The sequence below is a fragment of the Phragmites australis genome, chromosome 2 (assembly GCF_958298935.1).
Source record: "Phragmites australis chromosome 2, lpPhrAust1.1, whole genome shotgun sequence".
NCBI lineage: Eukaryota > Viridiplantae > Streptophyta > Magnoliopsida > Poales > Poaceae > Phragmites > Phragmites australis.
The window spans coordinates 5,648,175-5,710,516 of record NC_084922.1 but is presented as its reverse complement, the minus strand read 5'-3'; the positions used below and the strand labels follow the sequence as shown (position 1 = coordinate 5,710,516).

General features: G+C 46.0%; 5 protein-coding genes and 2 pseudogenes across 5 annotated transcripts; 3 read left to right on the top strand and 4 right to left on the bottom strand.

Annotated features, from left to right (window-relative positions):
* Window positions 1-4,670: 4,670 nt before the first annotated feature.
* On the bottom strand, window positions 4,671-5,531 carry LOC133895981 (17.9 kDa heat shock protein 2-like). Its single transcript, XM_062336508.1, has one exon. It carries the CDS (start codon window positions 5,427-5,429, stop codon window positions 4,968-4,970), a length of 462 nt encoding a protein of 153 aa, XP_062192492.1. The 5' UTR covers window positions 5,430-5,531; the 3' UTR covers window positions 4,671-4,967.
* Window positions 5,532-9,774: 4,243 nt separating this feature from the next.
* On the bottom strand, window positions 9,775-21,387 carry LOC133910322 (16.6 kDa heat shock protein-like; annotated as a pseudogene).
* A 138-nt stretch (window positions 21,388-21,525) lies between these two features.
* Window positions 21,526-22,330, top strand: LOC133895971 (probable calcium-binding protein CML16). The gene has a single exon (XM_062336498.1). The coding sequence runs from the start codon at window positions 21,644-21,646 to the stop codon at window positions 22,178-22,180; it is 537 nt and encodes a 178-aa protein (XP_062192482.1). The 5' UTR covers window positions 21,526-21,643; the 3' UTR covers window positions 22,181-22,330.
* A 3,924-nt stretch (window positions 22,331-26,254) lies between these two features.
* LOC133909791 (16.6 kDa heat shock protein-like) lies at window positions 26,255-27,282 on the bottom strand (annotated as a pseudogene).
* Window positions 27,283-36,824: 9,542 nt separating this feature from the next.
* On the top strand, window positions 36,825-39,764 carry LOC133895963 (endo-1,4-beta-xylanase 1-like). Its single transcript, XM_062336485.1, has 4 exons — window positions 36,825-37,051; window positions 37,144-37,689; window positions 38,310-39,235; window positions 39,325-39,764. Exons 1-4 carry the CDS (start codon window positions 37,037-37,039, stop codon window positions 39,512-39,514), a joined length of 1,677 nt encoding a protein of 558 aa, XP_062192469.1. The 5' UTR covers window positions 36,825-37,036; the 3' UTR covers window positions 39,515-39,764.
* A 7,371-nt stretch (window positions 39,765-47,135) lies between these two features.
* On the top strand, window positions 47,136-49,904 carry LOC133909790 (endo-1,4-beta-xylanase 3-like). Its single transcript, XM_062352346.1, has 3 exons — window positions 47,136-47,233; window positions 47,875-48,438; window positions 48,561-49,904. The coding sequence occupies exons 1-3, from the start codon at window positions 47,219-47,221 to the stop codon at window positions 49,683-49,685; spliced, it is 1,704 nt and encodes a 567-aa protein (XP_062208330.1). The 5' UTR covers window positions 47,136-47,218; the 3' UTR covers window positions 49,686-49,904.
* A 1,293-nt stretch (window positions 49,905-51,197) lies between these two features.
* LOC133895952 (protein SAR DEFICIENT 1-like) lies at window positions 51,198-53,684 on the bottom strand. The gene is made up of 7 exons (XM_062336477.1): window positions 53,445-53,684; window positions 53,269-53,344; window positions 53,118-53,170; window positions 52,379-53,021; window positions 52,090-52,284; window positions 51,898-52,009; window positions 51,198-51,807 (listed from the first exon to the last, which is right to left on the bottom strand). The coding sequence occupies exons 1-7, from the start codon at window positions 53,531-53,533 to the stop codon at window positions 51,668-51,670; spliced, it is 1,308 nt and encodes a 435-aa protein (XP_062192461.1). The 5' UTR covers window positions 53,534-53,684; the 3' UTR covers window positions 51,198-51,667.
* Window positions 53,685-62,342: the final 8,658 nt, after the last annotated feature.

The following is a 62,342-nucleotide window of genomic DNA, read 5'->3' as shown; positions in this document are numbered from 1 at the left end:
ATAAACAATGTTTTGAAGTGCTTGATAGATCCCATCGAGATATACAAATTCAAATAAACCTGAATGCGAAAGAGTTTCCATTTGGAGAAAAAGTCATTATACTAGGAGGAGACTATGATAGATCCGGATCAAAATCACAAATAATTGATGTTACAATTATAAAATCGTACTTATAGAAATATGTTCACGTATTAAACCTGATAGAAAATATGCGATTAAAAAATAAGTGCTCAACCACTCCTTAATACATTGAAATACAAAAATTCAACAATTGGATTCTCAATATAGGAAACAAACTCATACTATCAACCAAAAGGCAAAATGAAGAAGAATCCACCTAGATAAACATACCATATGATTTACTTGTATTCACAGATGGGCCAAAAATTCCGGCAATTGTTAATGCTATTTACCCAAATTTTGCAAAGAATTATTTAAATTCAAACTACCTAAAAAAAAGAGCAATATGAACCCCTATAAATGAAGCTGTTGATGATATAAACTTATATATGCTAACACTAATACCAGGAGAAGAAAAAGAGTATTTAAATGTAGAGTGTATTTCTAAGTCTTTTGATACATGCAATGATGTTGATATTTTGTATCCAGTCAAATACTTAAATACACTAAATGAAAATAATTTTCTTCAACATAAATTAGTACTGAAAATTGGTATACTAATTATGCTACTAAGAAATTTAAGCTAAAGTATTGATCTATGCAATGGAACAAGACTAATAGTCACCAACCTTGGAGATAATGTTAAAAAAATAAGTGCTCAATCACCCATGAATACATTGAAATACAAAAGTTCAACAATTAGATTCTCAATATAGGAAACAGACTCATACCATCAACTAAAAGGCAAAATAAAGAAGAATCCACCTAGATGAATATACCACATGATTTACTTGTATTCACAAATGGGCCAAAAATTTCGGCAATTGTTGATGCTATTTACCCAAATTTTATAGAGAATTATTTAGATCCAAACTACCTAAAAGAAAGAGCAATATTAACCCCTACAAATGAAGTTGTTGATGATATAAACTTATATATGCTAACACTAATACCAGGAGAAGAAAAAGAGTATTTAAGTACAAATTGTATTTCCAAGTCTTTTGATACATGCAATGTTGTTGATACTTTGTATCCAGTCAAATACTTAAATACACTAAATGCAAATATTTTCCTCAACATAAATTAGTACTTGAAATTGATATACCAATTATACTACTAAGAAATTTAAACCAAAGTATTGATTTATGTAATGGAACAAGACTAATAGTCACTAACCTTGGAGATAATGCTATTGAAGCGGTTATTATAACCGACACAAATATTGGTGACAAAGTTTACATACCAAGAATAAATCTTACAACAAGAGGTCAAAGATGGCATTTCTTATTAAACAGACATCAGTTTCCTATAAAAATGTGCTACGTAATGCCTATACATAAGAGCCAAGTTCAAACTCTAAATAATGTAAGAGTGTATTTAAAGAAACTAGTATTTACATATGGACAACTATACATAGCAGTATCATGTGTTACTTCAAAATAAGGGCTAAAAATATTAATAGAAAATGAAATGGAAGTTGTGTCGATACGACTAAAAATATTGTATATCATGAAATTTTTAACTACGTATAATTGTTGTTTTTTAGATGAATGTCCATTTGTTTGGCCATCTCTTCAAATAATATCCGGCAATATGACAACAGGTAGGTGAAATACTTGTGGAATTGTAGATCACATGAAACTGTCGTTTATGCTATTGTTTTTATGCAGCCATGTGTGTGTATTCTGGAATACTTTTGTTTTATCACAAGTGGTGGAAGACATCACCTCATGGTTGGTTCAATTCTGTTTCACTTTCCTTTTTATCACATGTAGCCTCCTGCATAGAGTATAGTTGTGTATATCTCCGACTACTTTCCCTAAAAAGGTGTTAAATGCGGAACAAACCTCAATACATATTTAACTTTGCCGATTTGAAACAAATACGCTGACTCGGGATGATCTGTGGTTTGATACAGGAAGCCATAAATATAAATAAGAGCTCATCTTCAGTTTAGTTTATTCGTCACTATAACCCATATCAAATATACTCTTGGTATTCTATTAACTAAAATCAAAGATAATTCTATCCATAACAATCTTGAGTCTTGACCACAATGTGAAATTCTGGTTTCTCCTTGGATCTTGGCACAGCAAAATCATGTGTGGTTGATGAACCTTTCCGATTGAGTTGCAACTCATGTATGGCAGTGACACAGCCCTTCAGCTCAAATAGCTTGTAGTCTGTTAGTATTTGCAGCATCTTGCTCTGCAACCACATAGAACAAAATGAGTTGCCATTTCAACATAGTAAGAAGTTTTGTAGGGATGAAACATACCAATAAAAGTATAACCTAAGCTATATCCAATTTTGTAGTCACAAATTATTTCAACTCCGCAAGCAAGAATTAGGAATATGAAATTGAAAGGAGATGCAAAATGAGAAAAAAAAATGTATATAAATCTTCATCCTACAAAATGATTGAAGTTACACAATCGGCAACATAATTAAATTCTGCATAGCCAAAAGAAAATCTTAGCGCGAACAGATTTACTACTATAAGTTGTCGATAAATCCTGATTCATAATGTGATGTTGATCTTTTCTACATTTACAAATATTGTTGAACTGAAGTATTCATTTAGTAGGGTTTAAGCTGGTCACCAAGCAAAAGACCATTCTCATTATATTACAATGAGCACTGCAAAAATTTGTTAAAACTTACTTGATTTCCTATTACATCGACAAATTATTAATGGATCCAGCGATCCTTGTTTTCTATTACAAAGCTATTACTTGATTTCCTATTCTCAGGGGTAAGGCTTGTACAGTGAATTTTTTTCTTTTACTATAGTAGTTCAGTACCAAAATTTTTCCATGATCACTGTTTTCTTCAACAGCGGTTTTCTACTTGCTTATGTCCTATTATTCATCGTGCTTCTATCTTTAACCCGATGATCATACTGAAGCTAATACATAAAAAGCGTTAATGACAGGATTTGAATTTTGCAGGTATCTGGACAAAAAGAGTCAAAGGCATAACAGTAAAGATAGTATGGAACACTGCAGTCACTTGTTCAATAATGATACTTTATTTGTGAAGAAGTGTAGTGTTCGTTCTGTGACCATACATTTTTTATGCTGCAGAATATACTGTGAAGATCTTTATGATATCTATGTAGCGTCATTATAATTTTTTTTTCCTGTTACTTTACAACACATCTGTCAGAACACATAATATTTTTCAGTGCAGGATTGCAGTACTTTCCCCCAAGTTATGTAATTCATTGCCATCCATTTACTGTTTGGCATTATATTCTATTTGACTGGGGCGTATATGCTTCATTCTTACCAATTAACCGTTTGTGGTGAAATTTTTTTCAGTACATTGTCAATATTCTTTCTGCATATGATTACAAATATAAATTGATCAAATTCGATGCTTATGTAATAGGTATTTGAACAAAACTTATAGAGAGCTTTTATCTGTATTGGATAACGGAAGACAGCAACTATACGGTACACGGCGGCGTGACCCGCGCGGCAATACCGCTCTGAACTTCTAGTTACTATCGCTTGCCCCTTCTTCAACAGCGAAGCGCCGCCAGTCGCAAGACAATTATGACCGTACAGGACCAACCGGCGCTCTCACAATCCCGATATTTGCTCCAATCATTTTCGCGTGAAAGGCTTGTGATTTTCAGTTCAAGAAACTGCACTTGCACGACACCAAGAAATTAATAGAGACATATACCAGATTCCAGCTTAGCTTGCTCTTCATTTACAACGCACAAAAGATAGAACAAATACACAGTGCATGGAATTTTTTGGAATTTTTCTTCTTCGTCATCTTACATTCAGGCAGCTCGATCACACCAAAGACAAACCAGGTACGAAAAGTTGAAACTATCGATCGGAAGTGGCGATAGGGTGTCCTTCTGGCACTCAGCATGGTTGCAGGGGCACACCACAGGACGTGGCACCCCTGGTTTTTTATTTATCCAAGACAAAAAAACAGAACAATCAAGATAGCCCTGCATAACAACGCTTGGATTTTGACCTCAATTTCCAAGCGAATCTAACGGCTGGCGTATTCCGGAGCTGGTAAAGCTATGGAGGGTTGTGCAGCAAATTTAACTTCTACCGGGCACCTCGGACAATATTACATGGAAATTCTCGGAACATGATGAGTGTACGGCAAACTCGGCTTACAAAGCTCAACTCCTTGGAGCCATGGACACAAACTACGATCTCTTGATCTGAAAGACACGGGCACTGCCGCGATGCAAATTTTACCAGCAGTTCAAAACTAGTTGTGGACATCGGATAGGCTTGCGGTGAGAGGAAGGACCAACAATACTCACTGTCCGCTTTGCAGATGCTCGTTAGAAATATTACATCACCTCCTTGAAGAATGTAGATACACCAAGATAATTTGTAAACTCATAGCAGCTTGGATCTCGCAACCGTTAGTTAAACCACAAGAGTTGAAGCCCAGTGAAACCTCTCATCAGTGGTGGACCGCCAGAGCTCAAGCAACAGAAAAGTTGACGGCCTGCGAAGCCTTATTATTCTTGTGTTCGGGGAGGTATGTAAGGAGAGAAATGTACGTATTTTTAATATAGGGGTTAACTGCGTATATTCTTGTACAGAAAATTAAGAAAGAGGGGAGAGCATGGATTTTAGCAAGAGCACGGCGCTTAGGCCGTGAAGAGTAACCATGTGTTTTGGTCACGACCTTCTTTTTTATTTTGCTCTTATATATTTTTACCTTCTCTCTGTTTCGTTTTAAAAAAAAGAAAAGTTGAAAGCAGGACGCACGGCTGATCTCAGTCACCCTACGCTCTGTGGACCGGTGGTACTGTTCCTTCATCAAGAGTCCGGCCGAGGAACTGAGCCTCTCCGGCATCAGCAGGGGCTGCCCTCGATGGCCTTCGCCTCGGGCTTCTCGGCGGTGGTGCCCACCTTGGGCACGGTGACCGTGAGCATGCCGGCGTCCATGGCCGCCCTGACGTCGTCCACCGCGGCGTCCTCCGGCAGGTGGAACCTGCCGAGGAAGGTGGCGCAGCTGCGCTCGATGTGGTGCCACCTGTCGCTCCTCTCCTCCCTCCGCACGCTGCGCTCGCCGGTGATGACCAGCACGTTGCCCTCGTCCACCTCCACCTTCACCTCCTCCTTCTTCACGCCGGGGGGCAGCGCGGCGCTGAACACGTACGCGCCCGCCGTGTCCCGGCTCTCGATGCAGGTGTTGGCGAACGCCGACGTGTCGCTGGCCACCCGGGCGTCGGCGGCCACCGTCGTGCCGAAGATGCTGAAGGGGTTCTTCCATGTGTTCATGGCCAGCGTGTCGAAGAGCCTTACCAGAGACATCCTCGCTAACTAGCTTCTCGAGGCGTTATTGCCAGTATCAACGCAACCTAATGCTACAGCTAGCTTCAAGTGTACTTGCTTGGAGCTGCTGCTTGGCTCACGGCCTGGCACGGCTATATATGGACAGCTGGAGGGTGTACTGCTGCACTAGTGGTGTGAACGGGTCAATCTGGTAAATCTGCAGCTGGACTATCGCGCGATCTCGAGAGCTCGACGGAGAAAAACGCTGCAGGTTGCATGGCTCTTCTTCCCACCCGATCGACAGCCGCGATCCGCCGTCGCCTCGCCATCCGCCGCTTAATGACACGTTCGCCTCAGTGTGTGAACTGAAAACCAGAAAAGGAGAGAGAGTTTTGGGAAAACACAACACATACTGTACGGCTTCCATTAGCTCATATATATATATATATATATATATAGGAAAACTAGTATGTACTCCTGGGTGTATGTACTCCCACCTCTTATATACCACTTTTACACGTGTATTATACTTCTTTATCACTTTAAATATACTTCATTAGTAATTATAAGATACTACAATACAAATCCCACGAAAATTTTTATGAATTTCGATGTTTTTTTTATCATAATTTGCGTATATACTTCTTTTATGTATAAAAAAGAGTATATAGCAAAAATAAAAGGCTAACATTGAATTTTTTCATACAACTCATATTGGTGTATCTTAGAATTAGTATTAGAGTATACTAAAAATGATAAAAGAGTATAAAGTGTTTGTTTAGGTGGTATATTGCATGTGAGAGTACATACTCCTAGGAGTATAGAATAGGTGTCCTATATATATATATATATATATATATATATAGTCATTTATGGAGGTATCAATACCTGATTACAAGGTAGAAAATATCGCTAAGTATGTACGTTACAACCCCTGTAGTCAAAGCGTAAGGCTCCTAAATGCCGAGATTGGAGCGAAAATCCTAGAATAACTGTATTCGAAGACCCTTGATCATGACGACGGCGAACTGCTGACTCGAGGGAACATGAAGTACGCGCACCTCACTGAGAGCAACCTTTTCACAAACGAAGTGAATATCGATCTCGATGTGTCTGGTGCGTCTGTGCTAAATGAGGTTCGGTGACATGTAGACATAACTGACATTATCGTAGAAAACCACGGTAGCCTTGGAAACTGAGACATGGAACTCCTGGAGAAGTTGACGAAGCCAACAACATTTCAGCCACAATGTGTGCAACACCTCAGCACTAGAGCGCGAAATGGTCGTTTGGTGCTTAGAGGACCAGGAGATGAGTGTATCACCGAGGTAGACACATTAGCCTGATGTGGAGTGTCGTGAGTCGAGGCAACCGGCCCAATCCACATTAGAGTATGTTGGAGGTCTGTAGAGGTAGCAGGGCGTAACTGGATGCCGAAATCCATGGTGCCCTTGACGTACAGAAGAATGCGCTTGATGAGGGCAAGGTGAGGCTCACGGGGCGCATGTATGAAGAGACACACCTGCTGAACAACATAACATAAGTCTGGGCGCGTCAATGTGAGGTATTGAAGAGTGCCTGCGAGACTGTGGTATTCTGTAGGATCAGCCACTAGAAGTCCATCCTCTACCGAGAGTTTCCCTTTGGTGTCTATCGGGGTTACCAAGGGGTGACAATCGGCCATACTAGCTTGTTGGAGAAGATCGACGGCATATTGTAGTTGTGACAGAAAAATATCGCCCTGAGTACACTGAACTGATATGTTGAAGAAGTAATGGAGGGCGCCAAGATCAGTCATAGCAAACTCACGGTGAATCAAAGAGGTAATATCTACAAGAAGTGCAGTTGACGAAGCAATGAAAACAATGTCACCAACATAAAGCAAAAGGTATGTGTCGGAGGGTGAACTCCTCAAGCGGGGATCCAGAGGGACCCCATTTGAGATTCGGCCAGGGGGATGATTCTGAACCCGCTTCGTAGGTGAAATAAATGGGAGTAAATGAGATGCAAGTGGAGGTGGAATGATCGGATGCCGGAAGGAGTAAATGCCCAGAGGATTTTTAGACAGGTTCGTGCCGCACTGAGCATAACACCCTACTCCTGTGTGTATGCTCTGAGAATGTTTCTCTGAGTATCTGCTGGGTTACAAGAATATTTGTCTAAGTCTAGATCTTCTTGTTCTTCGGAGTTGGTCGTCGGTTCTTGGCTGTGTGCAGGACTTGATCTCGGTCGTCTCGATCTCCACTGCCTTTCTCCGGGGAGCCCGCCCCGCTTATATACCCGCCGGGGCGGTAGCGTGCCCAGAAAGGATGGCGTGAGTTCCAATGCACCATAAATGGAAAGCAACCATCATGGGCTACTGCGTGAAGTGAGGGGGGGGGTTGAAAATGCGCCCCCGTTCGGTCTTGTTCGTCATCATGTCGCTTTTCAACGGGCGCCGCAAGGAGGGCCCACCGGGCAGCCACCGAGCAGCCCGGCGTGCCCGCCCGGTCAGAGCAAGCCTGACACAGCAAGGCGGCAGGCGATGCGCCTCGAGCTCTGCGACGTTATCCTGAGGCGTGCCGGATGATGCGCGATGTGACCTGTGCATTAAATGTCCTCACGCCTCCCTGCCAGGCCATGGCAGGGACTGACAGCAGGCGTGAGGGGAGTGGTTGGAAGTGACAGGCCATGCACCCTCTTAAATGCGGCATCGGGCCTCTCACTAGTTGACACCTCACCGCTGGGCCTCTGTAGGGACCACCGGCGAAGGACTTCTCAGGCTCTCGGGAAACTGTGAGTGCTCGGGGGTTACTGCTCGCAGCCTCGAGCACTCTCTCCCGGATATGCCCTCTCTTGGTCCTCGGGGAACCGAGTGCTCGGGGGCAACTGTTCACGGCCCCGAGCACTCTCTCCCGGAACTTACTGTTCGGGTCCTCGGGGAAATCGAGTGCTAGGGGACCACTGTTCACAGCCCTGAGCACTCTCTCCCGGAACTGATTGTTTGGGTCCTCGGGGAACCGAGTGCTCGGGGGTTACCATTCACGGTCCCGAGCACTCTCACCCGGAACTGACTGTTTGGGTCCTCGGGGAACCGAGTGCTCGGGGGCCACTGTTCGCGGCCCCCGAGCACTCTCTCCCGGAACTTGGCTTTTCTTGTCATCGGGGAACTTGGGTGCTCGGGGACCACTGTGCATGGCCCCGAGCACCCTCTTCCCGGTACTTGGTCTTCTCGGGTCATCGGGGAACTCATGGACCACTGTTTGGCCCCGAGCACCCTCTCCCGGAATTTGGTCTTCTCGTACCTCGGAGAAATAACCCCCAAGGGATGGCGTCACGTGGCACTCTGCTGTTCTATCCTTGGGACTCGGGGACCCCTGGTTCCTGTGTCACCGACAGTATGCAAGCTCCTGACCCCGATGAAGGACAAACAAGGACATGCTGATGGAAGAAAACCAATAGTCCAAATAAAGGTGGCAAAACACTGGTACCATACATGGGGTGCGTGCTTGAGGCCATAGAGTGACTTCTGGAGAAGACGTACATAGTTAGGGTGAGTAGAATCCTCAAACCTAGAAGGTTGCTGACAATACACTGTTTCATCAAGATGTCAATGTAAAGAAGCATTCTTCACGTCAAGCTAATGTATCAGCCAGTGGCGGGAAGCTGCAAGTGTGAGAACCATAAGTATAGTGGATGATTTGACAACCGAACTAAAGGTCTCATCAAAGTTAACACCAGGTTGTTGAGAATAGCCACAGACAATCCAACGAGCTTTGTAGCGAGCGAGAGACCCATCGAAGTTGTACTTGTGCTTGAAAACCCATTTACCTAACATTGGAACCAGAAGGACATGGAACAAGGGTCCACACAGCATTGTCAATGAGGGCGCGATACTCCTCATGCATGGCATGGTACCAGTTCGGATCGTTTAGGGCCCCGTGATAAGTCTTCAGAATGGGAGAGACAATATCGAGGGAGGCGGACAGATTAAGCATGTTCATTGGCTTGACGATGCCGGCCTTGGCTCGGGTCTGCATGGGGTGGACCAGGTGAATGTCTCACCTACAAAGTGGCGTGGCCTCCGTGAAGAGAAGCTGGAGGAGGGACCTGGATAGCTGGGCCAGGCTTAGACGCAACCCCAGTAGCAGGGCTCATCGGGCCAAGCATAGACGCAACCCTAGCAGTAGGGCCAGGTGGTGAAGTAGCGTCGACCCCCAATTATAGACACAATAGGACACTGCAGGATGATGCCGCAGAAGCAAGGCCAGCTGCAGATGGGTGATGCCACAGGGACACCGACCAGTTGAATGGTGACGCCTACTGGGCCAAGAGTAGGCACAACCCTAACAACAAGGCTAGGTGGTGAAGTGGTGTCGACCCCAAGCACAGGCGCAGTAGGGGGCTACAGGTCGATCGGCGATGCCACAGGGACGCCAGCCATGTGAATGGCGACATCATCAACGAGGAAGTTGATATCAATGAGAGGTTCCTGCACGTTAGTTTGACAAAAGGGAAATATAGTCTCATAGAAAACAACATGGCGAGATATGATGACTTTGTTAGTGGAGCGATCAAGACAACGATACTCCTTATGGGAGGAAGGGTAGCCAATGAAGACATAGGGAGTAGAGAGCGGTGAAAGCTTAGTGTCGACCGTGGAGGATAAGTTTGGGTAGCACAAACAACCAAAGACTCTAAGATGGGAGAGATCAAGATGTACTTTGTGGAGTTTGTGGTATGGTGTGTCAAACTGAATGGGATGACATGGGCGGCGGTTGAGGAGGTATGTGGCGGTGGCTAGAGCTTCAGCCCAAAAGGATGAATGCATGTGAGACTGAAAAAGAAGTGTGCAGACAACATCATTGGTGGTGCGGATGGCGTACCCTGTGTTGCTGTTTTGTTGGGAGGTGTAAGGGCAAGACATGCAAAAAAAATGACACCGAGGCAATCAAAGAAAGCACGAGAGGAAGAGTTGTTGAACTCTCGACCATTGTCAGCTTGAACACATAGGACGGGTACATGAAATTGTGTACACACATAGGCAACAAAGTTCTGCAGAAGCATGGAAACTTCAGATTTTTGACAAATAGGAAAGGTCCACATGACATGAGAGAAATCATCAATAATTATGAGGTAATACTGAAACTTGAAGTACTTAAAATGGGTGATGTCCAAAGATCACAATGAACAAGCTGAAATGGTGCAATAGATCGAGAGCTAGATGTAGAAAATGGGAGACAAACATGCTTGCTAAGTTGACACACATGGCAAAGAGAATCGTCTCCTTTATTACATGAAACAAAAGAGGAACGATGAAGGATGTCCATGATGTCGCGACCGAGGTGTCCAAGACGACGGTGCCAAGTGGCATAGGAGGTGGACATCGTCAAGTAGGCATGCGATGATGAGGGGATGGTGCCAGGGTGGATGGTGTAAAGGTTGCCCAAGCTACTGCAGCGAAGCATCTCGCGCCGGGTTTGCATGTCCTTAATAAAAAACCGAGAGGGTCCAACTCGATATAACAAGAGTTGTCACGGGTAAATTGATGTACAGAAATAATGTTTTTAATTAAGGACGGAATGACAAGAACATTTGGCAAAACAAAGGAGGAAGAAGGGGTGGAGAGGGAGGTATGACTAGAATGAAGAGCAGAGATGATGGAACCATTACCGACAGTGATATTTCCTGGTAGGTGGAGAGGAGAGGAGGAAGTAAGATTACCATCAATAGAGGCGATATGCAAAGAGGCGCCAGAATCCATCACCCAAGTTGGTGACTGTTGGAGCGATATGGTGTTGAGTGCACTGATGAGGACAGCTTGATCCCAATTAGGGTGGGAAGATTGGGCCAAGCTAGCTGAAGAGGTGGCCATCGGGGCAAAAGCCGTGAAGGCATTGCCCAGCATGCGAGGGCAAGGGCCGAGTATACCCTGGCCAGCAACGTTGCCTGGACCATGGACAGGTCCCATGCTGGGGTTGAAGCAGAGCCAAGGACAGGTTGGGGTAGGAGTAGGAGCGGCTTGCTTCAGAGCAAACTAGCCACGCCCGTCACAGCGACCCTTACCGTGCTTGTTGTTGCGGCGGTCGCTAGAGGAGGAGCCCCCCGCGCCTTGCTAGGCACCAGCTACCTGCTGGCACCCGTCGAAGCCACAACCGACATGCGGCCCACCAGAAACAACGAGGGAAGCGCCGGAGGCCGCATCATTCTTCTAGCGCATCTCCGTCGTAAGGAGGTAGGAGTAGGCCTCACTGAATGAGGATAACGACATTTTGAAGGACATGTTGTCGACGGTGTTGGCGAAGATTGAGCGAAGGCTATGCATAAGGTTTAGCATGAGCACCGGCTCAGACACGGCGTGACAAACACCGCGGAGTTCATCAGCCAGCGTTTTGACGCACTATGAGTACTCCGTTATCGACAAATTACCCTACATGATTGAGTGAAATTGATGATGAAGATAAATGGCGCAGGTCTCACGGTTGTTGCAGAACTGCCCCTTGACGTGAAGCTAGAGATCCAACGCGGTCTGGGTGGGCTCGACCGTGACAGTGAGCACGTCCTCGTGGATGCAGTCGAAGAGCCACAAGAGGCCTCTTGAGCCCACAGCAGATCGATCGGAGCGATAGGGATGGAACCACCAATGTGATGCAGCAGATGAAACTTGCCATACAGCACCATGAAGAACACAGATCACATGGTGCAGTTCGTAGCCTTCATGCTGATGACGATGGGGATGTGCGACTTGATCGAGGCAATGTTGGTCACGACAATCGTAGTGGAGGGGACGAGGGCGGTGTGGGCAGCCAGCGGGGTGGAAGAGAAAGACGCCAGGGAGGTGTCTTGGCCAGAGATAGTGCCCATGGTGGAGAGAAAGAGAGAGCAGAAGCGATGATTGGATCGATCAAACTGATACCATGAAAACCAAAAAAGGAGAGAGAGTTTTGGAAAAGCACAACACACATTGTGTGACCTCCATTTTCTTATATATATATATATATATATATATATATATATAGGAAAACTAGTATGTACTCCTGGGTGTATGTACTCCCACCTCTCATATACCACTTTTACACATGAGTTATACTTCTTTATCACTTTAAATATACTTCATTAGTAATTATAAGATACTACAATACAAATCCCACGAAAATTTTTATGAAATTCCATGATTTTTATCTTAATTTGCGTATATACTTCTTTTATGTATAAAAAAGAGTATATAGCAAAAATAAAAGGCTAACATTGAATTTTTTTTCATACAACTCATATTGGAGTATCTTAGAATTAGTATTAGAGTATACTAAAAATGATAAAAGAGTATAAAGTGTTTGTTTAGGTGGTATATTGCATGTGGGAGTACATACTCCTAGGAGTATAGAATAGGTGTCCTATATATATATATATATATATATATATATATATATATATATATATATATATATATATATATATATATATATATATATAGTTGTTTACAGAGGGATCAATTTGTGATTACAAGGGAGAAAATATCCAAAAATAATAATAGTAAATAGCAAGATATAGCCCCTAAATATGTAGGTTAACATGAACTATTGCTACCCGGCTCCATGCGTGCAGTCGCTGTACAGCACCTATGCGCTTTTGGGACCCGTCCGACGGCGACGCCTGAATTTGTTCGCACCTCTGCATCACCCTGCGCTCGCCGTCGCCGTGGCCTGGCCGTACGCCTGACTTTTCACTCGGCGGGTGCGTTGTTGGTGTCCCGTTGCCGTACCGGAGCGCTGGAAAGTCCAGCAGTCCTTGTCCGACAGTTAGGGCTCGATGTTCTTATCTGTTGTCTCGAGTGGAAGTGACGGTGCGAATTAGTTGCTGTAATACTTTGGTTTTATCCGATTGTTTATTGTAGACAATGCAACTGCTCTAGATTCTGGGAGATTATTGACGCGAATACTTGGCAAAACTATTCTTACCGGAGCGGTAGGTAAGTCATCGATGTTTAGTTAGGCAGAAAGCGAGGGTGCAAGGCTTGACAGCTTGAAATCTTCTGTGTCACGAACTGTATGGTTTTCCTAACTTGTTGTTTACTTTATTATTCTTATCGTTTCTTACTTACTGATGCACCGTACTACTGATGAATTATTAAGCAATTTTTAAATTAAATTAATCCAGAAAAATATTAGATACAACATGAATATTTTTCTAGCAAGTTTGATCAAACAAATATTCCTACAAAGACTAGACAAGCTAAAATACTTAAAAATCAGAATATCTCTAAACAGACTGTAAATTATCATCAAAATATTTTCCAACAGTCTAGACGTGCTAGTTTCCAAGACAGTCAAAACAAAGTACGAATAGAAGGATTCCCAAGACATACATGATGTTTGCAGGAAAGGTCGTAATGGTACTGTTGTTGACTTCAGTGGTACCGTTGTTGACGCCTGCCATGACGTAGTTGTTCACTTGATGTAGAAGATGTAGCCATACACTGTGTGGTCGATGTAGACGAAGTAGACGTACAAAGTTGCGCGCGAACAAGCGGAGACGAACGTGAGTAGTCGCGTAAAGAAGCGCTCCCCAAAAACCTTATTCGCCTTCTCTCGGTGCAGGAACTCATAGGCGGGGTTCCGGAGGCCTGCTCTCCCTAACTCCGGTGCACGCCGAAGTAGGGATGGGGCAAGGTGTGTAGCAACAAAACAGTGGGATGAAAGAGAGGATGGAGGCTATATCTTCTACTGTGCACAACTCATGTCTTTATATAGCAAGTGGGAACTAATCCAACTCCTTGTAATAGATATTCAAATGCATGGCGTTTCTCCTTCAATTGCATGCAGAAGCAATTGCATGGCGTTTTCAACAGCATTTGTGCATGCAAAGATTTCGTTTCCAAGAATCAATTGCATGCAGAGGTAATTGCATGGCGTTGGAAACTCCCTCCAGCCAATTCATTTGCATGGCATTGGAAACTCCCTTCATTTGCAATTGCATGTGCGTTAGGATTTCCAGGGATTAATTGGCCCAGCCAATTAATTTCAACAATCCCCCACCAGATCCCAAGGCACATGGAATTACCCTCTGATCCACTGTAATGTTTGATATACCAGTGTTTTGGTTGAGACCGGTTAAGGTTGAACATCCACCTAGAACAGAAAGCTACATTCATCCGTAACTGCACAATGAACTAAGCCTTGAATTGACAGTTTTGTGCGGATAAGTTTCACTTAAAGTCTTTGCTGGTACTAGGCTGTCGTAGGCTACCCCTCAGTTTTGGAGCATGTAAGTCGTACTTCTGACCTTTCATGAGTTTACTAGAGATTACCCTATCTCATAGACTGTGACTAACAGTCGGGCTCATATAGGTGTGTTCTTTCAAGACTGCTCTGTAGGACAGTATCTTTGCTTATAAAAACCACAGAACATATTAAGATAAAATCAACCTGCCATACTATCGGTGATATGGGAACCGAGGGTTCCCGAGTCCCGAGGCTAGGACAACGCAGTGCCACATGGCGCCCTCTCTCGGGGATCATCTCTCCGAAGGCCCGAGAAAAGCCAGGTCCGGGAGGGGATGCTCGGGGCCAAGAACAGTTGGTCCCCGAGTACCCAGAGTGCCCCGAGGACTCGAGAAGAGCCAGGTTCGGGAGGGGGTGCTCGGAGTCAAGAACAGTTGGTCCTCGAGTACCCAGAGTTCCCTAAGGACCCGAGAAGAGCCAGGTTCGGGAGGGGGTGCTCGGGGCTAAGAACAGTTGGTCCCCGAGTACCCAGAGTTCCCTGAGGACCCGAGAAGAGCCAGGTCTGAGAGAGGGTGCTCGGGGCTAAGAACAGTTGGTCCCCGAGTATCCAGAGTTCCCCGAGGACCCGAGAAGCCCCTTGCTGGTGGACCCCGCAAGAACTCCACGATGAGGTGTCGATCGGTGGGAGGCCTGATGCTGCATTTAAGGGGGAGCGTGGCCGGTCACATCCAACCACCCCCCACGCCTGTCGTACTGAGTACGTCAGTCCCTGCCACCACCTGGCAGGAAGACGTGGGAATAATTAATAGACGAAGTAGACGTACAAAGCTGCGCGCGAATAAGCGGAGACGAACGTAAGCAGTCGCACAAAGAAGCGCTCCCTAAAAATCTTATTCGCCTTCTCCCGGTGCAGGAACTCAAAGGCGGGGTTTCGGAGGCCTGCTCTCCCTAACTCCGGTGCACGTTGAACAATGGCATGAGAGAGAGAGGATGGAGGCTATATCTTCTACTGTGCACAACTCCTGTCTTTATATAGCCAGTGGGAACTAATCCAACTCCACGTAACAAAGGTTTAAATGCATGACGTTTCTCCTTCAATTGCATACAGAAGCAATTGCATGGCATTTTCAACAGTATTTGTGTATGCAGAGGTTTCGTTTCCAAGAATCAATTGCATGCAGAGATAATTGCATGACGTTGGAAAGTCCCTCCAACCAATTCATTTGCATGACATTGAAAACTCCCTTCATTTATAATTGCATGTGCGTTGGGATTTTCCAGGGATTAATTGGCCCAACCAATTAATTCCAACAACTACTACAAGATTAATCTGCTTAACTTACACCCGGTTTGTACAATGACCAATGGAACAAATACTTGACAGTACAGTTGCCTTACATCGATGTACAATGACTGATTGAGGACGTGATATTCGTTGGATTGGAGCTACTGAGCAAGCTGCAGAGATGCAGTTGGTGAGAAGCAGAGATCACAACCCTCTAATGCTCAACACATGCTTACGTCCTGGGTCCAAGTCTAGCTGCAAGCTAATACCTACGTACCTTTCTAACCCTGAAATATCTTAGGCCCTGAAGAGTCCACGGAAGGGAGATGGAAGCGATCAGGCAAAAAATTCAGGGAAGGGTAGGTTTCAGAGGCCCAGTTTTTCCACCATGCCCGGCCCGAACTGTCGTTTCTTGATCCCACGCATGCATGACGGCATTGTCCAGTAGTTTTCGCGACCTCAGCCTATTCGCTTCCGATAAATGGACACTGGAGTCAGAACAAAAGAGTACAGATTCTCCGTGCCCGGAAAATGTTTTCGGGCACGCAAAACTTGCGGTGCCAACGGCAGATCATGGACCGTTCCATGAGAGGTGCCGTTCATCAACACCCAACGCTAGCTAGCTCCCAGTTTCTTTCCCCAATTGATGCGTCAGAGTTTTATTGATAAGGAAATGTCTTTGGACTCTAATCGCTTGGCTGAGGCTTGTTCTGGGAAACGCTTGGTGGCCATTAGCCGGGAAGATCAAAGGTGCCATCCTGAGTTTAAGTTTTGACAGTACTCCATGTGAAAGTTTCAGTCTTTTTCTAAACCTCAACTCCAAGTCTATCTCTTAGCAGCCACACGAAGAGATATTTTTTTCAATTACTACATGTCACTGAGTGTCCGTGGTTCTGGTTCTATATGTTGTCTTAGCAGCGAAGGGAAGACTTACTGACTTAGCAATAGGATTTGTGCTTTCTAATGTCTTACGGAGTATCATCCTAAACTATGTTGGTGTTTGCTTTTTGGCCGCTTTTTTCATACGGTTTGTGTGATGCTAAGTGCTGAAACTTTCACATGGAGTACTAATTGACGGTCTGATGTCTCTTTGGATTTTATTCCATTATACGGAGTATAAAAAAGTGCTTCTCTGAGTAGAAACAGGGATAGTTATTTATTCCATCCATCTATCTTATTATCTTAATATAATGAAGTTAAAATGAGTCATCTTATTCGCTTTCAAAGGATAGAAATATCCACATTAATAGTAAGAAATAGAAGAAAAAAAACACCCTCTATCTTTGGTGGGCCAATTTTTAACGACACCAGATTAATTTCATTGGCTTCAGATGTCCACGCTAGTTTCATTACGTGTTCTTCAAAAGAGATTACATGTCATACTACAGCCGAATACAACACATCTCACCCGGATTCTCTAGAAAAAAAGTAAAACAAAAGCTTACCAAGGCCTATACGGACCGATTCTCCAAACCAAACCAGACGAGATACGAGGTCAGCCTAATGCGTTACCAGGGACCTTGGTCGGCGAGAATCGCAACCGGCGGCCCCGGCCGAGGGCTGTCTAAAGGAGCGGGGAAAAGAAGAGCAGTCACGGGGGGCAACAAAAGCTCCACGGTGGAGTTCCCTGCTGGCGCGGCGAGGATCTGTGTCCTCAATGCCCACCTCTTGCTCGGCTCACCCCTTTGTTGCTGACCCAGTGACCCCGGTCCGTGGTTGTGCTCCTGCACGAAGTGCTTTCGATCCCATCGATCAAATCGGGTACTCCAGATTGAGAAAAAGGAAAATAAAAAAGAGATAGAGATGAGGGAGACTGGTAGTAGACGGCCTCCTCGTGGTAGGCGTGGCGGCGCTCCTACAGCCGCTGTGGCATGTAGTGGTGGACAAAGGAATTTTAAGTAGGAGCGGACTTTTTACTTAGAAAGAAAAATAACACGGTGCAATCGACGTTCACAACTATACAAGTAATAGTTAAAACCACTCAATGCTCAACGAGACAATGACATAGTATTGTGATTTGAGGGAACTTACCAATTCCGAGGGAGGGTGGGCCATTGGAACTTAGCAAGGACACAGTGAAAGAAAATATATTCAACAATTTCTTTTTTGCCACATAGATAGCAAAACTCGTCGCCCTTTAAGCCTCTGTGTTTTAACAAGGTAGCAATTTGGAGTTTATTATTGAACATTGCCAAAGAAAGATCTTAATCTTGTGAGGGACCTTGCATTTCCATATCCTCTCACTAATCTTGCTTCTTATCCCTCCGTCAAGGATAAACCGGTAAAAGAACTTGGTGGTGAAAGACCTGAACTTCTCCAAAGCCTATTGGACTTCATCTGCCGAATTATCCAACTTAATGGAGTTCATCAAAGACTTCAACTCCCCGTACCTCCCTAATTCAAGACAGGTCAAAGCCCTTCTGAAGTTAATTCGGAAAGTACCATCCTTGAAGCAATCAGCCACCATGATCAAAGTGTCGGAGATCATTTTGAACAGCTCAGGGAGTTGAATCTTAAGAGGGGTATCGAGGATCCAAGTATTAGTCCAAAACCTAGTTCATTTTCCATTGTGCACCTTGTATGTAGCACCCCAATAGAAAAAGTTTTGACTTTGTGCAGCCCTTGTCAGAACTATGAGGAACCTTTGCTCTTAGAGCTAAAGGAGTTCCCATTCCTCATGTATTTTGCTCTAAGGAGCCTGCACCACAGTGCATCCTCATCTGTTAGGATTTTCCAAATCCATTTCACCATTAAACACTTATTCATCACTTGTGTGTTCATAATTCCCAGACTTCCTTAGTTTTTTTTGTTGGGGGCGGCCTTCCATTTAATCATATGGTACTTGAAATTGTCCTGGCCCCCTCTCCAGAAGAATTTGGATCTGATAGTGTCCATCCTATCATGGGTTCCAGTGTGCAGGGGGTAGAAGCCCACAGAGTACATGAGGAGACTGCTTAAACACGTGTTGGTCAAAACAAGTCTTTTTCCTAAAGACATGTTCTTCCCTTTCCAAGGATCTAGCCTTTTCTGTAGCTTTTGCACAAAAGGGACAAAAGCAGCCAGCCCAAGATGCTGATCAGCAATAGGGATGCCAAGATACTTAATAGGGAGGACCTCTAATTTACAATTGAGCATGTTGGCAACTTTGTCTTTTGTTTCTCCGTCGACCCCAAAAACAAAGCCTCGTTTTTATGTAAATTGATTTTGAGAACATCCATTCAAAATAGTATAGGATGATCTTCAGGTTCAGTATGCTATTCTCTGAGCAGTCAGTCATGATCACTTTATCGTCAACATATTGCATATGGGTGATCCCCCGGGATAAGATGGTTGAACAGTTCTAAGACAAGGCCTCTATCTCTAGCGTTATTCATCATTGAGCCCAAGACCTTCGCCACAATGTTGAATAAGAGGGGAGATGAAGGGTCTCCTTGTCTAAGACCTCGATATGTTCTGAAATATGGGCTCCTTTGGCTATTTACATTAACGCAAACATGTCCTCCTGAACGGTTTGCATCACCCAATTTATCCACCTTTCAGGGAATTCTTTTGTCCCCATGACTTCCTTAAGAAAACCCCAACGAACCTTATCATAGGCTTTTTAAAGATCAATCTTAAGAAGAAGACCTTGTTTCTTCGAGTGATGAGCTCGTGAATAGCTTCATGAACAATTACAACCCATTCTAGGATGTTTCTCCACTTGATAAAGGTGGATTGACATTCATCAAGAATCCTGCCAACCACAGGGCTCACCCTATCCGTCATCATCTTCATAAAGATTTTGCAATCCATATTTAAAACACAAATGAGTCTGTATTGCTTAATATTGTTAGTCTCCTTTGTCTTTGGGATCAAAGTAATTACTTCATAGTTAATTCTCTTATATCTAGCTTACTTTTGTTGAAGTGTTAAGCATGACAAACATAACCCTCTTGATAGCATGTCAAAAATTCTAGAAAAAGGAAACGCTGAACTCATTAACACCAGACGCAGAATCAACTTCTATAAATTGGATGGCCCCTCTCCAACTCATCTCTCCTGAAGGGGTTTATTAACAGAAAATATAAGTCTAATGGTGCTATTTGCGTGGATCACCGTACTAGTTATCTTAAACAAAAAGAGAAAGGTTACACGTTGAAGTAGTCACCAATTGCCAAATCGCTGCGATCATTCAGCACCACAAGAAAATAAGTCGATGATCAAATGGCTGTAAGCCTGTAACCCACTTTGGAGAGTAGAAACGAACCACCCGTCGGCACTCAACCAACGAAATTTCGAAGACGAAGCCTGCAAATATTTTGCATCATGGGCCCGACTCCAGTGGAGACTGTGGACCTAGTTGTGATTGGTCCATGGGCCATGGATATTCAATCATAGATTGGGAGGTGGGCTAAGCTGAGAGCCTAACCAGAGAACTTAAAAAGATTCTAATAAAATCTTTTATATATATATATATATATATATATATAATCACATGCGAAGTCTTTTGTAAGATAAAATTCTATAAAAATTACTTCTGTTCTTAACCTCCTCCTTAACGCGTGCACCTGATCCACCTTGACGCCGTGCGGCAGGTGGAACCGCCTGAGGAACTTGCCGCTGCTGCGCTCGACGCGATGCCACTTGTCGTTCTTGTCCTCCTCCTCCTTGCTGCGCTGGCCGCTGATGACGAGCACGTTGCCGTCCTCCACCTCGACCTTGCCTCCTCCTTCCTCACGCCGGGGAGGTCGGCCCTGAACATGTGCGCGTCGGGGGTCTCCTTCCAGTCGACGCGGACGTTGGTGCGGACGGGGCACCGCTCGGCGAGGGGCCGGGCGACGCCGAACGGGTCGACGTCCGCCCAGAAGTCGACGGACATCGGTTCGAACACGTTGCTGCTCCGCGCCAGCGACATTGCTTAGTCGAGGACCGACATTCTGACGTGGCCTAGTCTGAGATGGGCTGGATGGGCTTTGTTTACAGTAGATGACGATGACTCAGGTTCCCCGGTGGCCGGTGCAAGAATATCCGAGGCAGCGCCCTCGGACGATTTCGATCGCCCCGAGCTGACGCTGCTGTCTGGCCAAAGTTGCCTGCGCCAGCTCCGAACCAACCAAGCTCAAAGTGTCTATAAGGTACAGAAGCAGGCCACGTAGCGGGTGATTTGGGCTGCCGACTCAACACGGTCAGCCCATCACTGCCTTCGAGGAAGCTGCCTGCCTGAGCAAGAAAACTTGCCGACCTCCAATGCTTCAGCGCTATTTTGAGGCTGGCTGCTATCGCCAATAGCATCGTTATCCAGTTAGCTACGGCAGGGGCTGGGTACTCAAATTTGAACGGAGAACGAGAGTAAATAAAAAGTAAAAAATAGAATAGTTTTTGAAAATAGAGAAAATAAAAAAAATAAAATATTATTACCGGATGCTATAATAATATTATAGAGAATACTTTTTTAAATATTAGTCCAAGATAACCTTACACGGAGATCCGCCACGCGGCGCATCTGCCGTCACGTGCCTCCACGACGGCGCGATTCCTGGCAGATACGCCGACCAACGCAGCAGCAGCGAAGACCATCTCGTGGGCACACGTACGACTCTGCGCGGAGTCCGTGCGCTGCGTGTCAATAGCGCGTGCGCAGCAGCGCGCCCTATTAATATCTCGCCGGAGACCATTCCAAGCTTCACTTCCCACCACCACCTGTTCTTCAGCTGCTCACCACAAAACCACACACAGCCAAGAGCTTCACGAGTTCACGTCACCGCTTGAAGCTCGTCGCGTCCACGGCCATGTCGAACGCCACCGAGAAGCAGGTCCAAAGGCCCCCGGCGGTCGCCGCGGACGCGGAGATCCAGAAGGTGTTCTCCCGCTTCGACGCGGACGGCGACGGCCGGATCTCTCCATCCGAGCTGGCCGCGGTCTCGCGCGCCATCTCTCCGCCGGCCAGCTCCTCGCACGGGGCGCGCGAGGTGGCCGCCATGATGGACGAGCTCGACACCGACCGCGACGGCTTCGTGGACCTCGGCGAGTTCGCAGCCTTCCACGGCCGCGGCCGCGGGGACGGCGAGCTCGAGGCCGAGCTGCGCGCTGCCTTCGACGTCTACGACGTCAACGGCGACGGACGCATCACGGCGGCGGAGCTCGGCAAGGTCCTCGCGCAGATCGGCGAGGGGTGCATCGCCGAGGAGTGCGAGAGGATGATCGCCAACGTCGACGTGGACGGCGACGGATGCGTCGGCTTCGAGGAGTTCAAGAAGATGATGTCCCCCGACGGCGCCGAAGCCCCCGCCCCCGCCGGGGGCCCTGTCGACAAGGCCAAGGAGTGACGGGTGTAACCAGGGGGAAAGGGCTGGAGCGTGTTTAGCATTATTATGACCTAGTAGAAGAAATACTCCTGCGTAACATAATGGGAATAAAAATCCATCATGGATGTAATGTATCATTGTGGCGTACGTCAATGCATTACTTTGCTGATCCGGACCCATTCGATTTCTCCATGGCATTTCCAACATGTATGTGATTTCGCTGCTTGAGGCTTTATGAAGCCACAAGATTAGCACAGAAGAAAAGAAAAATCTTACATATATTTTCTCTGAACATTTATCTTTTCGGACAAATTTTCTCTGAACTTTTTCGTTTTCTAGCGGTTTACCTTTCCAAGAGTTCAGTGGAGTATTCGATTGATTTTGACAACCATTGGTCCGTTGTGAAGACGCGCCTACTTCCACTGTACTCGTTCATTCAGCGGTGAAAAAGTCCATTTCCAGTACCCAACTCATGTCTCGGTTTAATTCTGGCCCCGAATTCTAAAACCATATAGACCTCGTCCCCCGTCTTTCAATACCGCTGCAAAATACGTCCTTAGCCTGGTTGAGAATGTTTTTTCCATCTCAGCTGTCACATCGTCACTTAGCCCCACATGTCAGAATACAGGGGAGAGGACGAAAGCCCAGTCACACACACGGGGTTGTCCACGGTTTCAATCTTCACTGCCGTGGTGATTGTTGCCGCGCAACACCACTTCTTGCCAGGGCTCTTTGCGGCGCCGCCCTTGCCCCCATGCAGATCGACGAGGTCACCAAGGAGGAGCTCCACCAGTGCGACGGGTCCAACCGCAAGAACCCCCTCCTCGTGGCCATTAAGGGCCAGATCTGCCTTAACCTATCAATTAGGCCGCACCGCCTGCGGGTGACGAGCTCATGCGCCACCACGTCATCTCTCAGGTACGGGCTTGACTGGCATTAGCACCTCTGTTGACAGCGTACAGTTGTTTCGGCTTTGCAGCTACTGACGAATGATGCGAATCCTAGTTTGATTTCTCTCCTGCTCAAATGGACGAATACCGCGAACTACTCTCAGCCATCTCATCCACGAGTTTTAATGGTATATTAACATACTATTTTCTTCTCATATTTTTTTATAAAATTTTAAAAGAGTTTTTCAATAAAAAATTTACATTACAAATAATTAATCAATAGTGAGTGCTATAATTTAATTACAGTTAGTGATCAATTAGCAATAAGATGTTTTTATTAAAGGGACATGTCCTTTAGTTAAGCGACTTAACACATTTTCATTATGTCCATTGGAGATACACCCCTTCATCATGTATATATATATATATCTATATATATATGTAAATATTTCATTGAATTAATACAAAAGTTTTATTCTCTCTACTTTTATTTATACTGCAATAGGCTGAACTAGGACGACGGCACGGACACACATGTGGCCTTCGACATATGGTGGCTCCAAGCGCTGTGTCAGCCTTGGCACTCGTCCCACCATCACGCCAACTCCACTGGCCGCCGGTGACGCATAAGTGGCGACCTGCTATTTCCCTCTATTTCTTCTACCTCTCCCTCTCTTATTCTCACTCCCCCTCTATGATGCGTGGGCACATTGCCATGTCAATGCCAGCTTGGATGCCACATGGGTTAAAACCACTCTCAAATGGACGAAGGGACTAGTTTTAGACGGTTTCAACAGTTAATGGACTATTCATATCTGATATTGAAGTTGAGCGACCGATTTTAGACCAGGGCCAGTGTTGGAGGACTAAATACGGACCTTTTCCAATAAAGTTTGATATGATTTGGCAGCAATATCTGTAAGGAGTAGCAGAAGAGATACGCGTTGCCATTCCAAGCAAGAAACTCTCGGTGGACTGAACCAGATTGATCAGTCACATCTACACTGCACTTGGACTTGTAATGACAACTGGGAGAGATCCAGTGATCTGGAAAATCTTCTCGGCACGGATGTCGTACCAGACCTGAAGATCATTTCAAAGATTTCAGTTGCTCAGCCCGTCAGTTTCAGTATTGTAACTTCTCTTGGAACTACCATCAGCCGGCTGTTTCGTATTTCCAAAACAACCCGCTACCCATAGCAAAGACAGATACGTCCAGTGGAGGAGCCAGAAATCGAGCAAGGGTGCCGAGCTAGACGGTGCGAATGCCGTAGTCTAAGTTAGACTTTGATTAGTGTTAGTGTGTACGTCATGCATGCTAATATGAAATTAGCATTTGGGATTAAACATCCTTTTGTATAGCTGATCTTCTTTTTTAAATGAAAAAGGTCAGCATCCACGACGACCACGACAACATGATATGATAGTATAGGATAGTGTGATTGTGTGTGAGAGAGAGATAGGCAGGGGTGCGATGTGCCTGGCGTGCTGCCGCACTTATTTTATAGAAGGCCAATGGATCGGTTAGGGTTACAACAACAAAAAAGGAAACCTGAGAATTAGGAGTAGGTGGGCTATACAAACCGATCAACTTCTATACAAAGATATCGCTAACAGCCCCTGATTCATCCAAAAATGTGTATGCATTATAACTATATTTCAATATAAAATGCTCTCATTTGCCTTTTTGCTAAATGTGTTTTCACAGTATAAGTTGCGTAAATCTCGGTAAATCCTTTTGACACAGTGAGCATTACATATTTTTATCATTTTATCATATTATAATGATTTTCTACTTGTTTTATGCAGAATTAAGATGTCCTTAAACTAGAAGGACCATGATGAAAAGACCAATCAGATCAAGTCCCGAGGTGTTATGGGTGGCCGAAACACTATCTGAAGCTAATATTGATTATTTGGGCAATAAACGACTTTAAATAAAAAGGTCAAAAAATATAGGGATAAATGCAAAAAAAAAAACCCCAAAAGTCACTTAGATTTTGACTTCCCCAAAATTGTTTTGTTGAAAAAAAACCCCAAAGGTTTGATTTTGTTGCAAAAACACCTCTAAAAATTCAAAAAATTTAAAAAAAATCACAAAAAATTCTAAAAAAACTAGAGACAATTATAAGACCTTTTGTGAAATTTGTTTTCAAAAATAATATCCTTTGCATCATATTTCATGGAGAGTAAGTTTGAAAAAAAAGAAAAACGTGCAACTTATTTATTAATTCGTGTTAAATACATAGTTAATTATTTACTAATCCTAAAATCATGAAACAAAATTTTTTAGTCTTCTTACATGATCCTCTATCTTGTAAAAATACATGAAATCTTGAAATAGTTATTGTAACGTGCAGGATTGAATAAATGTGTTGCAGATAGATTAATTCATAACTAATCCATAACACCCCAAAATTAGTGAAACCACTTTTGTTAGTTTACTTAAACAATTATTTGTGTAATAAAAATAATGGTAGACATGACAAAGTTAAAATAACATGAGTTAATAAATGAGCTGCACATTTTTCTTTTTTTTTCAAACTTCCTCTCCATGAAATATGATGCAAATGATATTATTTTTGAAAACAAATTTCACAAAAGGTCTTAGAATTGTCTCTAGTTTTTTTTTAGAATTTTTTATTTTTTTAGTTTTTTGAATTTTTAGGATTTTTTTTAACAAAGTCAAATTTTTGAGGGTTTTTTTTTTAACAAAACAACTTTTGGCGGGACAGTCAAAATCTAAGTGACTTTTGGGGGGAGGGGTTTGCAGTTTTCCCAAAAATATATATATCTTATTGAGAGCTACAACCGTCATATAAAGATTGTCTCCATCTTTTTATCTCTCCTCTCATTTCTCCTCTCTCCTCTTCATCTCGGCTTCACTCATCTTACAAGGGAGAAAATAAGCCTATGACGTCAGGCAGGGCATGCGGCTCTCCTTTTATATTGAAAAGGTATCGTACATTTAACGAGTGGTATGTTTTCAGTGAACCCATGGGGTGCATAGTGATAATTTAATTTCGTTTGTTCAATGAATGAGATCTTACGTGATCGTTAGGTCACCGATCTTATTTAATTCGAGCTGATTTGATCGACGAGCCCACAGTATCTCACTCATTTATTGGGTGATACATTGCTCTTGTTCGTTTTGAACAGACGGTGATAGCCTAATCTTACAAATATTTCAAACGGATACGTAATTTTGTAAATATTAAAAAATTCCTATGCTGAGAAGCCTAACGAGAGATCTCCACAGCCTTGACATGAGGCTTCTTGACCTCCTCCTTGGGCACGGTCACCGTGAGCACGCCGTTCTCCATGGACGCGTGCGCCTGGTCCACCTTGGCGCTGCGCAGCAAGCGGAACAACCTCTGGAACTTACCGCTACTGTGCTGGACGCAGTGACAGAGCTAGACTAAAATTTCAAGGGGCTAAATAACAAAATGAATTTAAAAATGTTTTAAGTGCTAAACCAATGAACTAATATATGGTGCAATTTATAGTCATCAGAGAGTAAAACATTGATATTTCTCATATTTGGTTTAAACTACATATTTGAGTGAGATTTATATTATAATACCTATAAACAACTCTAAAAAGTAGTATTGTGTATATATATACTAAAATTATAACTAGCCATGATCTCAGATTGATAGCCACGACAAATCAACTGTTTGACGCTTTTCATCCTTGAAATCTTTCACTATGTCTTCGTAGTTGTATTTATCTATAATTTGACTCTTAATATGTATTAGCAAGCTATTAACAAGAAATTCATTTTCCATTTTATTATGTACCTAGCAGTAATCTAAATAAAATTAGGTTGCATACCAGCATTTTCTTGTTTGCAAAAAAGCTTGGGGCCACGGCCCAAGTTGGCCTGCCCTATCCTCCATCACTGGCTCTACGTGGCGCCACGCCTCGTACTTGCAGGCCTCCTCCCTGGTGCGCTCGCCGCTGATGACCAGCATGTTGCCGTCGTCCACCTCGACCTTGGCCTCCTTCCTCACGCCGGGGAGCGCGTCGGGGATCTCTTTCCAGTCGAAGCGGGCGTTGGTGAGGACGGGGCACCGCTCGGCGAGGGGCCAGACGACGTCGAACGGGTCGGCGTCCGCCTAGAAGTCGACGGACATGGGGTCGAACACGTTGCTGCTCCGCGCCGGCGACATTGCTTAGTCGAGGACCGACGTTCTGACGTGGCCTAGCCTGACATGGGGCTGGATGGGCTTTGTTTATACTAGATGACGATGACTCAGATGCAGTATCGGTCCTGACATTTCGGTGGCTCAGGACGAGATTAAAAATGAGTCTCATTAAATATAAATTTCGAAATATTTATATATCACAGTGATTTAAAGTAATAGTGTTATATTTTTTATATCAAACAAATAATAGTTGCATGTATCGTATAGAAAAAATAGCATGTCCCAGTAAACAATAACATAAATAGAGAAAATAAGATACAGATGAGACATATGACAATATGAGAGGGTAAAATAAAGACATACTTCTCATTCAAGTCTCTGTACTTCTCAGTCCGAACACCGCCTGCCGCAAGACGTTCACTCACTCAGACCTATTTTTTCAATTTATTTTTAAATCAATATACACAGTATACATATACATATAGACCTTGGGTTTTAGGGCCCGGGTGACTCAGGCTGCCTACTCGACACCGTTCCGCCCATCACTGCCTTCGAGGAAGCTGCCTGCCAGAGCAAGAAAACTTGCCTCGTTACACCGAGATCCGATCTGCCCCACATCTGCCGTCCACGTGCCTCGACCACGGCGCGATTCCTGGCAGATACACCGACCGACGCAGCAGCAACGAACACCATCTCGTGGTCACATGCACGACTCCGCGCGGAGTCGGCGCGCTGCGTGTCAATAGAGCGTGCGCAGCAGAGCAGGAGGAGCGCGCCCTATTATTGAAAGTCGATTGCAATGAAAAGAAAAGGGATAAATAAATGAATTCAATAGTTTATATTTTCAAGGTAAAGTGACAAGTAATCTTATTAAGTCTTAATTTGATTAAGATAGAAAAATTATTTTATACATATTATGTGATACATATTTGATGTATGTATAGTATATTGCAGATGATATATAGGGAAGCTTGTCATATCTATTATTTTTTTAAGAGCAGATATTCCTCTTTGTTGTCATCTGAGTTTTAATATAAAAATCATTCTGACGGATATCTCTATACCTTAGTAAGATATAAGTTGAAATGTGATATAATATGATATCATCGATTATGACTTAAGTACCTATAGAGAGAATAATTATGTTATGACCGGAGCCAACAATCATTGCATCATATTCAACGACTGTCAAAATATTTTTTTTCTCTTAGAAAAAGTTTGAAAGTGTATATATATATATATATATATATATATATATATATATATATATATATATATATATATTCCCTAAGTATAGAATTTGTAATGCTATTGTCCACTAGCCATATTTTCTCCACCATCGGATTGCCTCATGTAGAAATCTATATATAAAAAATGAAGAATTTAATATGAAATTCTTTATCAGATATATAAAATACATACAAACTTTATGTAGTATCATATGTTGATACAATATTGTGATATACGATATATAATGATGACAATATATTTATTATAACCATTGATAGACGTAGAGAAGCTAATATCTATGAAGTTGGGAGACTAGTTAAAGTCTCCAAACATGTAGTTCGAAGCATATTCAACGATTACATTCTCCATGCTAATGAGGTCTTTTGACTGTTGGAGAGTTTAGTTGTTATTTGGTTCTTGTGGAACTTGTTATGAATAATAGACTCTTTGTTATTGTCCAATTAAAGATTGAAGTGTACGTTATATCTTTGCAATTGAGTAGGTCGGTTACATCCCACAGATTGTAAATACAGATCAACTAAATATCTCGGGGTGCCGTATTTCTTACTAGAGTGCTTGTAGCATCCACACTTACGACAAACATTAGATTTATCAAGTTTAGGTTTAGAAATGCCTTTTTCCTACTCTGGTACACGTGGCTTCTGCTTCCTGTTGCATCTGCGTTTACCTTTAAAATCTGTTGGTTGGCATCTAAAGGAGCCATCAAACTATTTGTTATTCTGGACATTAGCACATATTTCAAGTAAAGTAGCAATGCCTATTGGACGTTGATGACAATTCCTTAGAAGGAGTTTATCATGCTTCTTAGTCTGAAGTAATACATGTATTAAGTTAGAATAAACTTAGAATTCTCTTTTGCGGTATTGTTGATGTATGATCCTATAAGCAGGAAACATAACAGATGAAGTTGTCTCTTTCTTCTCCCCATATGTATGTTCTTTTCGCAGAAACAAAACTTGGAACATATTTTATGAATATTATGATTGTAATATCTGACAGACTTAAAGTCTTATAGTTGGAGATGTGTCCATTCATGACTTGTATTGAATGGCTGCCTTCTACTATTCATATCTTGTTTTGAGATCTAGCCATATGGTGCTCGGATTGTCTTTCATTATAGTTGTTGGAACCCCACTTGAGCCTCTGTGAGCACCGGACACACCGGTGTATACTTTATTTTCATCACCGGACTATCCGGTGAGTTATCCTGAGCCATCCGAGCATTTCTTCCTTCTCTGTATAAATTGCTTCGGTGTATGCATCCGATGCACATCACTTCATCACCGGACTATCTAGTGAGTTGATTTCAGCCAACCGATCCAACGCAACCATCTCTGAAAATCATGCTCCAGTGTGCACAACCTTCATCATCGGACCATCCGTTGTTTTGAACTTCGTTCTGCCTCGTTGCACTGTTCATTGCCCGGTGTATTGTCTGGTGTTCATTCCTCTCTGGTAATAATGCTCGGTGCATTCATCCTTCTCAACACCGGACCATCCGGTGGGTTGAGCATTCTCTTCTTTTATCTAGAAATGCTCCGGTGCAACTCACACTGATCACCGAACTATCTGGTAAGGCTTAGCCTTTATTCTTTAGCACAACACATTCTCTGGAAGAATTGCTCTGGTGAGCACTCTGCTCAAACACTGAACCTTCTGGTGAGGTCTTCAAACCTCTCTCCCATTTTCCAAATATGCTCCGGTGAGTTTAAACACCCAGAGCACCGGACCATTTGGTGAGGCAAATCTTCTTAAGACTTCTCTAGTTCAGTCCAACTTTGTCCTGACTTCTCATTGACTATGTTGTTATTAATCACTAAAATCACAATCATGGCCTAATAAGATCATTTTCGCTACAGACAACCCTCGACACCGTGAGATGACTGCGAGATCACCCAATGTGGTGGTGTCTTCTATAAAACTGCTAAATTTTCATGCTCTCCGCTCATGATGAGCTCCCAACTCCCTTTTTTCATGGCCTCTAGTGCCACATCCCCACGAGTGCTATCTGTTGGGGTATGAAAACGTGCCCCGAACAACATGTGGCAAGAGCCCCACTCGTAAGAGGATGATCAAGTTTGGAAATAAGTAGTGAGCCAAGAGGAGAGAGTCCAGAGTGATGGAGAGCCTGTGTATCTATGGAAGTTTTAGTAATAGGAAAAATCTCTAGGGTCCTCCCACTCCTGCCCTTTGAGGGTTTATTTATGAAGAGAAGAGGTATGAGAAATTATCAATCTGTTCTTAAGATATTATGTTACAATCATGTACATAGAGGGATATCTTGGATATTTCACATCTATACATACCATGCGGTGACTGAGACACTAAATAGATATAATAATATCAGAGTGCATCGTCTAAATATCTCTAGGTTAGGACGTTTCCCCAACACAGTGTTTCCTTTACATCTTTGTCCCTTTACTTTGTATATTGTGTGTATATTGGTACATCCGCATTTTATGTTATTCTAAGTGAAACACTATTGAGGGCATGTTTCTTCTCACACGAAACAGTGGTACACAAGCAGATATGGTGATGTTTCCAGTGGTAGTAATCATGTGGTGACCGATATGAATTGGAAGGGCATGTGGTAGATCAAATGTCCAAGTACAAGCATTTTATGTAAAGAGTGGCTCATAACAGTCTAGCACAGCACGTGAACTTGAAGAGAAGAGGTATGAAAGATATCTAGTCTTTAACAGACTAGATGAAGATGGAGGTCATCTCTTTTTTATGTGCAAATTTGTGAGGCATTTATGAGGGAAATGTCAATGGAGGATGCTAGGCTCGATTTCTTTTTCTTTTTTTAAAGGGTATAATAAGGACACACTCTACACTCACATCATACGTGCACATATGCGCGTGTCTATACAAACATTATTGAAGGGATTAGGAGGCGTGAGACATTCAATATGTGAGAATATGTTATACCACTGAACGTGCACATGTGTATATCCTAGTCTAACCGATCTAATCTCAGACGCTCCTAGGGAAATACTCGATGCGACACCCGAGCATCGATCCTTAAGATAGAACTCAAGCAGATAGGTTGGACACTCCCAACGCTACCACTGAGCCGCCATCGGCTCGTTCACTGCTAGGCTCAATTTCGAGTGATTGCAATCTGCGAAGGAGGTTGTTGCTGAAATTCTGAATTTGACATATGAGACGCAGCTCGGGGTGATCATCTTGATGTGGCAATGGTGGACAGAAAGGAACAGGATCGGAGGAGAGAGGAGAACTGTGAGAGATCTTGCATGTATATTTACGTAGTATTCAGGCAGTGGAGTTTAACATGACATTGGCAAAGGAAATGTCATCTAGAGTATTTTTTTAAAATAAAGGAAGCTTTATTTTAAAATAAATTAATATTCGATCTCTACACCAAGCAGACATCTAGCCTTTCCAAAAGAAAAAGTAATATAAAAAATAAGGAGAAAAGAAAAAAACTTAGTATGCACAAAACAATACCAAATCTTAGACCAAGACCTTTTATCTTGAAACCATCTTATGCTCCAAGACGATAAAATACTTGCTTGCTGTAATATCCGCATGTCTTTCATCGTGGGTTGAGACGATCTTAAAAACACCCAAATCCAACGTCCGCCCACAAATAGGAGGCAAAACCATAAGCACCTAAAGAAGCTCACGCACATCTATGACCACAATCTTAACCAACGCCAACATATCAGATCAAAATCCATTTGTAAAACCACCCCCAACCGACTGTCACCACTGAACAGAAACAGATGACTAGCATCACAACCATGCCAACCACGATCACATGAAGGCTCCTCTGCGCATCCGATCATCACCACCGATTGCTGAAACCAAAGCGTGTCCACCAATGCATGCCTTGACGGTGTGGCTATCGAATCGGAAAATGCGTAAGCTTCAGCCTAACATCTTCTCCAAAAGAACTCCTGTGATTTCGAGGCCACTAAGGACCGCGCCGGACCGTGCGAAGGTGAATAACCTCCCCATGCACCAAGCGTAACGCTATGGCTGCATGGCTTTCGACATCAGAGTCCATAGGCGCCCATGCCGACGCCCACAAGCCTTGCTAGAATGCAAAGGTGGAACACTTCCACGCACACCAGGTGTGGCACTATCACTGCACGGCAACCGACAGCCAAACAACTCGAACACCTCGCGTCCAGGAACTTGCCGAGGTGGGAAAAAAGCCAGGAGACCACAGTTTTATCACCACTGGTGAGGAAGGCACGCATGCCATCACGGGCTCGACAGTTGCGCATCAACGGCGTGCCCAACCATGGCAATCTTGCGTGCAAGGGAAGGGAACTCGGGCAGTCCGCCAGCACACCACTGGGACGGTGACCGAGGACCATCCCACGGCACCCCGATAGTGCCAGGCCGAGCTGTAGTGGCGGCGACAACCCCCGCCGCGCCCCGTCAACAACCAACCAAGCAGAGCAAGCAGATCTGGCCGCTACCATGTCGATCCACTTGCTAACACGCATATCCAACCGGCCACCGAGCAAATCGGCCACTACCATGACATTCATCACCACCGCCGTCATTAACAGCACAAGGAACCATATCAGGAGTGGAGGAATGAGAGGGGAAAAGGGAGAGGATGGAGACTGCTCGCGATCACCGCTTGGCATCACTGTGGGCCGTCGTCACCACCGTATGATGGCGGCCGCGATGGCGGCCACGCCAATCAGATTGGCGAGCTAGAGTGTCGGCGGACTGTGTTGCCCCCTGAGTCGCTCTGTGAAATTATTCGGGTTCACTTCATCCAAAAACCCAATACGTCTAGAGTATCCAAGCTGAAAATCAATTCCGACTGAGCTTTCGATCATGATACTTCCTCAGGAGGCTGGGGGTTTGTTATCAGGGATGATACTGGTAATGTGGTACATGCTGGTGTTGGAAAACTGGAGTTTAAAGATCTTGCATGTATTATCAGGGATTACACAGATCTTGCATGTATCATTAGTGTGCAGAACTTGTGGCCTGTTTGAAGCGTGTGTATACGGCATCTGATTGGGGCATAGGGCAGATTGTGTTGGAGACGTATGCTCTGGTGATGAAACAAGCTTCAGAGTGTTCGTTATATGATTTGTCTCTGGTGGGTGGTTTAATCTGTGAGCTTAGAAATCTATTGAACTTGAATTTGATTAGATTTTTAGTTCTTCTGATTCCAAGATCTTGTAATAAAGTAGCGCGCACCATGACGATGGCAGCGCAAGGTTGTAGTGTCTGTCGGGTACAGAGGTGCCATCACACTTTGCGCCTGATTGTATTGGGGACTAGGTGGTCATTGATTTGGTTGAGCCTATGGTTTAATGGATTTTTATGATTCCTAAGAAAAGAAAATGGAAAAAGTCTACATGACCTCCTAAACTATAGAAGCAAATTTTACGAGACCTTCTTATAAAAGATCTCCGTGAGACCCTGATCCAGTCACACATCCTCTGATCCAACGGCTAGACTGAAGAGAAGAGAGAGGAAGGGAACACGTGTCATCACAGGGAAGGAGGTCTTTCGTAGAACCTGATCCTATAGAATTTGCTTTCCTAAACTATCGATCGGTGTATACATAAAACCCTGAGCTACAAAACCAGGGTTGTGGACATTACACTTTGCAAAACCGTTTATTTAACCCCCTAACCTAGTTTTTGAGTCTGCTTTTGCCTTGCTGACATCCACACTAGCACTGGTTTTGTCGCACAGGCGGGGATGGGCACTAGGACCGCATGTCAGTGGCTGTTGGGTTCATTGATGAGGACAGTGGCGTGGATGGCGAGAGAGAGAGGCACAGAGAGAGGGATGGAGGGAGGTGACCGGGGAGGTGGTCGGAGGGCACCGGGGTGAAGAGGGGTGCGTTAGAGAGGAGTAACTCGCCAGTGAAGGCTCTTCGCGTGAGGCAGAGAGGGGTGGCCAGGTGATGGGGCTCGCCGGGGTTGGTCTTCCTACCGAGCGGCTAGCGGCATGGGTCGATTGCATAGTGCCTCCACGGCTAGCTCTTGCCAACGATGAGTGTTGGCACAATCGGCCTAGCCAGGGGCAGCAATAGCTAGAGTGTGATGCAGGGATACCGTTTTGGTGGGTTATGGTCGATGGGCTTGCTAGAGGGTGGCCGACGACGAGTATGATGGTGGTGGCAGCTCGGTCATTGGTAGAGAAGAGGAAGGAGAGGGAGATTCGGTAGGATAAGGGCAAGGGAAGCTCCAGCGCGCTAAGGGGAAGCCAACCAAGGGGTTCTCCGGTCGAGGCACGACAGCACTAGGTCATAGCGAAGAGGCGCTCTGGCATCAAGCTGAAGGGAAAGCGACGAGCGCAAAAGAAGGAGGAGGGCGAGGGGAAGCTCACCGTGTCCTTTTTTGGCTGGAAAAAGCGTTGTAGCGGCGGCTCCACGTGCGACCGGATCGGGTGGTGACCAGGGTTGGGGAAGAGGATTGGTCCGATGGAGAAGAGGACGAAATTGGGTTGAGGAAATGATGAAGAGTGTTAGGTACATCCCCCCTTGGTTTCACACAGTTGTGCTATGAAGGAACGGGGCTTGGGTGCGACCGATTTGGCTCGGAGGCGTGGGATTTGGTCGGCGGTGGCGCATGCTGCTTTGGACGCTATTGCTTGCTTTGTTCGGTTGGTAGAAACCGGTGCGACCACTGACATGCGGTCCCAGTGCCCATCCCCACATATGTGGTAAAAACTAGTACCAGCGTGGACACCAATGAGGCAAAGATAGCCTTAGAAACCAGGTTAGTGGGTTAAGTAGATGTTTTTGCAAAGTTTAAGATCCATAATACCTAGTTTTTGTTCAAGGTTTTAAGTATACAATAGTCGATAGTTCAGAGGTTGTATAGATTTTTTCCAAAGAAAATCATCCAATGTATAAATGTTTATCATTTTCTTCGTCACATCATTTAACAATTTTCACATTAACAAGTTAATCGATACTCTATAAGGCCTCCTTTGGATGGAGAAAATAATAGGAATTTGGGATGATTCAATTCTCATAGAAAAATTTCCTATCAAGCTCTTTGAAACAATGGATTGCCCTTCTCGAAATCCTCTTAAATTCCTATGGATTGGTTTGATCCATAGGACTCATAGCATGAGGTCTAACCTTATGGAAAAAATCATTTGTGTCTATCTCTCTCATCTAATGCTTGTGTTTTTTTTTTACACTCCATCCAAACGGTCATTTCTAAATTTTTACTGTGTTTTGCAATCCTCTATTTTGCACTTCATTCCTATTAGAATTCTATATTTTTCTTATTCCTGCGTTTGTTCCATTCCTGGATACCAAAAGAGGCACTAGGTGCGTGTTTCCCAAATGTTCAGTTTGTCATGAGCCATGCATGGCAATTCAGATGCGTAGCTTTAGGGGGGCGTTTCGTTGGCTTTCCTCTTTGTGAATGCACCACATTCCACACTGAACAAACGTGACCGATCTCAATCCCATCAGCTTGAGATCCGGATAGAGCACACACTTCGCATGTACGCTGAATCCAGCTTCTCATTCTCATCCTCTGTTTCTCTTTTCTATCTTGCCTTGAATGAGCCGTCATGCAGCTGAATTCCATGCACGCGCAGCCCCATTGCGTACTCAGGTGTGAGATCGATCGACCAAGCCAAGATCCAAAAAAGATCCATGTCCACACAACACCACTGCTGCTACTGGTTCTGTTGTTCTCCTAGATCACACATATATTTTAGACAACACGATATGTCAACCGACCTTACTACTTTTAGCCGATGTTCGTGTCTTGAAGCTTTGTATTTCGACCGTAGTGGGGCGGCTGCAAATAGGACACGTCGCACTCTCATTGATCGATCTTCGTCGCCATGAACAGGTCCAACGTTGGTGCTGCAATGCTGCTGCCTGTTGCTACATTTCTTGGTAAACTGTTACAGCATTTTTCTTTATCCTAGAGTAAATATATACTGCCGCATTAGCAATTCATCGATCGGTTTACGTTAGACAAGTACAGAAGTAATCTAGTACAAATGCTCACAAATCTGAAGACCAATCCAACGGAACCATCAGAATCTCCTCCCTTGGGTGTGCTTCATGACGATTCCACGTTTGTGTTACTGCTATAACAGTGACTAAACCAATCGCTTTTATTTGTCTCTTCCCAAAGCCAAGAAATGCACGGACCCTTGAGTGATGCTTGGGGTGTTGGTAATGATGCTTACAAAAAACAACAAAAGAGCAGCTAATCGGAACAGCCACCCCGGCGTTGCACTCCGCCGCCTGCGATCGCCGCTGACATGCTGGGCACGACGCCGCCGCCTGCCAGCCGCGCGCGCACTCTGAGCCCCGCAAGGCTGGGCGGATCTTGCGCATTCTTTACTGTTACGCAAAAGCGGCACAGAGAGGAAGAAAGACTCCTGCCTGTGGTGGTTGCTTCGAGTTTGCACGACGTTTTGGCGTTCGGTGCGCTTTTGAACTATTTCGCGGTGATTTTGACAATCGACCAATCTGCCCTTTAAATAAGGTGAGCCGCTGCGATCCCTCATCACCACAGACCAATCGACACCAAGCAAGTTTCCCTCCTTCTCCATCCAAACTCTCAGCGATCACCTGCTCCTTCCTGTGGTCAAGTATTATGGCCTGCACTCAGGTACGTACAATGTTCAGTAGTAGCACAAGTCATACAGCTCTGAGTGTCACTTGCCTCACTTCATTTGTACGCGTACGAGTTTTCTTTTTCAGGAGGTTGTGTTCGACGTGAACCTGATCGAGAACAGCAGGCTGGAGAACGGCCTCGCCGGCTGGGCGCCGGTCGGCTCGTGCACGACGCTGTCCGTGCACAATGAGGTGCCGGCCAAGGTCCCCACCGAGACGATCAACACCGTCGGGGACGACTACAGCCCGAGCGGCCGGTACATCCTCGCGTCGGGCCGCGCCGACGAGACGAACGGGCTGTGCCAGGCGATCACGGGCGCGCTCAAGCCCCGGGTCACGTACCGCGTCGCCGGGTGGATCAGCCTCGGGGACGGCGCGGAGGGGGTGAGCCACGCGGTGCGCGTCAACCTTCGCGTCGACGACGAGTGCGTGGTCGACGGCGGCGCGGTCTGCGCCGAGGCCGGCAAGTGGACGGAGATCAAGGGCGCGTTTCGGCTCAAGAAGAGCCCGTGCGGCGCGGCGGTGTACGTCCAGGGCGCGCCCGCCGGTGTCGATGTGAAGGTGATGGATCTCCAGGTCTTTGCCACGGACCGCAAGGCGCGGTTCAGGAAACTCAGGAAGAAGACTGACAAGGTGAGCGCTAATCTACTGTATCAAATTTAAAACCATTCATGAACGGGCTTGTAGTCCGGTGGCAAAGCCTCAGGGAGAGATTGAGTCTGTCGTGGGTTCAATTCCTGTCTCGAACGCCTTAGTCTTCAATAAAAACTGTGCATATGGGATCACACTTTAAAAAAAATAAAACCATTTATTAGCTAGGTAATCGATAGGTTTCATCGACATTTGTTTTGGCCCACAAATGATGGCCTTGGCATCAACAACGTATTTTACGTGGTGCGAACATACGTGATGCGGTACAAGGCGATCAGTTAGCACGAAATAAACTTACCTGAGCCTTTTTACCATTATTTAAGGTACCAAAAAATATAACTTAGGAGGTACTAAATTTAAACCGTAGTAAAAAGGCTCATCATAGGAACCCTTATAGGAGTGATACGCTTCGGTGTGGACATGTAGATATAATCATATAATAACCTCGATAGGCACTACTTACTGGTAGTGAGAAGGACACTCGCGGCCACCAAATCCCAAACAAGATTTCGGGCAACCTCAAATTGAAGTCCACCATTTCCTGGTGTGCACATTGATCGGTTGATCGAGATGGATGGTGCTTTGTTGTACATCTGTTGCAGGTGCGCAAGCGGGACGTCGTTCTCAACTTCGGCGCGGCTGCGTCTGGCATCTCCGGCGCGTCCATCCGCGTGATGCAGATGGACAGCAACTTCCCGTTCGGCGCCTGCATCAACACCAGCGTCATCCAGAACCCGGCCTTCGTCGACTTCTTCACCAAGCACTTCGACTGGGCCGTCTTCGAGAACGAACTCAAGTGGTACCACACCGAGGCGCAGGAGGGGCAGCTCAACTACAACGACGCCGACGCGCTCCTCGACTTCTGTGACCGCTACGGCAAGCCCGTGCGCGGCCACTGCATCTTCTGGGCCGTCGAGAACACCGTGCAGCAGTGGATCAAGAACCTTGCCAACGACCAGCTCATGTCGGCCGTGCAAGGACGCCTCCAGAGCCTCCTCACCCGTTACGCCGGCAGGTTCCCCCACTACGACGTCAACAACGAGATGCTTCACGGCAGCTTCTACCAGGACCGCCTCGGCGACGACATCAACGCCTTCATGTTCCGCGAGACCGCGCAGCTGGACCCGGGCGCCACGCTCTTCGTCAACGACTACAACGTCGAGTGCGGCAACGACCCCAACGCGACGCCGGAGAAGTACATCGAGCAGATCAACGCGCTGCAGCAGAAGGGCGCGGCGGTAGGAGGCATCGGCCTGCAGGGGCACGTCACCAACCCGGTGGGAGAGATCATCTGCGATTCGCTCGACCAGCTCGCCACTACCGACCTGCCCATCTGGCTCACCGAGCTCGACGTGTGCGAGTCCGACGTCGACCTCCGAGCCGACGACCTCGAGGTGGTGCTCCGGGAGGCGTACGCGCACCCGGCCGTCGAGGGCGTCATATTCTGGGGGTTCATGCAGGGCCAAATGTGGCGCCAGGATGCGTGCCTCGTCAACTCCGACGGTACCGTCAACGACGCCGGCGAAAGGTCATTCACAAACGGACTCTGAGAACACCAATCTTATCGCACAGAATGTAACCTGATGACTGACGGGCACTTGTGCTCTGCATCTGCAGATTTGTTGATCTCCGGAGGGAGTGGACGTCGCACGCGCGCGGGCACATCGACAGCGACGGACACTTCAAGTTCAGGGGATACCACGGCACGTACGTCGTGCAGCTCACGACGGGGACGGGGAAGGTGCACAAGACGTTCAGCGTGGAGAAAGGGGACGACACCCCTCTCGTGCTGGACATGAACCTCTGACGGCCTCCGCTATTATTTCCTAGTTATACAGCCTTCAAAAATATCCTGGTTATACTGATACATACATACTACATACGGGGTATATAGATTGATCTGATCGAACGGAGGGCAAAGGAATTGCACCACAAACAGAAAGCACTCCGTAATTTTACATTTTTATGGCTGGGTATTGTAAGAGAAACTTAAGGTATTGTACTCCTTAAGAATTACTGGTGATGAATAAAGTAAACGAGCTACTCCTCGTTTTATAGTGGGTCGAATTGATGTGCCCTATGGGTTCTATTCTGGATCACGGAAGATTCTAAAGAAAAGTATTGGATGAATGCGGCATGATCTCTATCATTATTATTCCTGTTGGGGAAACCGTCGTTAAGAACCCTCGACATCCCTTGGCTTTAGAAATCTCAACCCAAAGACCACCAGACCACCAGGCTTTGGCCCCCTCCGATGACCCAGAGATTTCAAATCCTTCAAAAAATCAACTAGGAGGACCCCGTAGGCCGCCCCATGTGTAGTCAGGTGACCAATATTTAATACTGGTGCAATGGTAGCTGTCTGACACGATAATGTAAGTGGTGGGTGCCTAACACGCTGGTGCAGTACGGCGCCGAAATAGATGACCCATTACTAGAGCAAGCGTCTTACCAATCGTATGGATAATTACTAGGTTAATCCGCTCCCTAGTTGTACAGTATAAGACATACACCTCTGTCTGCCTCCTATATGCATGTTTGTATATTTACACTCTAAATATTAGTATAAATACATATTATTGGCCATCAAACCAAAGAAAAAAAAAAGATTGTCCAGACAACCTTGGTGTCTCCTACTTCTCCGCCTCTACTTCAAGCTTGAACCATTCTTATGACTTAGTTTTCGCTGTACTCTATTTGTGAAAGACACTTTCTTTCATCAACATTTGTATATGATTTTCCTTTCAAATCAAGATTAATCAGCTCTAACCGACTCAGTCTACTATCTCGGTCCCCTTTCAAGAAATAATTTCGATAACTTTGTGTAAAGAGAAATAAATTGAATCCATTGCTCTTTCTTTTCTGAAAAAATTAAAATGTAACTCTTCCACTTTTAGTAAAAAAATTCAGGTGATCCCTATAGAATAGGAGATAGAAATTATACTCAGGAAATTTCAACCTTTGGAAAAAAAGGTTATACTCACAAAAAAACTAATAGGAAAAATACCACCTGAAATCCTACTGGAAGACCTTTTGATTGCTCCAACAGAGGTCTCCTTCTCCCCTAGCAGTGAGACCAGTCATAGTTAAAAACCAACTTACAAATATGTAGTGGTTTCAGAGTAGTTTTATGACGCCGCCATGCATTGTATTTTTGTGCAAAGTGACGCTTATCAACATCTTGTCGTGCCATCAAGAGAACCTTATGGAGGAGGAAAATGTACCTCAAATTACTTTTTTTTCTTTAGTCTTACAAGAACTTTTTAAACCGTTCCATGGTCCCCCCCCCCCTCCCCCCCAAAAAAAATCATTTCACATGGTTCTACAGAAATTCAGCTTTTCCCGAAGTAAATCCTAAATTTTGGTCATGGACGTTCACATGAGAATATTGCCTTTGCTACTGTTGAAGTATAGGATTATGTCCAAATATTTCCTCATCAGGTTAGTACTTGGATGGACTGCCCGGTTCATGCAATCCAATATGACACCAAAGTCAATAAGCCTTATGTTTTTTCGAAAGATCTGATACATTGCCGGTGTTTATATTGATTAGAAGGAAGCAGTTACACGTGTAAGAGACGCAAGAAGTTCTGGAAAGACAGAAAGACCATCCAATGGGACATCAAAACATGATTTGAGACTTACAATACAGAAAAGAATCTAGATCCTATTACTATTGCCCACTAAAGCTTGAACCAACTAGAGTGACGAGATGTTTTGCACCCGCTGCGCACCATGTTCTCACTTCGTCTTGGATTTATGAAATTAGACGAGTTGGCAGCTTCTCTGCATTGCTGAAAACACTGATATTTCTCTCCTTTCAAAGGCACCAAATTGTCGCTATAGCCAACGATCGAATGCTCTTGTTTGTGGAGGTCGAGGAAGCACCAGTTAATGTCGCTATAGCCAACGATCGAATGCTCTTGTTTGTGGAGGTCAAGGAAGCACCAGTTAAGTTAAAATACCAATCACCAACTATGACAGTCGTAGACTAGTGCGAGGTGGCCAGGCTAGAGCAGTGCGTCCAGTTCCTCAAGGCATCCCACTAGGCATGTAACAAACAGGTGGTTGGCTGTTTTCAAGTTCCTATTGCGAAAAGGACATACCCAGTTTTGCAGTAGTAACCAAAGAAAGAACTTGCACCGTGAAGGTGCCCAAACAGACCATACCATGGCCAGTAAGGTGGAGCTAGTTCCTCCTTCAAACTGCAGCAAATACGCTGATTTTGCCGAGTATTCTCTATTGGCCTTGCGTGTCCAGATTATCACATCATCTTCCTCTGGCATGGGTTGGAAGGCAACATCCTCCAAGAGTGACCATAGCTGGGCATACAATGAGATGAGGCCAACAGTGAGATCATGGGAGATATCTCGAATCCATTGATCATTATACAGAGTTTCACCCACAGTCCTTTAGTTAAAATCATATGTAGTAAAGTTCAGAAAAAAAATAGCTTGCTTCTATTTCACCATTAAGCCTATGAGAACCTATACGTGAGTGGAAGTTCAAATTTGAGTATCTTGCTCATTTCCTCATTAATTTAGTCTTTTGGTAAATTGACTGCTATATGCAACTCAATATGAACTTGGTGTTGAAGAAAATATGAATTTCAATATTTTCTTTACTTGAGCTCATTGTCTTTCGTTTTGTGGCCGTTGATGAGTGTGTGGCCTAAGCCCATGGCGGGCAGCTCATATGGGGCTGCAGCCACTCGACTAGGGTTAGGAGAAAAGAAAAGAGAAGATGAGAAAGAGAGAGAGGAAGTTGGCGGCTGCTCGTTTTGCAGTGGCAGCGGTGCAACCGAACCCTAGTTCCTGGGGGGATCGTGAGGCTCTGGAGGGCTGCACCGCATCTATAAGAGGGTGGCTTCTTCTCCCTGTGTAGAGGAGGAAATACCCTTTTTTCCCCCTTTGGTTCTCCATTAATCTCTCTCGATTGGTTGTCATCGTTGAGCTGACTGGAGGGTGACTCTGATCTTGCTTTGGTGCTTTGGTTTCTCGAGGTGATTTGGTGGAGAAGCTCCTGCGTTGGTGTTTATTGGAGCTATGTTTGTCGAGGCTCGCTCGCACAAGCCGATGCGGTACGGCAAGGCCTCGTATCTCTGTCTTTCTCGCCGGTGGCAACGACGGCGAATAGGATTTCTGGGACAGTGTCATCTGTGACGTGCCTTGTCTCGATTGATTTTGCGTTTAAGCGAATCTCACTGTGAGTATTTCGGTTACCTCTCTTTCTATGGTTTGGACAGCGCGGGATGCTCGATGATGTGTAATTGCTATGAGGTTGGGCATGTTCACTGAGTATACTAGCATATACCTATAGTTTCTCTTGTTGTTTTGTTAAATCTGGTGCTACCTGGAGGCTATTCGGTGTGTAGTCATGTTTTGTTTCTAGCACACCGTGATACTTTTGTTGAATTGGGTTAATAGCTATCTATCTATTAACCTTGTCCCAGATTAGTGCTGCAGTATGATCTGAGTATACTTTACACACATCTAGTTGTAGATGGATTGCTAGCTCAAATTGCAGAGACTGTCTTTTGCCTTTTGTAGTTCAATTTCGTCTATGTATCAGCTATCTTGTTTCTACTGTGCTGATTTTATTTTCTCTGATATTGGGTTGTAGCACTGTCCAGGATAGGCATTTAGATTTTGAGATTTTAGCTCAGGTTATAATTTTTCTAGCTGAGATCTTAGGAACATTGCCCAATCGAGAAAATACTTGTTATGACAATTAGGAGCAGAATCATATAAGTCCTGGGGCCAATTGTCATACTGTCTCTGAGAGCAATTTCACAAAAGTCTTATGAATCTCTGTTAGTATGCTACTGTTCATGTGTAATGCTTTCAGACTATTAAGCTCTTGTTTTTATACATATAGAATAATATCAATGCTCATATTATCCTATTATAAACAACACTTGTGTGTGGCTTGTTATTTTATTTCCAGGATGGTTTAGGCTTGGGCTGTAAGCCTGAAACGTTGTACTTTTTTTTTTTTATCCCTGAAACGTTGTAGTAATGCACTAGGCTTTGTACATAGCAGCTGGAACAGTTCCTTTATTAAAAAAGAAGCAACTCAATATATTTTTGTTTATCTCTTTTGTTGCATTTTGATCAATATATTTTTGAAAGATCCCGGCGAGCTAGAGCTCAAGACGAGCATATATTAAAAAGAAGAAGAGAATTAACCCAGTTTATAAGGAAAATCAGGTCTGAAAACCTTAACAAAAGCATGGTTTCATAGAGGAAAACCAACACCTAACCCCAAGACGACAATACAACCCTAACTCCACAAACGACACTCACGCCAGAAGCACAACCACACAACAGATAGGACCAACCCAACTCAAATCGCGTGCTAACCAACCAGAAACAACACCACCCTCACAACTCGGTCGGCAGAGCCCTGCTACCACGCCGCAGATCTCTACTCAATTGGCGTAGCCCTGCTCACACGCTGTAACTCTTTGACACACAAGCTGGAAGCGTGTCGTTTCAGAGGAGCGCGCATTGCACCAAAACGCTATCATGAAGCGCCAAATAAGAATGAAGAGACACCATAGAATGAGGACGTAGGGGTCAACCTACAAAAGAAACAAGTTGACACTGACACAAGTGGTGGCCCTCTGAGACAGCACCTTAAGGAAGGGAGCGAAGATGATGTCGCTGTCTCTCGACTAGAGAACTAGTCAGGGTTTTCACCAGAAAAGCCTCAAGGGAGACGAAGTCGCTCCAATGACGCCTTAAGAAAGAAGATGATGTCTAAGGACGCTAACATCATCGGCACTGGTATGCAACCAGGTAAGGCTTTTGCCCATGACTCCTCCAACCCAGCGTTTGCGCAAGGAGGCAGAAGCCAAGCGAGATCACACCAGGGCTCAACAACTAGCAGACCTCGTAGCCTCACAATTCCAAAACACCTCCTCTGAGCCAGAGACCCCGCATCCCCACCAGGTGCCCCCTGCGAAGGAGGGGAGAAGACAGGAGCAGCCCAGGACAAAGGGATAGGTAGTGGGAGGGAGGATCGGTGTAGCTGCCAGGACGAAGGAGCTGCTAGCCCACACGCCATCACCACACACATATGCGACCTCCGCAGATGCCAATGCTGCATAGGCCACCAAAAAAAAATAGTTAGTGCAGCACAAATAGACCGGTGAAGCACCGCACGGTGGCACAATGTAACATGACACAACTGCGTAGCATGGACCGACGGCGCAACAAGGCACATCACAACCAACGCAACATAACACGAGGGTGTAGCACAGCCGATGCAGAGGAGACTCCAGCACACGCGCCATCACACCGACACCACCAGCTACCGCACATGCACAACCGCAACGCCGCACAGCCGGCCTCCAAAACCTGGCATCCGCTGGAACCACACCACACAGCTTCACCTGTAGAGCAGCACCGCAAAATAGCCATGTCGAGACAAGGAGGTGGAACAGCCAAGAAGCTGGCAAGTAGATCCGGCCAGACAGCCCATTGCGCCGGCCACCCGAGCAAGACACGATGACAAGTGGTGGCGCCGGAACCGCAATGCGGGGCCGAACACCGGGAGCCGCCCACAGCAGTGGGAGATGCCGTCGTGGGCTGCCCCAGCCATCCACAGACGGGGCACGCAGCGCCGACGCCGAATCCGCCAGAACCGCCCGTCGAGCGCAACCGCCAAGCTAGCAGATGCGTGGAACCGCAGGCAAACTTGCCAGCGCCCAAGCAGATGTCGCAGAACCGCCAGCCATAGGAGCCGATAACGCCGACTACAAGAAGAGGAGCACCCTAGCGGCCGTGTGTTGAAGGGTTCGACAAGCAGCATGGCGGCCTAGCCAACGCCAACCTCGCCGACATAGGGATGACCAGCCACACCAGAGGAAGCCGGAACCTAACCCTAGAGGGCGGATCCACCCCTGCCGAGGACAGATCGGCCTGAAGATGCCTGGATCCAGCTGGCCAGCAACACGAGAGCTTGGATTTTGCCACGACGGTAAACAACCTGAGGGGGGAGGAGATGAAAGGGGGGAGAGAGCTACGGGGGAGATAAAGGAGCACGGTTGCGACGCCCGGCTTCGACGTCGTCGCTGACCGCCATCGCCACCGTCCACGTCGATGGCGACGGTCGGATCTAGCTCAGTGTTAGGGGTCTGGGTGGTGAGAAGAGTTACCCCTGAGTCGCCAGACGCAGATGACACGGGTCCGATGCCGATCACGCTAATTTTTTTTTTCCCAAAAGTAACTGGTACTATTTTGATCAATATAGACCATGTGAAAATTTGACCTGCGGCCTTCTAGATGATCCGATAGACATAGGGTCTATTGGAACATCTTTCGAGCATACGAAGATATATGTTCGACCGTGCAAGGAAACAATAATGTTGAATTATTGATCCAGAACGCTAGATATTAAGTTATTGCGATTTGCCTATGCAAAGTTCGTTAAGCATTCATCACCTGCTTTTCGGATCAACTTGTGGATTCACTTGAATGCTTCTGAAACAAGAACTTCCATAGCTCCATGCATTACGATGTTGCTTGGGTCGGCAGCTTGGCTGTGCCGTCCAGAACGAAAATTCCACCACCAGCGCTGGTCATGCATGGATTCGTGGCGATCGAGATCAGGCCGGGCTCGATCGAGCGCAAGGCTCCAATTCGATGGACGCATGCAGTTATGCTATGCTGCTTTTGGGCATCCCACGCAAATGACGCAACCTCTCTTTGCCCCAGCCGGTTTTCGTATCTTGACGCTACGCCATGACCGATCGGTGCTCCTTTCATCCACGCGACAGCTTCGAAGAACCCTGAGACCCATGGCGTCTGTATGGGACGGCTATAAAGCAAAACCTACAAGTCGTAGCAGTAGTAAACCTGCTAGATCTCTAAAGGTCGTAGACATCCGTTAAAGTACATGTAAATGGGCCCATCGAGGTATCTGTTCCATCGATCCGTCGCGATCCCATGCATGCAACTGGGCCACCAACTACCGAAGGGTTGATCGACTTCTACTCCTCCCAAAGCCAAGAAAAGGATCGGAACTCGGAGATGCTTGGACGCTGATAGTGATCATTACCGCAACAAATTTAAGAAGTAAATCAGCTGTGTCACCCAAATTACGCGTCTTCTCTGAGATGCGGGGTCATCAGCCAGTTTTGGCCCCACATTCAGCGTCGTGACCCGGAGATCCAGCGTGATTGGACTGTTTGTGCATTGCCCAAACTTCACTGTTATACAAAAGATAGGCGAAAGATACGAGTTAGGTAGCTAAGCTTGGCCATGGAGCTTCGAGGCTTCTACCGATCTGCCTCACCGGTTCTGGGTAAGCGACTCGACCTTTTTGGTTGTGTCGCCGCGGTGAACGTGATTGCCGAACCAACTGGCTCAGAGCCTTATAAATTGACACCCTGCATGCCTCTGGTAGCCATCAATCACCTGCATCCGAAACACAGCCATAGACAACACGAACAACTCCGCGCTAGCTCTAGTTTCTGCGTTTGCTTCTGCCTGTCCCTTCGCTTGATATGGCGTTCGCAGAGGTATGTGTCGTACATGGGATCTACAAATACCCGTCCCCTGTTTCGCATGTTGTCAACTTATCATATATGTAATATGTTTGCGTCTCTTAATTACTCTGGTCTCTACTATTCAGCCTACATGCATGCAATGACAGTGATCCATGACAATGAAATGCATTTCTCATGCCAATCAAGCTGCTGTCTTTCTTTTTTCTTTCCTGAATCATGTCTGTGTTTTTTTTTGGCTGAACCCCTGAAAACATGCCATGAGTTAGTGTTCAATCTTGAGTACCAACCCCAACAAATTCATATTTCATTGCAAACTTGAACAAGTTGCATGAATTTTGTGGGCAAAAGATGTGTTCGAAGCACTCGTGTTCCAGGCTCCTGCCACCGCCGGCCTTCCAATTCCTTCCTTTAAAGCCAAGCAACTAAGCAAGCCAGTAACAGATGTCTTACGTGCATCTCGTGAGCTGTCTGATCCTGACAAGCCTGCGCATCCGCCGCCCATCGAACTGCTATGATGTCTTCAACATTGCATCGATAGCTCGCCAGCGATCTCTGGCGTTGTACGCACACAATCATGCATACTATACGACATGTGTCGCTGTCTCATTGCCTGAAGCTTGTGTGTTGTACTGTTGTTGCCTTGTCGCCCGCAGGAGACGCACCTTGCCATGGACCTGATCGAGCACTGCGTCTCGGAGGACGGCCTCGCCGGTTGGGCTCCGTCCGGCTCGTGTACGCTCTCGGCGCAGCACGACGATTCGGCACCGGACGCGGTTCTTTCGCTGGCAGCCACAGCGGACGACGATACCGACGAGCGTGCGCGGAAACCCAGCGGCTGGTACGTTCTTGCCTCTCGCCGTGCGGGAGAGACGGACGGTCTATGCCGGGAGATTTCATGCGCGCCGAGGCCCAAGATCACGTACCGGGTGGCCGGGTGGGTCGGTTTGGGTTCCGGCGCGGAAGGGTGCCACCCTGTGCACGTTGAGGTCTGTGTGGGTGACGACCAGCGCGTCGGCGGTGGCGTGGTTGTGGCCAAAGCGGGGAAGTGGGGCGAGATCAAGGGCTCGTTCCGGATCGATGAGGATGAGCCGCCGCGCTGCGCCAAGGTTTATGTGCACGGGCCGCCGGCCGGGGTGGATCTCAAGGTGATGGACCTGCAGGTGTGCGCGGTGAACAAGATTCCAAGGCTGAGACACCTCAGGAAGAAAACTGACAAGGTGCGAGTCAACTTAGCCTTTTCCCTTTACGCTACAAATCTACAATGGTCTACCTCTACTATGAGGTGAAATATGGTGTGCTACTGTAAATACATAAGAACGGTGGTGAACTGAAACTGTAGGTGCGCAAGCGTGATGTGATCCTCAAGTTCAGCCGCCGGACGGACGCGGCGGCGAGCGCTGCTGGTGCGGAGATCAGCGTACTGCAAGTCCAGAACAGCTTCCCCATCGGCTCCTGCATCACCAAAGCGGGCATCCAGAACCCGGCGTACGTCGACTTCTTCGCCAAGCACTTCGACTGGGCCGTGCTCGAGAACGAGCTCAAGTGGTACTACACCGAGGCCGTGCAGGGTCAGGTCAGGTACGCCGACGCCGACGAGCTCATCGACTTCTGCGACCGGTACGGCAAGCCCGTGCGCGGCCACTGCATCTTCTGGGCCGTCGAGAACTCCGTGCAGCCATGGGTCCGCGCCCTCAACGCCGACCAGCTCGGTGCCGCCGTGGAAGCGCGGCTGAGGGGCCTCGTGTCGCGCTACAGCGGCCGGTTCCCGCACTACGAGGTGAACAATGAGATGCTGCACGGCGCCTTCTTCCAGCAGCGGCTCGGCGACGACATCAACGCGCACATGTTCCGGGAGACTGCGCGGATCGACCCGGCGCCGGCGCTGTTCGTGAACGACTACAACGTGGAGAGCGCCAACGACCCGAACGCGACGCCGGAGAAGTACGTGGCGCTGATCACGGACCTGCAGAAGCGGGGCGCGACGGTGGGCGGGATCGGCATCCAGGGCCACGTGACGCACCCCGTCGGCGACGTCATCTGCGACGCGCTAGACAAGCTCTCGGTGACGGGGCTGCCCATCTGGATAACGGAGCTGGACGTGTCGGCGGCCGACGAGGCGGTGCGCGCCGATGACCTGGAGATCGTGCTGCGGGAGGCGTTCGCCCACCCGGCCGTGGAGGGCATTATGCTGTGGGGGTTCATGCAGGGCCACATGTGGCGCTCGCACGGGCAGCTCGTGGACGCCGACGGCAAGTACACCGAGGCCGGCAACAGGTTCGCGGGTCTCCGGCGGGAGTGGATGTCGCACGCGATGGGGAAGGTGGACAGCAGCGGGCACTTCAGGTTCAGAGGGTTCCACGGCACGTACCAGGTGACGCTCAAGACAGGCGCGGGGGAGGTGAAGAAGCATACATTCGACGTCAGCAAGGGGGGAGCACCGCTCGTGCTGGACATGGATTTCTAGCTTGGTACACCATGCATGTTGGTGACGGTGACCACGACATGAAATAGTATCTACTGATTCGTACAAGATATGATCTATTGGAGTTGTACGTACATAGGCGAGTATATATTGGGATTGGGATTGGGATTATGCATAGATATTACAGTGGTGAAGAAGTTGTGTACCTTTAGTCCTGGAGTGTGGTAAAGCCGTAGAAGAATGGTATTGTACTCGTATTTATCAAAGACAGATTGCAGTAAATAAACACGCGATTATCGTTTTTACCATCAATAGCGCGAGTTTGGTACATGTAACCATGCTACCACCCCGATACCCTCAGGTGAACTGTAATGGGCTAACAATGGGCCACCACAATCTGCAACTGGGAGGGCCTGGCCCATTTAAGAGCGACAAAACAAAGTGAAGTGAGTCCCCGGTGCTCTGCTCTCCGACTCTGTTTTAGGCGAAAGCCTAGTACGCTTTTGTGCGAAGAGAGAGCAAGAACAAGGACGACTGATAAGAAAGCCACCACACAAAACTAGATTGGTCCTTCACGCGCAAGCCCTCACCTTGGAGACTTCGGCCTCTGCGACGCGTTCCTTGGCGTATCCACCTGCTCACTCTTCGCTTTTGGGCTCCTATTTGGAAGAGGAGGATCGCTCTAGGAAATTTTAGCATTTGGTTCGAGTTTCTACAAAATACTGGGAATTTGGATTCCAAAACGTCCTTTTCAAACAGGTCATAAGTGTGTATAAGAGTATGTATAATGGGATGTTTATAGGAGGTGCGTATAAAAAATTGGAGGTTTTCTCTTAACTGTAGTAGCACGTATACTTAGGCAGAGGACAAGATATTTACTTAAACGCCGTTCCTTATAATAATATTAATAAGATAGTTAATCATATTTAAACATCTATATAAAATTATATTTTGTATATAGATATTTAACGCTCTCTTGCTTTAAGCACTTAACTATAAATACCTAACATTATTTATGTCCTAAAATGCAAGGATAGGACAAAGGACATGTCCCTAAAACAACCATACTGCAACCTCCAGACGTAGTCTATTAAGGCTGTGTTTGTTTGTTGTTTCTGAAACTGTTTCTGCTATTGGCAGAAGGCAGAAGCCAGAAGTTAGAACAAACGAGGTTTTGAAGAAATGGTTTTTGGAGAAACCAGAAGTCTGTTTCTGAGTAAAATGAACTAAAGCTGAGAAGCTCGTTGAGATGTGCTTCTCTGAGAAGCTACGTGCTGAGAAGTCAAAAATTTATTATAGAAACCAACAATCTATTTCCAAAAACAGCTTTTCAGACAAACTAAAAGTACAGTTTTTCAAAAAAACTCAAAAGCAAAAACTCAAACAAACACGGCCTAAGAGTAAACTCTATGAATCAGCGATTACGTCACACGAGGATTTCTCTCTAGCTCTGCATGTCGATCGTTTGTCTCACCTGCAGGCTTCATTCATCTACCATGTTCATGTCACCGCAACGAAAACATGAAACAAGAAAGACCGGGATATCCCAAAGACTTGTGTATGTACAGAAAAAAAGGTAATTTCCTTTCTTTATTGAGTGAGACTTGGATGTTACAAGACACAAAAACTTTTGGAAAAAAGTTAAAAAGCAGAACTATCCGTTCACAACAAGTCCTCCCTGTAGCCTGCTCCCACAGTTGCCACCTTGATCTTACATGCAACTTTACGGGAGCAGATCAGAGCAGAGCAGAGCGCTACTTAACAACAGGAGAAAAACTGAAACGTTACAACAAAGGATACGAATTAAACCAAAGAATTTTGCACTTGCTCGCCTCTTCTCGCTGCTCGCGGCGGATGCTCGGCACATGCTCAGCGAGGCAGTGAGGGGTCGCTCAAGTTCACCTACCCTTAAACCTTGCGGTTACTTCAACACACAGAGACACACACGTTCGTGGACTTAATGTACATCCTATAGCTGGAACCTTGCAAGTGATTTTCAGCCGCTTTGCCTTCCGGTGCAATTCTTAACCTGCCATGTTGTACATTTGGCCAGGCCACTGGAAGCCATAGTTGGGTTGGGGAACGGGAACCTCGTCGGCCTGGAAGTCGACTTCTGGGCCTGGCAACCAGACCGTCGGATCCGCAGGCGCGGCATGTGCTGCATCTGCGAGTTGCCGAGGCAGAAGAGGTCAGAAAAAGAATATCCACGAGCCAGATTGACAAACAGTTTCAGAAAATCCGTTCAGATGCTTACTGTGCATCAGTGTAACGTTGTTGGCGGCGTGGCTGTGGAGCAGGACGGCGTCGGCCTCCTGTAGAGTGTTGCGGTGCTCGTACGCTTCCCGCATTAGGTGCTGCACGTAGCTCTGCACCCCAATTCACGCCCAAAAGTCAGAAAATCGCCTGGTGTCTTCAGAGCTTTGAGGCAAGCAGGCAGATGACTCACCGCCTCGGCCTTGTTCAGCTGATGCAGGGGGTACTCCACGCCGCCGAACTCGACCTTCACAAGGTTGAAGATGGAGTTCACGTAAATGGTGCCGTGCGACCCGCTGTACGCGTACACCTTGTCGCCGGGGAGGCAGGTTTTGGCGTGGCTCGTCGTCGCCTCCCACATGCGGTCGGTCATGCCGTCGCCCAGTATCTGTTCCGGCAGAAACAGAGTAATCAAAACCGGCACGACGAGAAACCTTCATAGCTTTGTGACACAGGTCGCATGCCGCAGAATAAAAACTTACCGCGCGCAGCTCGTCAGGCTTCACCATTAGCAGCCTGAGGAACTCCTGAATGCTCTTGACGTGGTGCTGCGCCAGCTTCCTGTGGAACGTGCCTCCCTTGCCGATCTTCTCCAGCCTCCAGACGTCGTCGCCAAGAACGGGAGGGTAGTGCTTCCGGTACAGCTCGCCGCGGTGGTCTCTGACCACGAAGGCCTTGGTCATGGCCTCGAGGATCCTGGCGCTGTTGTAGCTTCCCGGCACGACGCGGACGCCGATGCGGAACTTGCGGCAGCGGACCCAGGACGAGTTGTCCGTGAACTGGAGCTCGCTCACGGTGGCGCGCCCGTCCCTCATGGTGAGGCTGACCTCGCCGGTGAGGAGCGGGCGCTTCCCTTCGCGCGGCTTCACGATGCCCTTCTGGAACTCGTCGGCGGCCCAGTCCTCGAGGTCGTCCGGCGGGAAGTCCCCGAAGAGTGGGACCAGCTCGATGCGCAGGGCCTGCGGGAGCGCGGACGGCGAACCGATGCCCATGTCCACGAGGATGACCTCCAGCGGGTTGCTGTTGTCGTCCTCGATCTTGCTGCCGGTGAAGATCGGGGGGTGCGGTGGGTTCCGGAACGCCAGCTTCCACGTCGGCCGCTCGACTGGCGGAATCTGCGGCAACCTGAACAACGTCGATCAAACAATGTTATGAATCAATCACTCTCATTCTGGACTAGTGCTCGACGCTATTCTTGCAGCTTGCGAATCAAATCCTCACTTCTCGATGTAGCGCGGGCTCAGCGCGAGTCCTGCCTGGAGCTCCTCTTGCACCTGATAGTTCACAAGAAACAGAGCAATTAGCATGCTTGCTCGAGCTTGACTCGACGAACACCTCATCGAGTAATAACAAATGGGAACCTGCTGATTACCACGCGGCGGAAAAGAGGCTCCAGGAGCCTAAACAGGTTCTGCAAGTGCTTCTGCATCATGGCCTCCCGGATCACCCTGCGATTCAACAACCAACACCCTTTAGAAACGAGCAGCCACTACCAAAACAGAGGAGCAAGAGCCAGCTCCTGTTCGATCGCAAGGAGAAGGCGCTCACGTCGAGAAGGACGGCAGGCGGCGCATCCGCTTTGCTTCGGGCTGGTCCGGGTCCTTCTCGTAGCCGTCATGGAACCGCTTCGCCGCCATTGTTGCTACCCCGGCGATCTTTTTCCACTTCCCTCTTCTGTGTACGTTTTTCTAGCTATTTTCTGGAGAGGGAAGAAGAGAAGCAACGATTTGGCTCGAGGAGGAAGAGTTGTGCGCTTGGGGGTGGTTGGTGCAGGGATGCGAGGTAGAGCCTGACCTGGTTATATATAGCACAGCCGCAATACGGGCCGGGCTCGCACTGTGCGCTCGCGGGGTAAGGAGAGGGGAAGCTGCCGGGAAGGTGAGAGGAAAGGCGGTTACTTCAGCTCGGAGCACCCAAGTGAAGTCACCGTCTTGTGTCATAGACTCAGGGGCCCCCGTTGACTCGCCCTCTCCGTCGTCAATCTCCTCGCCGGCGCCGGAATATATGCGGCTGAGGGGTCGGTCTGTCCACCCATCGACCACAAAGCGGCCGTCAAGCCCACACAAAATTTTTATTTTTTGTCGACTTGGTATTTGTTCTCTCGATGAATCAATCTCAGAGAGTAAATTAAATTTGTCTGATTGAATTAGAGTTTTTTTTCTCTTTCTAATCTTGTTTGTTTGCTGATCGTCAGTACGTTAAGATGTGTTCTTTCTGCGACTTGTTCACTGCTTGTACATCTACATGTTGCCCTCGAGATAGAAAGATTAGACCAAAGTACTAGTAATGTTTATGCAGCCCGTGCCATGGCAAGAGAAGACCCACCAGCTAAAAAAATTTAGGCCTCGGATGGCTCGGATGCCGCAAGGTATGTCTCATGAAAAATAGGCCACACCTGAACACCATCCTGCCGCTTTCATCTGAAAATTTGCTCATGATTTGTACTCAGAGCTGACCAATTTCGACTATCTTCCTGGTAAATACTCAGATAACGTCTATTTCAGCAAGGCCTGAATAGGCTGTGCCATGTGTAATGCTTGACCTGAATAAGGGAGACATGGCCAAATCTTGCCCATCTCAAGCACCAGATTCTCTCCAATAGGTAGGCTTGAGAATTTTGATACACTTCCATAAATATACTTGAGTGGGAGACTAGGAGCTGAAGAACTCGAATCTGGGCGGTGGAGGCGTACATCAACAGACTTAAAGATCACATTAACTGACAGACTTCTGAGCTTATGCTCAGTTCCTAAAGAATATCAACAGTGAGATTGGGGAATTGTCAAGAAGTTGTCCTTGCTTGAGAACTTTTGAAATGTGACGCCAAATTTCGGCCAACAAAATGGATAAAATGCTGGACAAGAAAGAGGACTGTTATTTCCGGGAAGGTAACCGTTTTCAATCAGAAAGTGGCGCATCCTGTCTTTGCTACCGATTTAACTACACTAACTGATGGTCTTCTCAATCGACAATGGTGCTCTAACTGACACTAGCACACAGCATAACGTCTGCTCTGACTACACACCTGCTACCGGTGGTCCTAAAAGCTGTCCCAAACAATGCTTTGATTCCTTTTTTTTTTTAAATGCTTCGTCAATGAAGTCCATTGTTAATGTTGTCTTCTGATTAAATCAATGGTTGGGTCAACTACCTAACAACTATATATCTGATTAAATCGCTTCGATTTAAGTTTTTGAATCTAAAATCATCACGTAAGCATCTTCGCACATATTCAAGATGCAAGTGGCGCCTCAACGACGCGTTTTAACCGCCATCTTGTGTGATCCTGGGTCCAGATCTCTCCTTGAAAATGTCTTTTTGTAATGCAACTAGCCCAATTCCTCTCCAAATATTATCTCTCCCTTTTAAAAATGATTTTTTTTAAAAAAATACACTAGAGTCTACTCCACAGTTCGAGGCCATGACCATAGCAAGGACTAATCTAGATGATCGCATAAACTAAGCTTGTCGATCGAGATAAACTAAATTAGACTGGAGCAGTTCATTTGCTCAAATACAAGCCATCCCTCTCCTCCCAAATAAAAGTAGTCGTGACTTGGCGGGTAACGCGGTTACTTGCCACGACGGATCCGCAGCCTCTTGGTGCATGTTGTAATGGGTGACGCGTTACACGTCGGAAATAGAAGACCTTGACTTGCGAATGCCCAAGAGATTGTTACGAAGCGGCACCAGTGCCATGAAGTCCTAGCCCAGCATGTGACCATCAGTCGTGTCTCCTCTGGAAGGCTATGATTAGTTGTACCATAAAAAATAATCAACAAGAGAGTTACCTTTTATATTAATAAGATGGAAAATTTGATGAACCGATATGCTCGGTTAGTTAAGATAAAAAATGAACTGATATGTTCGGTTAGTTAAGATAAAATCGAGTAAAAATCATAAAACATATAGGACTAAAAACCAGCTAAAAACTACTTCCAAAACACCATTAAAGATAAGGGATAATTGTAAATTTGTCACTGTTTTGAACCGTTATTGCAAATTTACCATTAAAAAATTATAAAAATACCATCAGAACCGTCATTCAAGTGGTATTCTTGTAAAAAATAAAAAATCAATGATAAATTTGCAAATACTCCTAAAGATAAACACAACAAATTATAGCCAAAACGACTACAAGAGCCGCCAACAGAAAGAAGAATCGCAATAGCAGCAGCTGGTAAGATCGGGACTCGTTACCCCCACGTAAACTTGAAAGCCAACGATCGGAATGAGCCGAGATAGTACTTCCAGCAGTGGGGAGGTGATCCGTCGAAATTGGCTGTAGTTGCACTCTGGAAACCAAATTGAACCATGAACCAGGCTATAGCCAGAACAGTGTCCCTGCACTTAGGAACAGAAGATCTAGCCTCCATGTAGCTTCGGTCAGAAAGCGCGTTCAAGACCTGGGTTATGGGTTATCTCTCTCGTCAAGATGAATTACATGTAGTGAAGCAAACTAGCGTCCAAAATAATAAATAATGTCTATATTTTGTATTTAGATAACACAGTAGACAAATCTGAAGTATCTGTCAGCGATTTGGGTTTCCTATGGACAAATCGTTGTTGCCGTTGGCGTAGTTGAAGTCATGGCCATGCTCGTGCCTGTCACCGTCTTAAAACAGAATTTCCATGTCAGTCTTACGATGCGTCTAGACTTTGATGGGCATCCATCCATCAATTCATTGCTGTGGACATCATGCTTCTCAGTTAGATCTCGGTTGAGAGATCTGAAAGGACAGCGAGAACCGAGTAATCCTTCCCTCACACGGAGAATTCACAAACTGAATGACCATGGAGAATCAATCTCGTGGCGGAGCTCCAAGAACCTCAAAAAACGCACACAGTTCTCCAAGAATCTCCAAAGGGGAAATAGGGAGAAAAAAGAAGGCATAAGGCATTCAGTTTATCATACTATGGACCAATTTAGAAAAGAAGGGCAATTCAAAAAAGAAGACAGAAGTCAGTCAGTTTCTCATACTAATTTATCTGTAGTGAGCACTTAAAAGGTCTTGTTAAGCTACCATTAACAATTGTAAAGGACAGAAAGTTGGTAAGATTAAACAATTGAGCCTAGAGCAGGGTTCGTTGTACACTTCAACACTTGTACTCTTTGGTCTCTAGTAGTGTTGAGTGGCCTTTTCTGTTTGCCAAGAACCATACATGCTCATTATATATTGTCAGGGCGAAGACTAACGAACTCCCTGACAATTGACATCCTCTTTCTTAAAATGTACTGATAAATAAATTCAGTGGTTAAAGTTTCGCTGACAAAGAGTCTAAAAAAAAGTTTTACTGACAAATAAAATGCAACAACACATAGCAGTGCTATGTTACAGGGAGGCAATCTTTCCTTTGGGTTTTCGTCTTGATTCCATGACAAATGTTCTGAAACTTTGATCTTGTTTGTATGCTATTAGGTCCAAATTCGTTGAAAACTGCTTGGTATTCGCTATATTCAGCTAATTTGGTCCACACCACATTCTGAATTCGACTGTTTTTCGGATTTGAATTAAAAAATTCATAATAAATTCTAAAGATACTAAGACAATTCTAGGACCTTATGTGATTTTTTTTTTCAAAAGTAATATCATTTGTATCATATTTCATGGAGAGAAAGTTTTTTAAAAAATACTGAAATGAGCCGTATGAACAGGATGATTTGGCGTATCACGTTAAGGAAAAACTTAACATGAAAACACATTTTTTTGTGTAGAACATATCTTAAGAGGATATTTAAAATTGGTTTCACTTCATTTAGAGTTTTATTAATTTCATCATGATTTTTGCAAAGTTCACAAGCATAAAGTGAACATATTAAGAAACAACAATGTAATTAACTTTTTCATGTATACAATTATTTTTCCTACATAAATCATGATATAAGTAAACTAATAAAAGTGGTTTCACTAATTTTGGAGTGTGATAGGTGAGTTATGAATTAATCTAGTAGCAACTTACATAATTATGCATGTTACAATAACTATTTCATGCGTTCATGTATTTGTAAAAGACATAGGATCATGTAATAAGACTAACAAAATTAGTTTCATGATATTTGGATTAGCAAAGAATTAACTATGCATTTAACTAGGTTTAGAAAATACATTTTCTCACAGAAAATATTTAATTTTTTTATGAGTATAAATACTTTTATCATGTAGATTATATTACAAGGAAACCAACAAAAATTGTTTCATTTGATTTGAAACTTAGATGAATTAATTATTGATTTTATAATGTTGAGCCATTTTTTGATTTTTTTGACTTCACTGTAATTTGGGAAATGCACTAGGTAAATCGGAAAACCGAACGGTTTTCAAAGATTCATTCGAAATGTGTTCAACGCAGAAAATTCAAAAAATACAGTCAATTTTCAGTGTAATTCGGTCAGTTCTTGGTTGAATTCGAGCGGTTACCAAATGGTCGATTCAGTCGAATTCTTACTGAATTTTACAAATATACCGAGCGAATTTGGCCATATTCTCACTGAATTTTAAACGTTTTCCTGATATTCATGAATTTTGGAAATTCGGTAGGTCCCAGTTTTTGACTATAAAACAAATTTTATAAACCTTGATTAGGTTTAGGGAGAGCCAGATGAGCGGAAATGCGCTTCGCAGTGTACCCTTATATGAGGTCTTTTTTCTTCACATGGTACTCCTAACAATTAGGTACCTTCTTGTGCAGAAAATCTGTATTAACAAACTGCTTTGCAGTCTTTTAGTTGAGAGCTAGCTTTGTTATGAACTTTTTCATTTTTTTAAATGCGAGAACTTTATTATGAACTCATGACACTCCATTTAACTGACACTCCACTGCTTGATTCAAACCATGCATGAGCTCAGTAGTAAACCAAACACTGCATGATTTAATCTGCAACTCCTTTCGGTCCTGGTGAATATTACCGAGAAGCTTCTCGCGTTCCAGAATGAACAGTGCTGACGAAAGAGACCTACGACAAAATCAAACCAACATGTCGCCATTTCAGTTCTACAAGGACAAAGAAAAACATGTCGTCATTTCAGTTGTAAAAGGACAAAAAGAAAAAGCATGTCGCCATTTCTACGAACCACTCATCGCCACCTCAGCCCCACACGATGACACAAGTAACCGACACACGCAAATGAAGGAGGGACACCCTACAGGGTTACTTCCAAATTGCCTTTTTTTTTTTAAACTCCAACAAGAACATACAAGACGCCGCTGGCGACCAAACCGTCGATCACTATTGTTGGGTAGTCATTAAGGATCTCTGACACTTTTGCCCTAGTCCATTGGTTTTTAAGGTCTTATGGATCTTTGGGCTCTGAAACTTTTCAGAGCTCTAATTTCTTAGAGTCCTAGTTCTTTTGAGCCTGAGCAGGGTTCTCAAAGCATGGGGTGAATCATTAAGTTTTGGGAAAAAATTAGCTAGAAGGAGCTTGTCGGTCGTTCTCCATTTGTAAGGAAGTGACTGATATTTACTACCGATACAAGTGGAGACTATTCTGCCATCCTAACATAAGTAGGAGCCGGACTGACACTTTGGACAGTGCGGCACCTCAATCAGCGACCGACTAAGTATCACACCCTTAGGGGAAAAATTAGGACTAACACCCTGCCGCACATGTATATTGCTATAGTAGGTAATATCTTTTAAGTAGGGGTAAATGCATCCTACCTAGACCTATACTGGGCGATTTGACCGGAACTAGGTCCTTGTAGTATAGTGATAGTTTGTATCGTTATTTATGTAAGGGAATGCTTGCACATTTACACCCTAAATGACACTATAAATACAGACCTATGACTATCAGATCATAGGACCTCAATGTTTTTACTATCAACACATTTTTTGTTTTTACTCATCTCTACTTCTTCTTCAAGCTTAAGTCTTCTCTCTAGAAGAAACTCTCATCACACTTTGTTCGTGAAAGACATCTTCTCTTCCTCCAACAACGCGTCGTCTGTACAGAGTCTGAACTAGAGGTACTAGAGTGGCAGGTTGCCATACAAAAACAAGACCATCAAAGCCACAACACATGCGATCGACTCCCTGTTCACGCCTGGACGAAGATCTATACGACCACAGCGACCAAACGCACGCTACACTGCCATGGCCAAATGCTTTTCTCTCGTCTTGGAAGGGGTAGCTGTCGGTGAATCAGGAACCAGGGGTCCCCGAATCCCGAGGCCAGGCCAGCAATCCGCCACGTGGTGCCCTTCCGCGGAGGTCATCTCCGCGAGGTAAAAAAAGACTAAGTCCCGGGAGAGGGCATTCGGGGCCACAGTTAATGGTCCCTGAGTACCCAGGTCCCCCGATGATCTACGAAGACTAAGTGACCGGGAAGAAAGTGCTCGGGGAGGTGAGCAGTGACCCCCGAGCACCCAAGTCCCCCGACGACCAGGAGAACCGAGTGCAGGGAAGGGTGTGCCTGGGGCTGCGAGCAGTGGCCCCCCGGGCACCCGAGTACCCCGAGGACCCAGGGAAGGTAGTTCTGGGAGAGAGTGCTCGGGGCTGCGAGCAGCGGCCCCCGAGCACTCGGTTCCCCGAGGATCCGTACAGTCAAGCCCGGGAGAGAGTGCTCGGGCCATGAACAGTGGCCCCGAGCACTCGGTTCCCCGAGGACCAAGAAAGGGTGTTCTCCGGAGAGAGTGCTCGGGGAGGTAAATAGTAACCCCCGAGCACTCAGTTTCCCGACGATCCAGGAAGCCCCCCGTCAGTGGCCCCCACAGGGGTCCAACGATGAGGTGTCAGCCAGTGAAAAGCCCGATGCCGTATTTAAGAGCGCGCGTGGCCTGTCACCTCCAACTGCTCCCGCCACGCTCGGTGTCAGTTCCTGCAATATTCTGGCAGAAGGGCGTGGGGATATTTAATGCATGGGTCCCATCCCGTGCTATCCGGCGCGTCTCGGGATAGCATCGCAAGGCCCGAGGCGTTCCATCTGCCGTGCTGCTGTGGCAGGCGAACAAGACCGGATGGGCACGCCGGGTCTCTCTGCGGCTGCCCGGTGGGCCCTCTCCACGGCCCCATTGCCAGCGCCATCATGACAACTGAAGACCCGGCGCGGGGCGCGTTTTCAACCCCCGACACTTCGCGCAGAGGCCATGATGACGCCCTTTCCATTTATGGTGTCTTAGAACTCATGCCCTCCCTTTCGGGGCACGCTATCACCGGTGGGTATTTAAAGCAGCCGGCAGCACAGATAGAAGCAGAGGAGATTGAACAAAGGAAGTCTACGGTGAATCCAAGCTCACACAAGCGCACACAGAGCCAACAGACTCTCGCTCAGAGATCGAAGAACACCTTCGTACGGTCATAGAAACCGAAGAACAAGGAGCCTCAGGCTCTAGGATAGACAGACATTCTTGTAACTAGCACATCCTTGAGAGACATTCTCAGAGCATTTATAGCATCCACACAGGAGTAGGGTGTTACGTGCAGTGCGGCCTGAACCTGTCTAAAAATCCTCTCAGCGCATTTACTCTTTTCTGCATTAGATCATTCCACCCCACCTGCCATCGCATTTACGTCCATTTATTTCTCCAGCAAACATATTCAGAATCATCCCCCCGGTCGAATCTCTAAAGAGGGGTCCCTCAGGATCCTTGCGATAGGAGTTAACCCTCCGACAGTAGCCCTCTGATGGTTTAGCTCTGAGACCTCTTCTACAACAATTACCAAGGCACCTTCGTCGAACCCGTGACCTCCAGGAACCCGTTCAACGTCAAGCAGCAGTTAGGCGAGACCCTCCAGGATTACTTTAAGAGATTTTCCTGAACCAAGGCCTAGATTAAAGGCATCATGGAGTCGTTGGTCATCGACGTGACAACCCAGGGTCTAGCCGATGGGCCCCTCTTCGATCGATTGCAACGCCGCCCTGTGCACTCAGTGGAGGCCCTCATGTGCAAATTCGAGGAATATGTGCATGTAGAGGAAGAGCGGCTCCAATGGGGCTCGTGCAGGTAACCCTAACCCCCAGCATCGAACCCGAGAAATCAACCTCGTAAGTAGGGTCCTCACACGCCTTTCCTCTTCCTCCATCAGCAAAAAGGGGCTCCGAAGAGGCTAATGGCTTAGGAGTCCGCAAGGTACGACCATGACAGTGGAATGGCATCTACAATATTAATCAAGGTCAAGGGTTTCTGAACCCGCCCAACTATGGCACTCTAGAGCCTTCCCCGATCGGCATCGCGCCCTTGGTTGGCACCCCGAGGAGGGGTACTGGTGCACTTTTCATGGAGCCAGACGTGGCCATAACACCGAAGACTTCCATGCTCTCATAAACTTTTGAGAGGAATACCTCGGGAGGCAGCCAGCATGCACGATGATGGAAAAGGATGGCAACGAGTGGCCCGAAGATCGTAGACCAGTGGCGGGCCGCCAGGTTGACAACCTGGCCTTGCAAAATGCTTCCCAGCTGGCCCTACCTACACCACCTGTGCCACCTGTGAAGCATTACA

Bases quoted from the DNA above. Each gene is read 5' to 3' on its own strand.
- LOC133895963 (XM_062336485.1), top strand. The intron at 37,690-38,309 runs GTGAGCGCTAAT...CATCTGTTGCAG, and splicing joins TCAGGAAGAAGACTGACAAG to GTGCGCAAGCGGGACGTCGT. The intron at 39,236-39,324 runs GTCATTCACAAA...CTGCATCTGCAG, and splicing joins GTCAACGACGCCGGCGAAAG to ATTTGTTGATCTCCGGAGGG.
- LOC133895952 (XM_062336477.1), bottom strand. From the start codon at position 53,533: ATGGCGGCGAAGCGGTTCCATGACGGCTACGAGAAGGACCCGGACCAG. The intron at 52,285-52,378 runs GTAAGTTTTTAT...CTGCCGGAACAG, and splicing joins AGCCTGACGAGCTGCGCGCG to ATACTGGGCGACGGCATGAC. The intron at 52,010-52,089 runs GTGAGTCATCTG...ATTGGGGTGCAG, and splicing joins AGCTGAACAAGGCCGAGGCG to AGCTACGTGCAGCACCTAAT.
- LOC133909790 (XM_062352346.1), top strand. The intron at 48,439-48,560 runs GTGCGAGTCAAC...CTGAAACTGTAG, and splicing joins TCAGGAAGAAAACTGACAAG to GTGCGCAAGCGTGATGTGAT.
- LOC133895981 (XM_062336508.1), bottom strand. From the start codon at position 5,429: ATGTCTCTGGTAAGGCTCTTCGACACGCTGGCCATGAACACATGGAAG.
- LOC133895971 (XM_062336498.1), top strand. From the start codon at position 21,644: ATGTCGAACGCCACCGAGAAGCAGGTCCAAAGGCCCCCGGCGGTCGCC.